This window comes from Leptodactylus fuscus, chromosome 3, assembly GCF_031893055.1.
Source record: "Leptodactylus fuscus isolate aLepFus1 chromosome 3, aLepFus1.hap2, whole genome shotgun sequence".
Taxonomy (NCBI): Eukaryota; Metazoa; Chordata; class Amphibia; order Anura; family Leptodactylidae; genus Leptodactylus; species Leptodactylus fuscus.
The window spans coordinates 105,078,142-105,150,230 of NC_134267.1; the positions used below are offsets into that span (position 1 = coordinate 105,078,142).

The 72,089-nt window shown below is 43.5% G+C and overlaps 1 non-coding gene across 1 annotated transcript; it reads right to left on the reverse strand.

The window, feature by feature from the left end:
- Positions 1 to 50,078: 50,078 nt before the first annotated feature.
- On the reverse strand, positions 50,079 to 50,180 carry LOC142198771 (U6 spliceosomal RNA). Its single transcript, XR_012715413.1, has one exon. It is a non-coding gene; the product is annotated as a U6 spliceosomal RNA (small nuclear RNA).
- Positions 50,181 to 72,089: the final 21,909 nt, after the last annotated feature.

Here is a 72,089-nt window from a genome sequence, read left to right on the forward strand (position 1 = left end):
CCCCCATATTGCTGACATCTTTTCACTTCCTAATGCCGAATTGTCTTGGTCATTAGGACTTGAATAGGCAGCGTGGTGGTGGTAAGTGGTTAATTTTTAACTACTAAACCATGTTCTTTATCTTATTTGTAAACACTTTAACTTCCAATTTTCATGGGCCAAATTAAAATTTATTATGCTGTGTCCCTTAGAGAAATTTGGACAGGAAAATCTGTTACAATTTAACAGACTTTTAATGGTTCATGGTGTGACTTTAACCTACCTATCTACTAAGCCTACCTATCTACTAACCTATCTACTAAGTTAGATAGTACTCTTTGTAGAATATTTTGTACCTTCAGCTTTAGCTACAAACTGTGTTGATAGAATCTTTAATGAAATCTATAATACACATAGTAAAAGCTGAATCACATTGCTATTCAGCGAAATGCCTTTGGTATGTTTATTTTAGTAGCTATTGGAAATCTAACCAATAAACTTCTACCAATGTTCCACATCATAAGTTAGAATTCAATTGATAATAACTAGAGATGAGCGAGTAGTACTCGATTGAGTAGGTATTCGATCGAATACTACGGTATTCGAAATACTCGTACTCGATCGAGTACCACTCGCTATTCGAATGGAAAAGTTCGATGCAGAACCAGCATTGATTGGCTGAATGCTATACAGTCGGACAATCAACGCTGGTTCTTCTCCTACCTTTAGAAGTCTTCATCATGCAGCTTCCCCGCGGCGTCTTCCGTTTTTGAATTCACTCTGCCAGGCATCAGGCCTTGGCAGAGCCGACTGCGCATGCCCGCTTGTAGTGAGGGCATGCGCAGTCGGCTCTGCCCAGGCCCAATGCCTGGCAGAGTGAATTCAGAGCCGGAAGATGCCGCAGGGAAGCTGCACAAAGAAGACTTCTCGGAGGATCCAGCCCGACCCTCACTCGTGGACTTGGTAAGTATAATTTGATCGAACGTTGTCTACCCCTGAAACGAGCATTTTCCCCCCCATAGACTATAATAGGGTTCGATATTCGATTCGAGTAGTCAAATATTGAGGGGCTACTCGAAACGAATATCGAACCTCGAACATTTTACTGTTTGCTCATCTCTTTTAATAACAAGTTTATTAGCTGTACATCATGATATATAAGACGTCTTAACATTCCTAGGTATACAGTATATTCTTCTATAATTACAATAGGGTCCAGTCATCTTACACTTTATTCATAAGAAGAGCCGGATCAACCATTTTCCCATTGATACAGTATGCCATCTTCTGGCACAGTATTCATTCTGTAATGTTATCATCAATGCCTATGGCAACACCTGCTGGTATTCTTTGTCCTAGTTTAAGAGTAAGAAAACAATTTCCCTTTATCGGGTTGATTTACATGATAAATCTCACACAACATCTGTAAACAGCTTGTAATATCTATTTTAGACTTGGGCACTGATATTTTATTTCTCATAGTATAATTTACAAGCTGACATTTTGTTAACACCTGTTTCATGAATAGAGCCAAATCTTGTAAAGATAAAGAAACCGCAAAATAAAAGAAGACAACAAAAAAAAAACCAGGAAATATTCTTTTGACAATAGTCAACTAAAAATTTCTGTATTGTGAAGAATACAGATATTCTAATTTAATAGATGGTTGTCTATATTGATTTGAAGTGACACTGTGTAATGCTTCAATACCCCTGTGGTGGCGCTGCAGGGGAATTGATTGTAGGGAAATTGAGCTGATCACTGACATGGATACAACTAAAGCCATGGGAATAATGTAGCAGCATCTTGTTTCTCCTCAGTTCTGCAAACAGGCCATATTTTTTAACAACCCTGGAGAACTGGCTGAATCCCATACGTGGAGTCAGTCACCTTTTACCAGTATTATAGAATGTTACTTGCTCTTAGGCTCGCTTTACATCTGCGCTTGATATTCCCCAAGTGGACTCCCCGAACGGAAACCTATACACATTAAAAAGCGGTTAGCTAAGAAACCACACGGACCCCATAAATTATAATGGGGTCCGTGTGGTTTCCGCTCGGTTTTCGCATGAAACATGTGGAGAGAAAAGTGCTACTTGCACTTGAACCAGGCCTAAACTGTAGCAATGTATTTATATTTATTTACGTCTATGAAACTTTTCTGTAACTTTGGCTCAGTTTGCTTACTTATATGGCCCTGTATTTTAGTCCACTCATACTTTAGTATATGGTAATAAGATATAGTCAAGTATGAGAAATAGTTTCTCAAAATAGCAGCCACCAATATTTATTAATACTGATATCTGTATTCATGTAGAAGAGATATCAGTGTACTGCACCTTGCTTATCACTTGTTTCCCCAGTGTAATATCTGCATTATGTCATGTCACTGTCTAGATATCTAAATCATCTCTGAGTCTACAAGTAACTTACTGAGGGCATGCATATATAATATACAACATAATATAATATATAATGTCTTGCTTGCCAGACATTTTTTAATTTCTCTTGCTAACAACCATTGACCTATATTTTAGGCCATCCTTTACTATACTATATATCTTGTTCAGCTTCCCCTGGCCCAGAGTACAAATATTCTGGCATGAGCAGACTTGACATGCAATCCAGTGTTTGTATTGCTCATGGTAATATTTAGAAAATCAATAAAGATTATTGATCCACTTTTACATGAATGAGCACAGTAATTCCACTGTCAGTACATCATTTCATTCTCATCTGCAGATGCTGCTCAGTGAATATGGTCATGTCTTTTTTTTTATTCTTTATTTATATATCTATATATAAATAAAAATCAGTGTTTCCAAACTCTACAATATCCACACACTATAGTCTATATGTCAAAAAGTATTTCAAATTTCAAGGTTACATATTATATTTAGAACAAAACAACAATACAAATTCAGGAAATCAATTATTATTTTCCCCTTACTTAATTCTTCCCTCCCCATGGCTAGGTTCCCCAGGGTGAAAAAACTCTCCTACCTTATTCTACTTCCAGTAAACATAGATAAGTATCTGACTTTTGAAAGGCCACCCAGGGCTGCCAGATCTGGATAAAATTATCATGATTATCCTTAATATAAGCCATCATATCCTTCATTTTCATTATGTCATTAACTCTAGAAACCCATGTGGACAGCGATGGTGAACGTTTTTCCAGTTCAGTGGAATATATTGTCTAGCAGCCATAATTAGAACGCTAAGTAATGAATGCTTGTATTTTTTAATCGGCAAATCACTATGATTGAGCAGATACAATGGCAGAGTAAGATTTACTAATTCTGCTTGTCAATTCCCTAATCTATTCCCATAATGACAAGAGCAATGGACATGTTCAAAAGATATGGTGCAAGCTACCTTCCTCTTTACCACATCTCCAACAATTAGGACCTACCTCATGGAAAACTGGATGTAAAAACTGGTAATACTGGTAAGGGCGGGTTCACACCTGTGCCCGGTCTCCGCTTTGTGGGTTTCCGTCTTCTGCCCGAAAAAACTGGACAGGAGATGGAAATCCGGCAGTCAGTGTTCGCCTCTGAGTGCCCGTAAGTGTTTTCTGGTCTCCGCGGCGAAACCGTTTTTTTTTTTTTTTACCGGTCAGAAAGTCCTGCATGTCCAACTTTGTGTCTGGTTAAAAAAAAAACTGTTTCACCACGAAGAGGCAGAAGATGCTCACGGGCACTCACGGACGGACACTTTGCAAACCCATTCAATTTGGCCCATTCAATCAAGCCTCTATAAACTCCCACACCTGCACCCGGTCTCCGCTTTGCAGGTTTCCGTCTTCTGCCCGAGAAACTTGACAGGAAATGGAAACCAGCAGTCATTTTTCAAACCCTTTCAATGGGTTTGCAAAGTGTCCGCCCATGAGTGCCCGTGAGCGTCTTCTGCCTCTTTTTTTTAACCGGACACAAAGTTGGACATGTAGGACTTTCTGACTGGTAAACCTCCCCCCCCAAAAAACGGTTTCGCCACAGAGACCAGAAAACACGGGCGCTCATAGGCGGACACTGGCTGCTGGGTTTCCATCTCCTGTCCAGTTTCTCGGGCAGAAGACGGAAACTTGCAAAGCGGAGACCGGGCGCAGGCGTGGGAGTTTAAAGAGGATTGATGGGCCAAAATGAATTAATTCTTACGCTAAATATCATTTAAGGATAGATCCAAATCATATTCCCACTTCAATATATAATAAGGTGGAGAAATGCCTGGTGGACGTAATAAAGCTGCATGTAGTCGAGACAAAGCATGTCTGGATGGAAGCTCACCAAAGCATAAATCTTCCCACATAGACGTCATACATTCTGAGGAAAGGGATGGCAATTTACTCAAATATAAATATCCTCAATGGACTCAATGGAGTAGGAGCCTCATATTTATCCAGTGGATATCTATTCTCCCCTAACCAGAAACCTCTAGCATGCATTCTGCCCATACCATGCATTAAATATAAGATTCTTCCTACTTGGGAGAAATTATGGATTCCCAAGAATGGGGTGACTTGCATAGCATTTTGGGAGGAGATGGTTCCTTACTAGAGATGAGCGAACACTGTTTGGATCAGCCGATCCGAACAGTACGCTCCCATAGAAATGAATGGAAGCACCTGTGACGCTGACTTTGCCGGCGTCCGGCCGGCGTCACAGGTGCTTCCATTCATTTCTATGGGAGCGTGCTGTTCGGATTGACTGATCCGAACAGTGTTCGCTCATCTCTATTCCTTACCAGTGAGCTGTCATAGCATTTAAAGGGGTATTCCCACCTCACATACTCATCAGTCTTCACTCTTGTAAAATCTTCTTTCTTCCTGTTTTCTTGCATCATTTGGTGGGCGGGGTTTCACAGGCAACCTGCCGTTTAGCTCCGCCCCCAAATTCGTGTGTAGCTCCGCCCACCCACATTGAACTATGAAGTACAGGCAGCAGCAACTCCATTCTGTGTTACATACAGACACTACCTGTCTCTGCCATAATGAACACAACTGAATTAGCTAGCCTGATAACTGGGAGAACAGAAGAAATGAAAGCAGCTCCTCTCCCCTATCTGCTAACAGGAAGCTAGGTCACGTGGTGCAGACACAGGAATAGCTAGATACACAGGCTGGCTCCCTGCACTTAGCCCCTCCTCCCTCCCCCCTGAGAGCAGCAGATACATCATTTGACTCAGGAGCAGCTAAGTCAGGGCTGTGGCCACAAAGAATTGAATAAAGTAAGATAGTGGACAGACAAAGCAGTTTTGCTGAAGCAGTGTATTTAGGAAAAGTCTTACATCCACATTAACCAGCAGTATAGATAGGATCCTTGTGATGGGACAACCCCTTTAAATTTTGAACTTATTGTAAGATTTGGCTAGTTTCTAGGCATGGGATAGCTTCTAATTCATCTAATCCATCCTACACCAGTGTACTATAGCTAGATGAGTCACGATGTGATACAATTTCATATCTGGTTATGATAGGCCAGATGTGGAGTTAATTACCTTAAAAAAAGGAGGCAGGAACTGCAATCAGAAATGAGTGAAACAGATAAAAAATTATTGCCAAGATATTCATCTTAAATATATTACACCCTCCAAACCAAGTACAAATACATTGTTTCTACAGTTTGTCACAGTTCTTTCGAATAACATTCAAATAGGGCAAAAAGTTCCGTCGATAGAAATCCTCAGCTCTTCGTGGGAAATTAATTCCAAAGTCCTTAGCACTTTTTCCCATTTGAAACTATACAAACCTTCAAGTAAATGAATCTCTGATGAAGGGATAGTGATGTTCAGGACCTCAGATTTCAAGACATTTATCTTAAAGTTTGACAGTTCAGAAAATACTTGAATTTCCTTCATAAGGTTTGGTAGAGTAACATTAGGCTTTGTCACAAAAAAAAATAAAGGATCATCCGTGTACGTTGCTCTTGTAGACTTTACAGTTAGAGTTCAGGCCTGAATCATCATTATTTCCACGTATATGTCTTAAAAATGGTTCTAAGGTGAAAATGAAAATCAATGACGAGAAAAGATAGTCTTGCTGCGCCGTTCTGTTCCAAGTCTAAAATTACAGGCCATTTTGCAGTACAGTACTGCCAAAAAAAAAAAAATCATAATTCTTAACCAATAATCTCTGCCTTTCTCACGCTTTTTTTTTTTTTTTAAAGGTGTTCATTATTGGGGAAAGAAATAAGGGGCTTATTCGATATTTTTTTAAAAGGGCCTTTTGCCCTGTAAAATCCTCTGTATTAATTAACAGTATGTCAGACAGAGAAGCAGCAGGCTATGCATGGGGGAGGGCCACAGGCCGAAATGTTTCCGACACAGGCAAGGTCACAGCAGACTAACGGGACTTGGCAGCAGGGGTCACTCACAGAGGCCTGAGCTCCCAGTGTCAAGTAGGGTTCGTGTCTTGACAAGCAACCCAATGGTTGTAGACTGGTTGACTCGGTCATCCAATTCATCCCAAGTCACGTCAGACGCAACCCTCAGTTGGCATGGCCTGGGAGCAGGCTCTATACCTTCACGTGTCCTCAACCTGCCTGTACAGATTCCCTTTACAACGCTTCTTTATATATGTCTCTTCCATCCTCTTCTTTCTGGTTTTTGAAATTGCAGCATGTACGCTCTGCGGTTTTAACCGCAAAGTGGGCACAGGATTCGCATGAATCCAATCCACTTTGCCTGTACTGTATAATGCCGCAATCTAGTGCAGCTGTTGTATTCTGCTTGGATGTACCGGTACGTTCTGTCTGAACAAGGCAACCACTTTCCGGACGTAAATAGTCTATGGGCGGTCCAGAAGTGGTTAATGACCGCAGGATTTTTCTAGTGAATATCTGAAGAACCAGTAGCCATTATCATGATGTTACTGTTATTTTGTAGATAAAACCTCCATTTACTTGAAGAATCTATTTAAATATTTCTCTGACCACCTATCTGCAGTTTAAGGCCATAATATATAAAAACAGCCCAAGACCAGACCCCAAAATAAGTATAAATACAAACCTCGAACCTCCATACAAAGTACAGACCCTATGTCCCAAAATGCTAGGCATGAGTACAGATGTATACATCACCCATAGGTTTCCAAAGTTACCTGCATGACATGTGTAACTGACCGTGATATTCCCTACAGCAGACAACAAGGTTTTGCCGATATATAACTGCCTGACAGAGGCCAAAATGGACAGTCTTTTGGCCTCCATCAGGTGAATGGGATCTTATGAATACACTTTTGTACATACAGTAAATGGGCACTGCAGCAATGACGTGGGGTACAGATTTATGTGACCACTGCAGGCAGTCATAGTATTAACTCATACTTGTCAACATTTTGGATGTGCTGTCTGGGAAAGTAGTGTCCTAAGTGCAATTTTTAGGCAAAGCCACTCCCCTTTAAGCACTAAATGTTCTGGACATGCCCCTTTTTTGGACATGAACAGCACACAAAGTGCCTAGGTCACATATAATGTGACTGGTACAGTCACTGTTACATATCTATAATGTGATCATGTACATGAAGATTTATGGTTCAGAGTTCTGCTGCATTGTAGACACCACATGACATCACAGAGCACATGGCATCACCAACATTCCATGATGTCACCATTGGTATAGACTGTATACTGTTCACAACCTGAGCCATCTTGTGTCACTTGAGCTTGACAGCTTGAAGAGGTCAGACGTGCAGGTAGGAATCTCGCCAAGGTAAGATAAGATCAGAGAACACGCATTTTGGTTATAGGCGCAGATCTGTTAGGTAGGACCTTCATCTTTTGGACATTTATGACATATCCTCTTTATATACCATAAATGTTTTAGGTTCTTGCTGAGTGACTTTTTCTTATCTAGGAAAGGCAGAATTGACCATCAGTTTCTTAGGGTGTTAGTGGAAACTGGTGTAACATTATGGCATAAACATCCAAAATGGACTTATGTATTTAAATATCGCTCTTTCTCTTCTGCGCCCTCCTGTATGCTGGTGTACCTTGGACAGCCACTTAACAGTGTCTTATAACTGGTTACTAACTGCTGTTTGGGCGCTCACCAGAGTGCTATAACTTTGGGTTTTTGATGCCAAACAGCTTTGGTTGATCCTGTGACGTGCCTATAAAGTGGAATCCCCACATACATGACCCTCACAGAATTTATCAATGGATATAGTGAACATTAAGTGTTATATTCATCAATTTTCCAGAAAAGTGATGATGAAAAGTGTAAATTACAATTTTTTTCTGAAGTATCCCATTTCACTGTGCAGTTAGTGCTAACACAGACGCACACTCCAAAAACTGTCGTACTCGGGATAACAGTTTTTGTAGTGTATGTCTCTGTTGGCGCAAGCTGGTTACAACATATTGGGCATTGAAATATGGTAGTGCTGAAATAAATGCAGTGTTCACTTGTAACTCAGTTCTGCATTCATTTCTGGAAACTAAAATATTATAAAGTGTCAGGGGATCCCACTTCACTTGCAAAAGTGACATTCTGTCCAAAAACCAAACAGTCTAACTCTGTGATCCAAACTTCAAAGGGGCAGATTTATTACAATTGTCTAAAAGCAAAACGGTGTTCATTGCCCATAGCAACCAATCACAGCACAGCTTTCATTTTTCAGGAGCAAAATACAAAATGAATGCTGTATTGTGATTTGTTGCTATAGACAACTAAAACAGTGTGTGTTTATAGACCATTTTAGCAATCTGTGTTCCTCTGAGCCCTGCTTTGTGCCCAACAGCAGTTTATGTCCATATGACAGATCACTCACTTAAAAGTTTTAGCAGTGTGCATCTCTGCTGACGCAAAGTGGGCACTACATATTGGGCACTTTGCACATTGATTTATGGGAAGTACTCCCATAATTCATTATTATACCCCTCCAGAAATACATTGAGGAGTGAAGTTTCTAAAATGGCATCATGTATCAAGGATTAATTCTTTTTATTTCAGCTCAGAGCCGCTTCAGTGCCTGCCAGTGCAGAGTAAAGGACCATATTAGTCCTTAAGGTCCCATGTAGTGGACTGTAGTTTAAAAGAAAATTTGCAGAGAAGTGCCATTAGACTTTTGGAGAGCAGATTTTGTTGGGATCATTTTCAGGTGCCCTGACACATTTGCAGAGCCCCTAAGGTGCCAGTGCAGTTGAATGTGCCAACAATATCTGCCCTCTAAAAGCATATTGGCATTTCTCTGCACCCTGTCATGTGCCTATTCAGAAGTTTAAAACCACATATGGGGTATTTCCATGTTCAGACAGAATTGCATAGCAAAATTTGGAGTGCTTTTCTCATTTAACCCCTTGTGAAAATGAAAAAAAAAATGAGGATAAAGCAATACTTTGATTAAAATTTATTTTTCATTCCTAATGCCCAATATTAATAAAATCTACAGTTGGAAGTGCTATTATTATATTCTGGGGACTCTTCAGAGTATAATAAAAGTTAAGGTCCGGGAAGGTAAGAAAAAATAATTAAAAAACCCAGTTATACTCACCTTGCTGCCCTCTATTAAGCATCCTCTCTCCATCCAGCAGTCTGCCAACATCCTTATTCCAGCCTCTGTGTGATGTAGAATGCCCTAGGGTCAACAGTGAGCCTTTGAGCGGTTATGTGGGGCATGCCAAAGTCATGCATAATGTTGGGTTATAGTGTCATGATATCAGTGTGCCCCACATGACCATTGAAGCCAAATCACAGGCCTCAGAGGTGACCCCTGGCACATGATGTCAGCCAGTGACCGGAAGAGGCTTGAACAGGTCCCCAGGGCTCACTGGACACCAAGGAAAGTGAAACTGAGTATGAAGGTCCATTCACACGAAGGAAAATGGTGAGGAATTTTCCACACTGAAAAAAAAGCCTCTCACTGATTCCAATGGGTTCTGCTAGCTCTTTTTTCACTAGCGGAATTTTTTTTTGTTGAAAAAGTGCAACGTATATGGTTTTAATTCATCAAAAAATCTTTTTATTGTAAAGCAACAGAAAACCCACCTGGACTGGAAGCCCTCTTGCTACTTTTTATCGTTGTATCTAGTCCTTGTGCAGTAGTTAAAGCCTCTAGTGATGGAATAGTGTCATTGGGTAATGCTGGAGTACCTGACTCCTCAATATACTCTCTCACCCCTTTATGGAAATCAGGAGCCAAGATCAGAGGATTAACATTATACCAAGTCGTATTGTAGTCCCAAAAACTTCAACTATTTTACAGGGAAGTGATTTTTTGGTATTGGAAGAGTCCCTAATAGCGGGAACAAATGAGCTAGCTTATTGTACACGTAAAGCTATAGTAATTCCTTAAAATTACACCTACACTTACAAAGCAATTTGTTTCAGTGTGAACCATCAGAAAACCTAAGAGCCTCTCTTTTCAAGGACAGCCTGACCTTGGCTTCTTCATTAGCTTTATAATTAGTGTGTATGTCTTTCTAAACTGTTTCTCATATATAATGTTACTGTGAGTATACTATATACATCAAGCATATTGCTGATCTTAGAGAAGTATCCTGAAGAAGTCAGATTCTTTCATCCTTTTGTATGCCAATATATATAAAAGTTACATAAAAAAGTTACTCAGTACACTGCGAAACACAAACTGAATCTCCATAGTAAGGGAGCGTTCACACTACTGTCGGTGTCCGACAGCTAGTGTCCGCCGCTAATGCCCGTTCAAAATTTTGTGCGGACATTAGCATCGGACACTAGCTGTGTCCGTGACATTTTGCATTGATTTAAATGGACATCGGGTGCGTTCTATTACAGTCTGTGTCTGTCATTAAGTGTCCGTTCCCAAAGATGTTCGACTTTTCAAGCGGACAGAAAAAACCTACATGTTGGGTTTTGCTGTCCGCTTGAGAATTCGGACATCTTTGGGAACGGACAGTTAAGGACACCCACGGACTGTAAAAGAACGCACCCGATGTCCATTTAAATCAATACAAAATGTCACGGACACAGCTAGTGTCCGCTGCTAATGTCCGCACAAGATTTTGAACGAACATTAGCAGCGGACACTAGCTGTCGGACACCGACAGTAGTGTGAACGCCCTATAGGCAAAATGGCTGCTTATTAATTGTGCATATCCTGGTATAAAAATTATGCGGGGCACTACCAGTATTGGAAAATAGTGAGTAACTTTACTGAATACTATTTCTTTTGATAAGCCAATCTAAAATGCAGCATCGTCCCATAAAATGAGGATTTATTCATAAGTCAGTGTCCAAAGAAATTTAATGAAAGGAAAACATTTTGTAAATCCACAACCTCTGGCTGAATAAATGGAAGCCTAATATAACATTTGACTCTGCCCCTCTGCCTCATTCATTCTGTATCTTCTATTCTGCTTGGCAACATTGGCTTAGTCCCACCTCCCTATGAGCATACTTCCTGTAATATTGATTTGAGCAGAATACTAATGAGACCTTTTCCCTTTCAGGATAAAAATATTTCCCTTTGTCCAACAATTGGAGACATTTAATATATAATTGAGTCGCTCTGGATCAATATTTTCCTATAATGGGTATTACACAATAGGAGAAGATCCGTTGAGATTATCGCCACTTTGCCTAATTTACTACACTGGCAAACGTCTGGTGTGCTTTGATTTCCCAGTCCTCAGTATGTACACACCTAATGCAAATTCTCAAATGACATCAGTCTTTTTCTAAAGTGGCAGCAGGCAGCTGGAAACGTGAAAGCGAGCAAACACAGATGGAGCCAGTCATACAGACAAGGCAGCAGCACATCCATTGCTGGGTTTTTTAGGAAGCTTAACGGATCTACAAGCTCCATAGCTCAAGTCTACTCAGTCTTTTAAGATAAGCATAGAAAATCATACCCGGGAGACCAAGTAAATCCTTATTCGCTTCACTGGACTATGGACCTTTCTGAATGTCCCTTTATTTGGCCTTTGTTTATCGTCTTTGCACTGAGCTTTAACACAGCGGAGCAGGAACCTGCTGAAATATGTTAATATCCTGCTATTTAGTTGTACATGGGGATATATGTTCTGCATGTTGGACAGACTTACAATCTATAGCAACCAATATTGGGATTTTGAATTTTTCTTAAATCTTATTATTATTTCCATTCAAGGACTCTTCAGGTCTCTCCCTACAGGTTCCTTTGCATGTCTACTACTGCTCCAAGCAGCTGTGTCCTGTATTGTGCTATGCTTTGCCTCTGAGCCGGGCATTGTAAACTACGACAACATTTTATTAAATGCTATTTTTACTTATAATTATGATAAATTTCACACTAATCTTTTACTTGCTTAAAAACAGTTGTGTTCTGTATGTGGACAGTGTGTTCATGATGGATGTCTTGTTGCTGGCCACTCTCAAACAAGCTTGGGTAATAGAAATAGAAAAGTATATTGTACATACAGAATGTAAGAACCCAAGGATATGTATTACTCATACTAGAGATAATTCCTACCATTGCTATAACCCATTTCTCCAAATGCCCCATATATACCAAGATAGGTTTTCTTCCTTCCTTCTGAACAAAGTTGAACAAACTGAGTTGTTAGGGTTGCATGCGATTTTCTAGATTAGTCAATACAGAGAGAATTAAGATGTGATCACTAAGGCAAGTATGTAAAACTGTTGGGTTCTTCATAGGGCAGCAGCATGTATATTTCTTTAACATAATTCAGGGTCTACCATTTTTGTCAACTTTTATTTAAGAAGCTATCACAGCGGGGGGCACTGTTGCATCTCATCTATGGGAAGAATTTTCTACGAAGAGTGGTAAGAAGGGGGTGAAAATAGCTAAGTTGCACTAACATTTGAAGCTATCAGATCCAAGTCACCAGCTCAGTAAACCAGTGTGCTCCTAAGTAACATACTTGAATATGAGCAATTGAGCTACATATTATAATGTGTGTGTATATATATATATATATATATATATATATATATATATTTATATGTATATATATATATTGTATATAATGAGATCCCTCCATTAAAGCGTGTGATGTCCAACAAGAATGACAAAGAAGTAAATCATGCAGTAAATGCAATATTTTTGGTGTTTGGCCTATTTCCTGTATAAGTGCCACACAGTTTTTTTTGACATAACACATATTATATCAAGCATTAAAGGATCACTTTTATACAGACGAATGAATGGAGACTTGATGGTAAATTACACACTAACAATGAGCCCAAGCATGATCTAGTGAGTTCTTTCCCTCCCATTTTCTTTTCATGACATCAGGATTTTGTAACCTAGCATGAAGTCATATTCATAATTATAATTATTGTAACTTATCAAGTACTATGGAGTTTAACTGAAGTACTATGGTGTTTAGCTAAAGCATGGTATTATTCAATGTTTGCATTCCATCCCATCAATCACATTTACCACTTATCCACAGGATAGTTTAAAATGTGAAAATGCTGGGGGCCTGACCACTGGGTCCCCCACATTGCTTCGAACATGCATAACCATATAGAAAAGGTTCTTGAGTACAGTAACAGACTAATATGCATTCTGTCTCTCCATTCTGCTCTGAAAATCTGAGACACAGATATTACAGACTTCATGATGTGATTATTTTCTGTTCCTGTGCTCAAATGTTTCTATTCCATAGTCTGACCGGAGCCACACTGCAAATGCTTGCCTTACTACAGTCATTCGGATGAGGATAAATGAGTCTTTGGGACTTCTGTTTTAGTGATTGTTTCCATCGCAGCCCAAATACTGCATTTTCACAATGTGAGGCCTTAGTCTTAAAGGGTTTTTCCAGGACTATGATATTGATCACCTGTCTTTTGGAAACGTCATCAATATCAGATTTGTGGGAGTCCAATACCCAGAACCCCTACTGACCTGCTGATTGTATAGTGGTTGTGCTTTGTATTGCAGCTCAGCTTCATTCATTTGAATGGTGCTGAGCTGCAGTATGGGCATGTGACCAATGGATGTGACGGCAGTAGACTGAGTCCATAAGCACTTCAAACAGCTTATTGGAAAAGTCTTGGGTGTTGGAGTTTACCAATCTAATACTAATGGTCAATTGTAACGATAGGTAATCACCATCATATTCCAGTAGCAACCCCTTTAATAATGCATCTTTACTGTGCCCAAAACAGTAATAACAACCTCCATTTTCCCACAGAAAATTCAATATGAGCACCTTTGTACCACCTAATAGATTTTTGCACCCAGTCATCGTTGTTATAGCGCCTCCTTATAAATAATATTCCACCTTTATCAGTAATAGCTCCCTTATAAATGATAAATAGTGTGCTGTATCACTAATATTCCCCCTTATCTGTAAGTAGTTACTTCTTATTAATAATAGCTCTCTCATAAATAATAGTTACCCTTATAAATAACAGTCCCCATTATCACCAATAGCCAACATTAAAAATAAACCCACTTATCAATTATATTCCACTTATAAATAGTTCCCCTCTTAAAAATAATAGCTCCCCCTTATAATAGATGCCTTATATATAAAAGTTTCCCCCTTTTTATAGGCCTTTTAGAAATACTTCCCTCCTTATATATAATAGCACGTATTATAAATAATAGTTCATCAATAGTTCAGCCCCCTTATTTGGTGGCTGAACTAGTGGTTCCACAAGGTATAACATACTCCATAATAGCCTCCACACATTATAATACACTTAGTAGAATATTTCCGCCAGTATAATGCTCCACAGTGGCTCTATACAATATAATATGCTCCCCATAGTGCCCCTCAGTATAATGCTCTACAGTGGCCCCACGGAGTATAATATAATCCCAAGAAGCCCCACACAATATAATACACTCATATAGTGGCCCCACACAGTGTAACAGGCTATCCACACTGCCCCTCCCCCCCAGTATAAAGCTCCACAGTTGCCTAAAGTATGATTCCCAGAGAGCCCCCTAGAATAATGCTCCACAGTGCCCCCCCCCATATATTGTTCCACAGTGGCCCCATACAATATACTATGCTTCCCAGTATAATTCTCCACAGTGGGCTGGGACTAATTAGGGCTAAGTCATTTTTCTGAAAGGGCCACATGGTGGTCATGTTTCACCTCTAATGGTAAGTATGTTCTTGGTGTATAGTTCACTGTAAATTATATGTTTTTTCCCTACATTACTAAATTGCTTTACTTATTACAACACCATCCCCAATGAGAAATTAAACTGGAAAGACACAATATGATAATAGGCACTGAATTTTGGTTGAACTGAATTATATAATATAAATAGGTGATAGCATATTTGGATGGGAGTTTAACCTCTTAAGGACACAACCTAAAACTATCTTAGGCCAGTTTAGGGTGGACTGGAGGGGGGCAAGAGTATTCGCTGGGAGGCCATGGAGAAGGATGTTACAGTAATCTAAGCAGGAAATTATGAGGGCATGGACTAGCATTTTTGTAGTTTCCTGGGTGAGGAAGGAGCGGATTTGATGGATTTTCTTGAGTTGGAGGCGGTAGGAGGTGTTGAGGATTAGAAAGTGCGACTTAAAGGATAGGTCCAAGGTTATCTCAAGGCAACGGACCTGTGGGACAAGGGTAAGCGTGGTTCCTTTAAATTTAATAGATGGGTCAAGTAGAGGGGCCGTACGAGGTGGGGCGAAGTTGAGGAACTCTGTTTTCTCCATGTTGAGTTTGAGAAAGCGGGAGGAGAGAAAGGAGGCTGTGGCTGCTAAACTATCTTGAACTCTGTTAATGTCTGGTCCAGAGAGATATATTTCAGTGTTGTCAGCATATCAATGGTATTGAAAACCATGAGATTCTATGAGCCGACCCAGGCCAAGGTTGTAGATGGAGAACATGAGGGGGTCCTAGGACTGAGCCTTGGAGGACACATATGGAAAGAGGGCATGGTGATGAGGTGATATGCAAGTGGGAGACACTGAATGTGTGGTTGGTGAGGTATGAGGAGATACAAGAAAGGGTCAGGTCTGAGATACCAAGAGATGAGAGAGTTTCTAACAAGAGGGAGTGGTTGACTGTGTCAAAGATAGAGGAGAGGTCAAGGAGGAAGAGGACAGAGTAATGACGCTTGGCTTTGGCAGTTAGAAGGTCATTAGTGACTTTCTCATAAGCATGGTGAAACAGAAATCTGGAGTAATTTGACTAGACAACATATTTCCACTGCTCCGTAATCAAAGATTTCTGCTCACTGGAATCTTTTTTTTTTCTCTAAGGCTAACATTCACACGAAAAAGGTGAAAAACAGCCATGAAAACATCAATTTTTCATGCCCATCTTGCACCTGAGGGGCACTCACTTTCACCCATTCCCATACATTTCAGTGTAGAGAGATCTGTGAAAATTGTCAAAAATAGGGCATGACCTATATTTTGACAGTCCTTGACAACAGACCATCAAAATAACGGTTTTGTGATTAGCCTCCATTCACTATCAGTGAAATTAATGCTGCCATTCAAAAAAGATTGTCACACGGGCAGTATTCATTGTTGTGTGAATGTAGTCCTAAGCAACAAAGACAAATGATATGGTCCTCTGCTGTATTAGCTGTACTAAGAAAAGACTTGCTCAGATGTCTCAATTTTCCTATTTTCACCTTCTAATATGGAATCATTCTGAAACTATCATGGAAAAACCTTTTCCCTTGATTTTATGCTGCACTCCAGGGTCAGGTGTCTAATCATGTCCAGTTGTAAAAAGGGCAAGTGTCTCTAATAAAATGACCATTCAGTTTAGTTGTTCACAATCTGCTGCCTCATAACCATTCTATCTTTACAATCTTTTCAATATAGTTTTCTGGCAACACATTTTTAGGAAACAGACCAGACAAATATACTATTTTATTTTTAAGAGTGTATATGGCACTATCATTCTAAATTTGGAAATGTAGAATTGCGGCTGCATTACATTAATCAACTCATGGTATGTTCATATACTTGTAGCTAAAGAGCTGCCTTATGGCTGTACGTATATTGGAACAAGTTGCCAATAATACAAGACAGTAACTTTGATATGGTTACATCTTACGCCTACAGTAAATTTTAGGAGTGTGACCATGAACTTTACATAGTTGTTGGTCGAATGTTTATTTCTCCAAAGTTATTGCTCCCAAACCCACATGCACACTGGTTTGGGTGATGTTTGTATGGAGAGAGTGAAGTAATCTACTGCCAATAACTTCTGACAGCATCTTATCTTCCCTGAGAACTAAAGGATCAGGCCAGAACTTGGTTTTGTCCCCATACCATTACATGGTTGACCAACACATTGAAATAAGTTGATTCAGCAGATATTAATCCAATGCATATAGTTGGCTATGGCTAGCTTCATTCCCAGAGTTTGTACTGCAGTAAACAAAAAAAAAAAATCTCAGGTTTGTATATAAGCTTAGAATTTTTTTAAAAGTATGAACATCTAAATTTAACATTTGGAAATCTGAAATTTTACCATGTTATCAACCTTGGGTATTATGTGGGTCATTGGGATTATTATGTAATGCTGCTTGGGGTCACATTCTTCAGGTCTGTTGTGAACTAGACCATTCCCCTTAGTGAAACTGATTATTTATCCTATTATCAATAAATACACGAGTGTTCTTTAAAAACGTGTGTATAATGCATGTGGAATATCATTCAGGACAATGTGCAGTCATTTCAGTGTGAGATTTAAAGACCATGTTTTCTAGGGCCAAGGAAAGATCTTCGCAACAGCTGGCCTTGGTCTTGTGCATTACTGACTATAGCCACTGTCTGATGCTTTGATCTGTGGTGCTATGAAATGAATTTACGTAACAAAGTAGTCCATAATTCAAGATTAAACATAATCTCTTTTCAAACTTAGTCTCTTGAAACCAAGCATGGAAAATCAACAGAAATATTCACAATTCAACTATCAACCGTATAATGGCTTTTGTATCCATTACAATGCTTCTGATGTCACAATATCACAAGGAGACAAAGCCACTTGGAAAATAGGTGTATGACGGTTAGAAAGTTTTAGAAGGTCTTACATATATTATTAATATCATGGCAAAGATGTCACCACTTAGAGGCAAATAATGTCTAACTAGATGTGAATTTGTTACAGATTAGTATAAAATCAATACAGTTACTTGTTTGATGGGCCTCTCAGCGATCGGACCCATGGATTACCAAGTAACAGCATATCCTAGCGATAGGATACCACTTGCCCTCATTGCTAGAGATGAGTGAGTAGGTATTCAATTGAATACTACAGTATTCGAAATACTCGTACTCGGTCGAATACCACGCGGTAAACGCAGTAAAAATTCTATTCCCCTCCACCTTCCCTGGTGCATTTTTTTTCACCAATAACTATGCAGGGGAGGTGGGACAGGAACTAGGACAACATAGGCATAAAAAAAAAAAAAAAAAAAAAAAAAATTGTAAGGGGGTCACACGGTGGCTCAGTGGTTATCACTGCAGCCTTACAGCGCTGGGTTCCTGGTGTTCAAATCCTGCCGAGGGCATAAAACCATCTGCAAGGAGTTTGTATGTTCTCCCCGTATTTGCATGGATTTCCATCCCATATTCCAAAAGACATACTGATAGGGAAAAATGTACATTGTGAGCTCTATGTGGGGCTCACAATCTACATTTAAAAAAAAAAAAAAAGTATCCAGTAGAGATGAGCGAGTAGTGAAATATTCGACAATTCTAAATTTGATTCAAGTGGACCTCAATATTTGACTATTCGATTGAATACCTACTCGATCGAATACTACTCGCTCATCTCTAACTCATTGCATGAATTGATGACATTAGAAGTGAAAGCTGTTTGCATTATAGCTCTGGTAGCAGAATCTATATTTGATGTGATACAGACAGTGGCATAACTAGGAATGGTGGGGCCCCATGGCGACGCCAAAGACCTCGAGACCCCAGAGTATAATAATCAGAGACCCAGGGGATAAAAACATGAAAAACACTTTTACTTACCTATCTTCCAGCTCTGCTGCATTCTCCGCCGCTGTCGTCCATCTTTAATGATGTCTGGGACGTCATGTGATTGGGCTGCCTGCGTCACGACGCATATGGACACAGGTCATGTGACGTCACGCAAGTAGGCCCGAAGCATGCCCGGAGCGCGGAGAGGTAAGTAACACTGTTTTTTATGTTCCGTTACCTCTCCTGGGCCTCCGATCATTATAAAAGACCCCCGAGTATAACAGGGCTTGTGGGGCCCGCGGCGTCACTTACCGATCTCGGCCGCTGCCAGGATTGGTAAGTAAGTAGGGCCCGTTACTGGCTGGAGTAACTCCAGCTGGTAACAGCCTATTAAAAAAAAACAAAAAAAAACCCTGCAGTGGTAGCGGTTGTTGTCGGGCCCCTATTGTCCCGGGTTCTGTAGCAGCTGCTACCCCTGCTACCCTGGTAGTTAAGGCACTGGAGACAGCACAATAAAGATGTTGTTTTTTTATATTCACTGGGTAAAATTTTTCAAGCTCTGTGTATTTTCTTCTAATAATAGGCGTTTTGCAAATAAGTCATCCCCTTTCCCTAGATTTGATATAAAAATAAATTTACAAAAAACAAACAAACATCGTACAACCCTACATCTGAAAACGTACAGTCTACAAACATATAAAAATATTTTTCCCATACGGCAAACTCCATAGCAAAAAAAAAAATCTAAAAACCCAAAACAACGTTGTTTTTTTTTTGCGGTTTTATCTTCTAGAAACAAATTGAATAAAAAGCCCATAAGAAAGTTGCATAAACACAGTTTTTCTCCAACTCCGCCCTATTCTGAATTTTCTCAGGTTTCCAAGTACATGGTACAGAACATGAAATGTACCATTGCAAAGAACAATTTGTATCTCAAACATTAAGCCCTCATATGGCTCTGAGAAAGGAAAAATAAAAGTTAGAAAATATGGGGTTTGGAAGGTGGGGAGACAAAAAACGAAAATAAAAAAATGCCTGCGGTGGGAAGGGGTTAGAGAATACCTGAGCGTTCATCAGAAGTTTCTGCATGGTCTGGATATTCTGTTCTACTCTAGAGATGAGTGAGTAGTATTCGATCAAATACGACTATTCGATTGAAAACTCATATCGGTCGAATACCACACAGGAAGAATCCATTGAATTCAATGCAAAAACCTCCTCATGCTCCTCATCCTGCTACTTCCGGAACTTGGAGGATCCAAGGTGTCGAACTTTGGTTTCCATGGAAACCGGAACAACATTCCCGTTTTTTCTCATAGACTATAATAGGATTCGATATCGAACGAATACTACTCACTCATCTCTATTCTACAACTTTATAAGCCTTCATCTTCCTGAGAAGATGCAAGTTATCACTGAAACAGTGGAGACCATATCCTAGCATATGCCTGCTGTCTTACTCTGATCGTAGAATGGCTTACTGTTAAAGAAGATAATTTGTAATAGGGATAAATTAAAGAAACATGTGATTTGTGTATTTCTATTTTCTCTTAGATGAATACCATGTTGCATTGGTAATAAATTACCATAAGGGCTAGTTCACACGTAAAAACCTCCTGGCTTATTTTGGTCCTGAAAAAAACCGCTTCCTAATTAGGAAGCTTTTTTTTTACATTGCCAGGCTTTTTTTGGAGCTTTTTTTTGTAAAAACCGCTTCCAAAAAAAGCCAGGCTGTTTTCCCCTCCCATAGAAGTGAATGGGCTAAAAAAAACCGCTAGCGTTTTTTTCCGCGCGGTTTTTTGCAAAAAAACAGCTAGCGTTTTTTTGCAAAAAACCGCGCTGAAAAAAACCTGCGCTGTTTTTGCCTCCCATTCACTTCTATTGCTTTCTTCAGGCGGAAAACGCCTGAAGAAAGGTCATGTCGCTTCTTTTTTCTGCTAGCTGAAAAATAACTAGCAGAAAAAAAAAGCTAGTGGAAAAAAAAGCTAGCGGAAAAAAAAAGCTAGCTGTTCACATAGGGCTCCATTGTAAAGGGGCTGATTTTGAAGCGAAATCCGCTGTCAAAAAACTCCCCTTTGCCCACGTGTGAACTAGCCCTAAAGAGAAACAATATGCGGTAGGATAAAACCATAGGAACTCCTGTGTCACTGCCATGTGCATAAGGCCTTAATCCATGTATTAGTTTCATTATACGTTTGATGTCAAAGATATGTAATAGCATATGAGCTTCAGAATTCAGTAAATGGGATATTTGATTTTTTTTTTTTTCTCCTAGGACACAAATAGAAACTTATCAGTCATTAAAAGTGCTGATAACACAATAAAACACTCCTAGCAAGGACTTCACATTGTATTGTGCAGCCAAGCTTAATTTTTGCAGCTTGGAAAAGACTCTCTTTTTGTTAGCCCTGAGTGCCTACAGTCCAGTAATTACTATTGCCATATATTGCATCAGAGAGACAAGAGCGGCCTATTGTTCCTGCCGGATCTGTCTCCTCATACATATATTTTATAAAATACCAAGCCTATTTGCATGACCTCACAGCTTGCCCTCAGCTTACTCAGGGCACAGCCAGTAAAGGAGCACCATCTGCATAGCGTGTCAGCCTCTGTACTGAGCGAATAAAAGGCATGACATCATTCTTTTATATAACCAGCAACAATAAAATATGTCCTACAACACGGCTTACATAATGCACAGGAACAAGAAATGCACATTTCGCATATATATATATATATATATATATATATATATATATATATATATATGTATAGCAGTGTTATTATACTAACAATTTGGAAGCCCCTACATAATCTCGGTCATATATTATATCTGCTGGCTCAGGTGGCTAATTTATCAGAGGGCATTTAATGGTTCAGGGACTTAGGGCATTGACTCCCACTGTCTCTCCCTGAACTATGACTATATTGTTGCATTTCAGTTTGTGCTGATAACAAAAGCAGAGCCCTAGTAAATTACTACGATTATTTTCTTCTTAAAGTTACAGTTGACTCCTGGAGTACAAGCCCCTTGGATGATAAGCAGAAGACTAAAGGGAACAATGCAAACGCCATGTGCAAACAAATTTGGGACCGTATTGTTTTTAGTAAAAGCTATTCTATGCAAAGTACTTTTATAGTATGTTAGGAGGCTAAACCAGGGGAATTTACATGATAATTTGATTATAAAACATATGCTAATAAATTTGCATCTTTACAGATATTGCCATCATGTTCCTTTACTTTCCATCATCCAAAGCAGTTCATTGTGAGCACATATTCTTATTGTGACTCAGTAAAATGTAAAATAAGCTAAATGCGCCATACCATAGCTCCGATTGACTTTATGGGTGTTACAGAAACAGCATAGAGCAGCACTGCCTGTTTCCATAAGTCCCACCTTGGTGGTTAGGACTTGCAAGCAATTATTCCTCTCTTGGCATAAATTTACCATGATGTGAATAATACTTTAAAGGGATTCTATCGTTAAAATGCTATTTTTTGTCCCTAACACGTAGGAATAGCCTTAAAGGGATTCTACCATTAAAATCAAATTTTTTGTCAGTCACAGGTAGGCGTCTAAAGACATCTAAAGGTAGGAGAATAGCCTTTCTTAAGACTATTCCTACGTCGTGTTAGGGACAAAAAATAGCATTTTAATGATAGAACCCCTTTAAGGCTAAGGCCCCACATAACGATCTGCAGCGCTTAACCGCAGCGGTTCTTCCCGCAGTCCATTTAACAGAAAGGTCACAGAGTTTCCTCCACGGACTTTCAGTTACTATTATATCTACGGGACAGGGGATAAGTGTACAATGATGTAAAGGAGCCTTAAAAGTATCCTATCATTCAATCACTTTTTTCTCCCTAACATTTTGGAACAGCCTTAAGAAAGGCTATTCGTCTCCTACCTTTCATTGTCTTCTCCGCGCCGCCGTTCGCCTAAAATACCAGTTTTTCTTGGTATGTAAATGAGTTCTTTGGCAGCACTGGGGGCGGGCCCCAGCGCTCAAACAGCACTGGGGGCGGCCCCAATGCTGCCAGAGAACTCTCCAGCGCCGCCTCCATCTTCTTCTGGAAAGAGGTCTTCACCCGTCCGGTGGCGGCTTCTAACTTCTAGGCCTCGGACCTAGGGCAAGCCGACTGCACATGCCCACCAGCCACGAGAAAATGGCCACTTAAAATACTATAGCTTTGCCCTAGGCCCGAGGCCTAGAAGTTAGAAGTGGAAGAAGACGCGGTGAAGACCTCGTTCCAGAAGAAGATGGAGGCAGTGCTGGAGAGTTCTCTAGCAGCATTGGGGCTGCCACCAGTGCTGTTTGTGCGCTGGGGCCCACCCCTAGTGCTGCCAAAGAACTCATTTACATACTGAGAAAAAACGGGATTTTAGGCGAACAGCGGCGCGGAGAAGACAATGAAAGGTAGGAGACAAATAGCCTTTCTTAAGGGTATTCTGATGTATTAGGGAGAAAAAAAGTGATTGAATGATAGGATCCCTTTAAAAGTGTTGTGTCCACATTCCCTGGGAGTCTGGGAATCCCGAAAGTTCCCCTAAAGCACCCTAAAATTCCCTTGTGAATGGCTAAAGTTATATCTAAGTGAAAGTGACATGTATGTCTAAGGTTAAATGGATGGTAAGCAGTGGATACAAACTTGACTTAACCATACACTGTGCTGTAACTGGCTTTTACACATTTAATATTTAAAACACTCCAAAAATTAACCTTTTATTAGACAAACATAGCAGTTATGTTGCAAAAAGCAATGGTTTTATAGTGCAATACGGCATAATTTGATGGACCGTTCTGCAGAACATGTCTGGCTGAGTGGTGGCAGTGGTGATAGCTGTGGTTAGCTCCTTTCACTGCTCTAACCTATTGGCCCAGAATTGTATGGGGTTACGCTTATCTGATGACATATAGGTGCACTTTAGGTACAACTGTATCTGCTGGTGCAACCAGTAGTAGTTAGTTACTGCTTGAGTTTCTGGTTGGCGCCAATGGATTTACATTGGCAATGTAGAAAAAAATTCCCACAGGGAGACAACCATGTGCATTTGCTGCCACCAACATGAGCAGCAGCAGCAGAAAAGTGTCTGCTACTATCACCACCAGTGCAGGATTCACCTAAGTTTTCCCCAGGCAGGCTTTTTGGATGTTGGGCCTACATAATGGCTGGAATCATTATTATCACTACTGTCACCACATCCTCATCTGATGTCACCTTGTCACCCTGACCCAGTTACTAGGTCCTATCCAAAAAAGAATCATCATCTGTAATGTCATTGTCTTCCTTGCTTTTTTCTGACATATCATAGGCATGAGAATCTGACACACATTCAAAATATCCACATATAGCGTCCCCCCCTAGTTCCCCTACCAGAATGACTACCAGTAGTAATACCACGACCCCTATCTCTACTATCTCCACCACCAAACAGTCATGTCTAGCTCTACTTGGACACAATGCTGAATGTTCTCATTCAGCATCTTAAGAAACAGAGGAAGACTTCTGTGACCAGGAGAAATAGATTGCTCAGCAGGTGCAACACTACCTGGGTTATGTGTCAGTAAAGAATATGAAGGAGATATGGTTGGTTAACAGTTCAGAAAGGCGATAAATTACATGTTATGGAGGAGAAGGACCATACCAAAGCCTGACCCAAGATCACATCATTCTCAGATGCAATATCTTCCTTTGAGATGTGTGATGATACAGTGAGATGAATCACAAATCCTTCACTATCTCCACCATTAGTGCATCTACCTCATGTTTAAGCCCATGTCACTTTATATACTGTATATGACATCAGCATAGCAAGGTGTCCATCTACCATTGTCTATTTGCTGAGAGACTGTCACTGATGTATTTCCTGTGCAAAACATATGGCGGTAGCCATTTTTGAGGGAGGCTTCCCCAGCTTACATACATGTGAAATAACAGAGCATATGGGAAAGGGTTGTTCTCATAAGACAACTGTAGAATATACCATAAATGCCTGAAGATGAGAGAACACTCTCCAGAACCAGTATCGATTTTGAGAACAAGGACCCTGCCGGCTCCATTCACTTTTATGAAGCTTATACCTGTAGAATAGCTGAACAAGTTCGCCTATTGTTGGAACCCCTATAAAAGAAAATGGAGGAAGCCATATATTTGTGGCCACCTCTCCATTTACATCGGCTGAGAGATAGGCTTAGGATACCCTTACTCCTTGAGGTGAGACCACATTAATTGTATATTTATGACCTATTCTGTGGATATGTAATACATGGTCCTTTAATTACTAAGAACGTGTTTCAATCTTTCCCAAAGAGCACCCATATATTTGTATAAAACCATTTTATACTCTATATATACTCTGTATATCTACATTCTGCTGTCAAAGTTAAATTCTAAACAAACTGCTTACAAATTTGCCAACTTTAGATATCCAGAGATTTCCTAGATATTATTGGACCACATCACTCATGATTCATAACTCCCAATATTACTCAAACTAGTTCAACTATGCAGGAAAAAGTTAAAAATAATCCAAATTCCACAAATACTATCTTCACTGTTATCGTTGTTTAATGTGAAGACTTAGAGGAACCAGACGAGAAGATTCATTTTAAACACCAATTTACGTACTGGAATGAAGTTTATGCCACTACCATAGCATTCCTTACATTCAGCTCATTCCACTTGTATGTAGTGGTCATTTTTTCCTCTTGGAATCAGTATCAGCTTCTTAAAATGTCTTGATGTTTACGCTGTGGATTCACTTTTGAAGATTTAGCTGTGTACAGACCGCCTGAGGACCAATGGTTGTACATTCACCTTGAAATAAATGGTGGAAGATACACCAACCACCAGATTAGTAGGCAATAAGAAGAAGAGTCAGCACGTTAAATAATAGAGTAACTATCTATCCATGTATCAGTGTTTGCACTTACATCTTTGATATGACCTTGCTAATCTTTGTAAATTCTTTCCTACTATAGGAATTCAATTCATTTTCTTTCCGCTAAAAAAACATTCTTTGTATTCTGGATTATATAGCAGAATGGGAAGGTTAGTAGCACATTGTGGATTAAGAAAAAAAAAGGTATCTAAGGATCTAAGGAAGATGAAAACATATTTGATCTTTTCTAGTAGGAAAATCTAGTGGCTCTTTGAAAAGGTTATGAAGAAGGATTGCATACAACTGATAATAATAGTATATTCTGAATGGAGAACTATACAAGCAAAGACCAGATGAAAAGTTCTCAGTCTTAAAACAGAAAGCTAGGAACTAACAATTTGGCATTTCTATTTGTTTGCTATTATAAAGTAAGTTCAACCTAGAGAACTCATAGTAACAAACAGTATTTTTCGGACTATAAGACACACTTTTCCCAAAAAAAATTTGGGAGGAAAATGGAGGTATATTCTGAAGGTCTGAATGTGAGGAGGCGGGGGAGTGAGGTTCACTGCATCACCCCATTCTTGCTGCTGTTGGGTCCCTGCAGTGGAAGGAGTGGAGCGATGCTGCATCCGCCGTACTATTATTCAGGTGCCAGGTCTGTAAGGATAGTGGGGCCACTCTGCTGCAGAGCAGTCGCCATAACTACTGGGTCTCCACTGTAATGCACAGCAGAGATCCGGAGCTAATGCCGCCATCAGAGTCCATCCTGATCACGGGCAGTACTATGTCAAAGACCCTCTAAAGTGTTAAAGAAGCCCCCTAGGGCTGATTCTCACCCCCCCCCCCCCCCCCCGTACCTTTCAAGTTGCAGGCTGACTCCTGCGCAGTGAGATTTCAAGAGCCAACCTGTTGTTGTGACAGCTGGGTTAATGCCAACCTGTATAATACAGCAGAGACCCAATGGCTATGGTGGTTGCTCAGCTCCTGAGGGGCAGCCATAATTAAATATCTGACATCCGCTGTATTATTTTGGAAGATGTAGGGAAAGGGTTAACGGAGTGGTATTTTCAACCTTCTGTGCGTTGTTGTTGTGATAACTGGGCATTCAAGAAGTCTTTTCCCCAGCATTTTTTTAGCCTTAGCCTAAAAATGTTATCTAGCCTTTCAATATTGTTGACCTATACATATTTGATTGGTAGGAGTACAACTCATAGAACCCCCACCAAACAACTGTAAATGTAACACTCAGGAGGGCCAGGGCTGGTATCACGGGTAATATATCAGATGTGGCCGGCTTTCAGGGGGTCCCTGGGTCCCAAATGTGCACAAAATCTCCTCTTTGATGTCCCCGACTACCCACCCCCACGTGATATCTGACAATGACAACAGACAACCAGGTCTCGGGGGTAGTCGTTGCTCTTTTACTAGCAGGACAAAGTAATACAAATGTACATATGGAGTAATTCTTCACATACAATACAGCGATCTTTGTAGGTAGTGTCCAATTAAGCAGGTGATAGAGCTTGGAGCAGGAATGCTTTGGATAGTTTAATTAATAGTTACTTGAGTAGTTAAACTTGTATATACTTGTAAAGATGGCCTGTATCCAGGGGTTTAGTCCTCAACAAACTGGGTACACGTATGTAGGAGAGCAACTAGAAGTGCCCACAGCAGGAGACCCTCGAATTCTGCCAGACTAGCTATGGGCTTCTTAAATATAGATTTGTCCCAAAGACTTACTTGAATAGAGAGATACGTGTAGAAGTCCCAGATGTATGGATAAAACAGGTCCGTCAACTTTAGTGCTTGTAGGCTTGGAGTTTCAGAGGAAAACGCTCTCTGAGGAGAATCTTGAGTACAGAGGAAAAGACATCTCTGTTTGGAGTGCTCTGAGACTTGGCTGCCATTTTCAGCTTCCCATGTGTTCGATCGCTCCACACCAAAGATCCAGACAAAAGGTCCCCAACCCCCCTAGAGGGGGCTGTAACTCCTCCTCCTCCAGGCCAGTCAAGGGAGCTTGATTGGTCCTGAAGGTCACCTGATCATAATGGACACACCTTCACATTGACAACTCAAATTACAATGGCAAGTATAGGCAGGTGCAGTTCACAAAAACATCCACAAGATGGCGCATTAATAGACCCCCTGTGTGCTGGCTCTGGTAAAATAGAAATATATAGAAGTAATGAAAGAGGAGGAATCTCTTTACCTTATATGCAAATGTCCATACCATCTCGGTCTGCAAGGACTATTAAAGGGCATGGGACGAGCAGTACCAGGACATTACATAAAGGCCAGGACCCCTTTAAACAGCTGATCATTGGGCAGACCAGAGTTGTACCCCCACTGCTTTAATATTGATGGACAATCCTAAAGATCACCTCTGGGTAACTTCTTTAATTACAGTATTTGCATTTGGTTCTGATGCTGATTTGTCAGTATGTATAGTTTATTCATCATTTCTAGGTTTATGGGTATACTATACATTTTGGTAGCACTTTCACTATCAGTGTTTGATATTGTTGTAAAATCTGGAACCGTAGATTGCCTAGTTCGTACTATAAGAAGTATGTAAGAGCTATGGCAAAAACCAACTGAGGCAAAGCAGTAGGAGAGAAGTAACAGGCCACCGACTCTGTTCACCATCAAGCAAAGTCTTTATGGGTTAATACTACTAAACACATACAGATGATTTGAAACAGGAATTTTGACAGTCCATTTATTAGAATGGGGCTTGCAGTAATTCATGCACATGGTAAATGGACAACTCCATTTTCACTTCAAACAAATCTCTTGTGTGTGACTATACCTAACACTGCCTTTGTAAAGCACAACATTCACCATTAGAAGCAATTGTTGTAGGACAGAAAGCCTCTACAATATGGCGTGTGTTCAGTGGTGTAACAAGTGTCTTGTGGGCCTCAGTGCAAACTTTTGTGTTCAGCATCTTCTGCTATCTTCCCGAAATCTCTGCTGAGGCCTGTGATTGGTCCTCAGTGGTAATGTGGGGACACACTGACGTCATTACACCAATGCGCCCCATGTGACCGCTGAGGCCTAATCACAGGCCTCAGTCACATAACGGAAGACGCCAGAGAGGACTCTGAACCCAGGAGAGGTGAGTATATCTATTTATTATTTTAAGTCACCTCTCCTGGGCTAGTATCAGTTGAAAAGGGACAGTTACAATATGTATAGCAGTCGGGGAATGCATGTCATATTGATACCAGGCCCCGGCCATCTCCAGCTGATCATGTGCACTGTACCCTGCGTGTATTGTAACATGGACCAGTGAAAGAATATCTCTGTGCTTTGTACAACTTAATAGATGACACACTAAGAGACAATTCAGAATGTTATATTTTCCATTTTTATGTGCATATTTATATATGTATGTATATAATTTTTTCTTGATTACATTTAACAAAATTAAGTACACCTTGAATGAAAATAAATCAGCTTGGCATCATCCTGATTCCTGAAGTTCATTTCCCTTGGCATAGATTCAACCAGCGTTTCATTAGTAATTGATTGTGCAGACTTTTACTAAACCCATAAAGAGCTATATTCCACTTCATGGCCTGTGGCATTTTCCTGCAAGGACAATGAATTATTAAGGTAGAGTCTGGTTTATCCGTTCAGAATTTGTTGACACTGTGTAAACTCATGGGTGAAGTATTGTAGAATCTCCCACATTTAATCTGCTATGATCTGTGAAGTTCAGTGCTCCTACTTGTACCAAAGCACTTCTTATGTACTTATCTGACCAGAGCAGCAGAATCTCAAGAAGCTTAGCACCTCCTACAGTCCAGGAGATTGAAAGTGTCTCTATACATCTACCTTTGTGAACTGTGTGTAATGATAGTCATAAAAAGTTTTTTTTTCGTGAGGCTGCGATATAATGATGACAATGATCTGTATAATTGGTAATTCTGAGACTATAAATTCAAGACAGACATCTATCTTTTGCTGGATAAACAGTGTGCCCTGTTATAAAACATTGGATTTCAGAAAATAGATCTTTATTAAAGATGAGCGAGTAGTGAAATATTCGATATTCGTTTCAAGAAGCCCCTCAATATTCGACTATTCGACCGAATTTTGAATCCCATTATAGTCTATGGGGAAAAAAGGCTCGTTTCAGGGGAAACCACAATTTGACTAAGGAGAGTCACCAAGTCCACAGTGACACCCCAGGAAATGATGCCAACACCTCTGGAATGCAACTGGGACAGCAGAGGAAGCATGCTTGGGGGTATCTAACACGTCCAAATATTACCCTACTATCACAGCCTATCAACTAGACACTTTCCAAACTCAATAGAATCTCTATGAAAGTTGAAAAATACTTGGAAACTTTCTTTCTTCCACAATGGTATTGACAGAAACACAAATTTAAAGCTAAAGAAACATTAGCATGCACCCCTTTAAATCACTTTGCCCATAACAACCACAGATGGCATAGGCAATGGGAAATCCAACAGCCCCCACCCTTAACTGTCATTGTCTATGTGTGTGTGTGATGTGGTGAGACCTTCAAAAATAGACTTTTCTGGCCCTTAACATGAGCCCTTCCAAATTAAGTTAGAGGCCCTTAAGCTGAGCTACCGGCAGAGATTGAGGCCCTTGAGGTGACTTGAGCCTTTTACCAGCATAGTTTTAGGCCCTTTAAGTTAGTTCAGCCTTGCACCAGCGGAATGTTAGGCCCTTTAAGTGAGTTGTGCCTTGCACCAGCAGAGTTTTTTGCCCTTTGGGTGAGTTGAGCCTTGCAGCAGCAGAGTGTTAGCCCCTTTAAAATTGTTAGCCCGTAAAACGGTGGTTCCAAAACCATCACTCTCATTGTGTGGGATTGATGCAGTGGATTGGAGTGAGGACCCAGACATTGACCTTGATTTTGATTGGGAAATTGATAACATTTTTGTAACATCTCTGCCTGTTTGGGTCACTGCGCCACCCTCTGCTCGTGTGCTGTGGCGCAGGAGGCGGGTGCAGTTTGGTTCTTGGATTAAAGTTTTTGGTCGCACTGTGTGAACACGGCTCTACTGCTGTGATTGTTATTGCACCACACCCGTCTTCTGCGCTTGTTGCCTCTGTCCATTAAGTGGTTAATTTTGTCTGCCGGTGATTGACAGCCTGCCTTCCAGTCAACTCCATGGGTGGGTTCTTCCTCTCTATTTAGCCTTGGTTCCCATTCACACCAATGCTTTCTATTGCCGTGTGCATACCTGCTCTTACTGTCCCTGTTTTGCTTATACTATTATCCTTGACCTTTGGCTTTCCTCATTGACTATTCTCTTGACTCTGATTTGGCACTTCATCGCTCGACTGTTACTGACCCCTGGCTAGCTGACCTCCCATTGTTGTCGTTCGACTTGTCTGCATTTTGTGTTTCACATATTCAGGGAGGGACTGTCTTCGTGGTTGTCGCCTATTACCTAGAATAGGGTCTGGCAATAGGAAGGGAAAGTTGGGGGCTTCAGCTTAGGGCTCACTGTCTCTTGTGCCCCGTCCCAGGGTGTTAACAGTTACTGAGGAATTGCTGTCCTAACAATTCCCTTACAATTTTGCTATTAAGTCCTGGGGGTAACTTTTATTTGGAGGACCGCAAAGGTGGAGAATTGGCTGCAACCACTACTACCAGTAATGGTTCTCTAATATCGGACTCTACATTACCTCTACAGGGTTCTGATCAGGTGTTAATAGTCCAAACAACATGCTCCAGTACTCTAGATGTAGATCAGAAACCACTTTCCCGTCTGACACCAGATTTAACCAAGCTTCATCATCATCATCATCATCATCATCATCATCATCATCTTGCTGAGATGGAGCCACTAAAGGAAACTTTGCCTTCCAAGGCATGTTCTGGAGCTGCGACTGAGCCAAATCTAAACACAGAGTCCTTTGGAACTGAACAAAATTCAAAGTGTCAAAAAACTTAAGAGACTGTTGAAAGTAATGGGATCCAGAATGAGGAGTTCATCACAAGGCTGACAGACCCAACTCCAATTGCTGCAGCACAAGCAACCGGTAGTCAGACTAAGATTGTGTCCACAAAGATAGAAAAAAAGTATGTTCAGCTCACCCTTACAAAATCATCAACTTCATACCGGTGTGCACGAAAACAGGCGGACTTATTCCAGCTGATAGTAATCCGAAGCAAGTGAAGATGTCAAGTTCAGTATCAATTTTCAGGCCTTTGGGGTGAGCCCTAAAACATTAATTTCCAGGCCCTTGGAGTGAGCCCTAAAAATTTTTTTTTTTCAGGCCCTTGGGGTGAGCCCTAAAGCATTACTTGTTTTTTTTTTATTATTATTTTTTAACAGTGGTGGTGTTGGAGGAGGAGGAGCAGGAGGACGAGGAACTTGTGACCTGGCACAGACACATGGAACTTTGTCTCAGTACTGTTGACGGAACATGCTGGGGGGAGGGCATACGAATTTTTACTGCGTTTACCGCGTGGTATTCGATCGGAATTGAATATGTTGAATACCATAATATTCGATCGAATACCTACTCGATCGAACGGTATTCGCTCATCTCTGATCTTTATTATTCTGAAAATATTTAATGTACAAAAATCTAATAGCAGTTTATGCATGTCTAAGGTGTTTTAAAAAAAAGAACCATAAAGGCAGAGGTAAAGTTTAACTCCTTCTCAATATCTTCTGTGTTATTATGGTAGATGGCTGGTATTTCAATTTGATGGCTGCTCAGGAGTTGAGTAGCTACCACTATTGCCTCCCAGGTCTCTGCTGCGAAGATCCGAGGGCAATGCCCATGATCAGTGTGCGCACTGATCATTGGCACTACACTCCCCATGCCTCAGTCAAAGCTGATTGAGGCTCCACTTTTCTAGAGGTATATGGCTTCCACAATTTTCTTGTGGATCCCTTCTCTCCAGAACAAAATCCAGGGCAATCAATTACTATGACAGCCAAGAGCCTATCTTAAGGCTCCCAGACTTGTCTATTACAGACTGTGCTAGTCAGCCTATAATAGAAGTATAGTGATTCTCATTAGCATTGCAATGCAATGTATTAGTGGTCAGATCCCCTGGGGTTCAAGACTCAAGTCTTAAAATAAAAGTTTAAGGCTAAGGCTCCACGGGACCTCCCGCAGCAATTAAGTGCTGTGGGAAAAACCACCCTGGCAACGCAATGCGGTTCTTCCCACAGCACTTTAAACAGAAAGTTTGCAGAGTTTTCCTCCACGGACTTTCTGTTACAATTATATCTATGGGGAAACCTCCGGCATTTCCGTAGATATAATTGAAGTTGGAAATTGTGGCATATCCGCACTGCGTTTCTTACCGCAAAGTGAACATGAGATTCGCTAGAATCCCATCCACTTTAGACTTACTGTAAAACTCTGCGATTCTTCCCATGGCATTTCCGCCATGAGAAAATCGCAACGTTTCCATCCCGGTGGTCCCTGGCCTAAAAAAAAAATTAAAAATTGACATAAAAAGAAATTAAAATTTCAAATCATCCCCTTTCCCTAGAACACATATAAAAGTAAATAAAAAAAGTAAAAACCAAACACAAACTTATAAAAATATTTTTACATATTGTGAATGCTGTAGCGGGAGCTGAACCACTGTTTTTTGCTATTTTGCTTCCCATATAAATTTGAATAAAAAGTAATCAAAACAGAAGACATTTCCCAAAATGGTATAAATAAAAAATTACATCTGGCCCTACAAAAAAAGTTGCCTTATGCAGCCTGTATACAGAAATATAAAAAAGTGATTTTGCACTATAAAGTCTGAGTTTGTGAGTAAAAACAACGTGGGCAGTCTGACACTCTGTGGACATTCAGATCACACTAAAGAAGGCTATACTAAAGGTAAAGGCAAACATGACTATATTACAATAAAGATTGCACTGTTACAAAAAAAAAAAAAAAAAAATTAGATTTTTGGCAATAAAAAGGTGACCTGTCCAGCGTATGTGTAACACAGTGTCATATGATTTTTCTGCCTATCTGTCCAACATTTATTAAATCTAACTAAGCTGTATTGTACTAATCCTTCCCATACAATTCTGTAGTCCTTTTGCAATAGCGTTTTCCCTACCAATTGCTTTGGATTATACAGTGATAATAACTTGACTTTCTTGTAGCTTGAGTATGACAAATTGGTTCCTCTTCTTCCTCCCTACTTCTTAAACTCTTCATGTAACATCAGCATTATAACATCTCCACCAACTGAGAGGCAGTCAGATGATTCTGGAAACCCACCTTGGTTACGAGACCACATGATCCTCCTTTGTCTTTTTATTTTCACAGCACATTACATGTTGCAGCAGTCATTTTAGTTTGCCTGTGACAAATTGCAAAAGTTTTGGGTTTTGTTAAAAACCAAAGTTTTTGCAAAATTTTAATTGAAACTGGTTCATTATGAATCCGATTGCACATGTATAATCAAGACCAATCCCTCTTAGAACCATCTTGAGCCTTTGTTATAAGGTTATTATCATTGAGATTCTCCAGATCTCTTGGACGGCCATTAACTGTTTTAACTGTCAAAAAGGCAAAAGTACAAAAATTACAGTATTTTTTTCCCCAAAAACATGGTGTATGCCATTGGATTTCCCATGTAAATAAAGTAGAGAGGAAAGAATTTGCTTCATCTTCTATTACACCCAGATTTTCTTGAGATGGCTGGCAGTTTAAATTTTAAGTTTCATATTATTAATATCATGCACTTGATAGGACAGAACTAGTTACCAACATTATAGGAGTTTAATATAACAGTTTGACATACTGTATGGCAGATTGCTATCCACAATGCAAATATACTATAAGAAATGTTACTGGAACATTTTTTTTTTTTCTTTTTGTCATGAAGCTGAGTAAACATAAAGCTTCCTTAGTAATTTTGTAGAAGTATGTAGCATGATTTGCTCTGTGCATATCATACATCGCAGCTTGACATATTCTGGTTACCGTGAACATGATGACTACATCTTATGGCTAAATTGACTGCTTGCAGCGTTTCATATTCAGTGTCTATGAGTGTGTCTTCAGCAGTCACCTCAGGAAACACTGCATAGGGAAGGAAAATATTTTATGTCAAATAAAAATACTCTTGATTATATGCAAAGCTGTTTAATGTTGAGTTTCCTGATAGTTCTGTATGCATTAAACATGCAGATGTCCTCAGACAGAAAGCTCAAGTATGTGCCTGGATTTCATTACTGAAGCACAGGAAACTCCAGGAGGAGAACAAAACAGCACGCTAATAAACTTTGGCATGAGAAAGAAAATCTCTCCTTCTCGCTCTTATTTCACTTTCTTGTTTTTCCATTTTTCGCCCGATATAGTTTGATTAATAATAGTTGGTAGATTTATCTAAATTAGGACAATATGGAGGCATCTGGAGAAGTACAAGGAAATACATAAGGAAAAGCCATATGCCATACAATATTAGGCAATCAGGAAAATGTTCACATTCCTCTATTAAAGAGGCAGAGCACACAGGCTCAAGAGCAAGAAAAATCTAAAGTTCCTTAAACCTCAGGGACCCAGAACCGTCACATTCTGCAAATTCCAATCTGACTTTTATGAGGAGGGTTTAATAGCATCATCTAACAAGTCAATAGAGATGAGCGAACAGTGTTCTATCGAACTCATGTTCGATCGGATATTAGGCTGTTCGGCATGTTCAAATCGAATCGAACACCGCGTGGTAAAGTGCGCCATTACTCGATTCCCCTCCCACCTTCCCTGGCGCCTTTTTTGCTCCAATAACAGCGCAGGGTAGGTGGGACAGGAACTACGACACCGGTGACGTTGAAAAAAGTAGGCAAAACCCATTGGCTGCCGAAAACATGTGACCTCTAATTTAAAAGAACAGCGACGCCCAGCTTCGCGTCATTCTGAGCTTGCAATTCACCGGGGACGGAGGTTTCCGTCCAGTTAGCTAGGGGTTAGATTCTGGGTAGGCAGGGACAGGCTAGGATAGGAAGGAGAAGACAACCAACAGCTCTTATAAGAGCTAAATTCCAGGGAGAAGCTTGTCAGTGTAACGTGGCACTGACAGGCTCAATCGCCGCAACCCAGCTTTCCGCGGATCCTGAATGGAATACACTGACAGTGTATTCCCGTGTACCCGATATATACCCCCGATACCCGTTCCAACGGTGTGCCCCCCCACCTTCACCCCAGAAATACCCTGCAAGTCCCCTAGCAATAGAATTGGGGCTATATACACCCACTATTTTTGCTACTGCCATATAGTGCCATTGTCTCACTGGGAATTCAAAGAATATATTGGGCTTACATATAACTTCAATTCCAGGGAGAAGCTTGTCAGTGTAACGTGGCACTGACGGGCTCAATCGCCGCAACCCAGCTTTCCCAGGATCCTGAATGGAACACACTGACAGTGTATTCCCGTATACCCCATATATACACCCCAAATCCCCGTTCCAACGGTGTGCCCCCCCCACCTTCACCTCAGAAATACCCTGCAAGTCCCCTAGCAATAGAATTGGGGCTATATACACCCACTATTTTTGCTACTGGTATATAGTGCCATTGTCTGACTGGGAATTCAAAGAATATATTGGGGTTACGTGCACCCACAATTTTTGCTACTGGTATATAGTGCCATTGTCTCACTGGGAATTCAAAGAATATATTGGGGTTATGTGCACCCACAATTTTTGCTACTGGTATATAGTGCCATTGTCTGACTGGGAATTCAAAGAATATATTGGGGTTACAAATACCCTCATTTCTTGCTACTGCCATATAGTGCCAGTTTCTGACTGGTAATTCAAAGAATATATTGGGGTTACGTGCACCCACAATTTTTGCTACTGGTATATAGTGCCATTGTCTGACTGGGAATTCAAAGAATATATTGGGGTTACAAATACCCTCATTTCTTGCTACTGGTATATAGTGCCATTGTCTGACTGGGAATTCAAAGAATATATTGGGGTTATAAATACCCTCATTTCTTGCTACTGCCATATAGTGCCAGTTTCTGACTGGTAATTCAAAGAATATATTGGGGTTACGTGCACCCACAATTTTTGCTACTGGTATATAGTGCCATTGTCTGACTGGGAATTCAAAGAATATATTGGGGTTATAAATACCCTCATTTCTTGCTACTGGTATATAGTGCCATTGTCTGACTGGGAATTCAAAGAATATATTGGGGTTACAAATACCCTCATTTCTTGCTACTGCCATATAGTGCCAGTTTCTGACTGGTAATTCAAAGAATATATTGGGGTTACGTGCACCCACAATTTTTGCTACTGGTATATAGTGCCAATTTCTAACTGGGAATTCAAAATGCGCAAGGCTCCCGGAAAGGGACGTGGACGAGGCCGTGGGCGAGGTCGGGGGAATGGTTCTGGGGAGCAAGGTAGCAGTGAAGCCACAGGGCGTCCCGTGCCTACTCCTGTGGGGCAGCAAGCATTGCGCCACTCCACAGTGCCAGGGTTGCTTGCCACATTAACTAAACTGCAGGGTACAAATCTTAGTAGGCCCGAGAACCAGGAACAGGTCTTGCAATGGCTGTCAGAGAACGCTTACAGCACATTGTCCAGCAGCCAGTCAGACTCTGCCTCCTCTCCTCCTATTACCCAACAGTCTTGTCCTCCTTCCTCCCAAAATTCCCAAGCTTCACAGAACAATAACCCCAACTGTCCCTGCTCCCCAGAGCTGTTCTCCGCTCCTTTCATTGTCCCTCAACCTGCCTCTCCACGTCACGATTCTACGAACCTAACAGAGGAGCATCTGTGTCCAGATGCTCAAACACTAGAGTCTCCTCCATCTCCGTTCGATTTGGTGGTGGATGACCAGCAACCCACCCTCATCGATGATGATGTGACGCAGTTGCCGTCAGGGCATCCAGTTGACCGGCGCATTGTGCGGGAGGAGGAGATGAGACAGGAGTTGGAAGAGGAAGTGGTGGATGATGAGGACACTGACCCGACCTGGACAGGGGGGATGTCAAGCGGGGAAAGTAGTGTGGATGTTGAGGCAGGTGCAGCACCAAAAAGGGTAGCTAGAGGCAGAGGCAGAGGTCAGCAGCTTAGGCGAAGCCAGGCCACACCCGGAATCTCCCAAGATGTTCCAGTTCGTACCCAGCCCCGAAAAACTCCCACCTCGAGGGCACGTTTCTCGAAGGTGTGGAGTTTTTTCAAGGAATGCGCCGAGGACAGATATAGTGTTGTCTGCACAATTTGCCTCTCAAAATTGATTAGGGGCTCTGAGAAGAGCAACCTGTCCACCACTTCAATGCGCCGTCATTTGGAATCCAAGCACTGGAATCAGTGGCAGGCAGCAACGGCAGGACAAAGGCCGTCTGCCGTTCACGCCACTGCCACTGCCACTGCCTCTGCCACTGCCACTGCTGACTGTGCTGGCGATGCACTCCAGAGGACAAGCCAGGACACCACTTCATCTGCCTCCGCCACTTTGTTGACTTCTCCCTCATCCTCCCCTGTTCCTGTCTTATCTCCTTCTCCTGCACCATCAAAGGCACCATCAGGCACTTCTTTACAACAACCCACCATCTCTCAGACATTGGAGCGGTGGCAGAAATACACTGCTAACCACCCACACGCGCAAGCCTTGAACGCCAACATCGCTAAACTGCTGGCCCAGGAGATGTTGGCGTTCCGGCTTGTTGAAACTCCCGCCTTCCTGGACCTGATGGCAACTGCGGCACCTCGCTATGCCGTCCCTAGCCGTCACTACTTCTCCCGGTGTGCCGTCCCCGCCTTGCACCAGCACGTGTCACTCAACATCAGGCGGGCCCTTAGTTCCGCGCTTTGCACAAAGGTCCACTTGACCACCGACGCGTGGACAAGTGCATGCGGACAGGGACGCTACATTTCACTGATGGCACACTGGGTGAATGTAGTTGAGGCTGGGACTGCTTCCCAAACTGGCCCGGTGTACCTCGTCTCCCCGCCTAACATTCCTGGCAGGGACACGAGAAGAACACCCCCCTCCTCCTCCTCCTCTACCGCCTCCTCCTCCGCCACCGCCTCCTCCTCCGCCACCGCCTCCTCCTCCGCTGTTAGATTGACCCCAGCTACGAGTTGGAAACATTGCAGCACTGGCGTTGGTAGACGTCAGCAGGCTGTGCTGAAGCTGATCAGCTTGGGGGACAGACAGCACACTGCCTCCGAGGTGAGGGATGCCCTCCTCGATGAGACGGCAATATGGTTTGAGCCGCTGCACCTGGGCCCAGGCATGGTCGTTTGTGATAACGGCCGGAACCTGGTAGCAGCTCTGGAGCTTGCCGGACTCCAACATGTTCCATGCCTGGCCCACGTCTTCAACCTAGTGGTGCAACGTTTCCTAAAGAGCTACCCCAATGTTCCAGAGCTACTGGTGAAAGTGCGGCGCATGTGCGCCCACTTTCGCAAGTTGACAGTAGCCGCTGCTAGCTTAAAATCTCTCCAGCAACGCCTGCATGTGCCACAACACCGGCTTTTGTGCGACGTCCCCACACGCTGGAACTCAACGTTTCAGATGTTGAATAGAGTGGTTGAGCAGCAGAGACCTTTGATGGAATACCAGCTACAAAACCCTAGGGTGCCACAAAGTCAGCTGCCTCAGTTTCACATCCATGAGTGGCCATGGATGAGAGACCTTTGTGACATCCTACGGGTCTTTGAGGAGTCCACAAGGAGGGTGAGCTCTGAGGATGCGATGGTGAGCCTTACAATCCCGCTCTTGTGTGTTCTGAGAGAATCCCTGATTGACATCAGGGATAACTCAGATCACACAGAGGAGTTAGGGATAGCATCCGATCCGTCACAGCTGGAGAGTAGGTCCACACATCTGTCCGCTTCACTGCGTTTAATGGAGGAGGAGGAGGAGGAGGAGGAGGAGGAGGAAGAAGAGTTGTCCGATAATGTGATGGTGATACAGGAGGCTTACGGGCAACTTCGAATCGTCCCATTGTTGCAGCGCGGATGGGTAGACATGGAAGATGAGGAGGAAATGGAGATTGAACTTTCCGGTGGGGCCAGAGGAGTCATGCCAACTAACACTGTGGCAGACATGGCTGAGTTCATGTTGGGGTGCTTTACAACCGACAAGCGTATTGTCAAAATCATGGAGGACAACCAGTACTGGATCTTTGCTATCCTTGACCCCCGGTATAAAAACAACATCTCGTCTTTTATTCCGGTAGAGGGGAGGGCCAATCGCATCAATGCTTGCCACAGGCAATTGGTGCAGAATATGCTGGAGATGTTTCCAGCATGTGACGTTGGCGGCAGGGAGGGCAGTTCCTCCAGTAGGCAACCAAGTTCTCACTGGTCCACACAAACGAGGGGCACACTGTCTAAGGTCTGGGACACCTTGATGGCACCCCCTCGCCAAAGTGCCGCCACGGAGGGTCCTAGTGTCACCAGGCGTGAGAAGTATAGGCGCATGTTGCGGGAATACCTTTCCGACCACAGCCCTGTCCTCTCCGACCCCTCTGTGCCCTACACGTATTGGGTGTCGAAGTTGGACCTGTGGCTTGAACTTGCCCTATATGCCTTGGAGGTGCTGTCCTGTCCTGCCGCCAGCATCCTATCTGAGAGGGTGTTCAGTGCAGCCGGTGGCATCATCACTGACAAGCGCACCCGTCTGTCAGCTGAGAGTGCCGACCGGCTCACTTTGATAAAAATGAACCACCACTGGATAGAGCCTTCATTTTTGTGCCCACCTGTGTAAAGCACCCCAACATGAAACTCCATGTCTGTACTCAACCTCTCCAATTCCTCCGCATCCTCATACTCATCCACCATAAGCGTTGCACAATTCTGCTAATACTAGGCTCCCTTCACCCTGATTTCCCCCAACTCTGCTGGTTAGAGGCTCCCTCCACCCTGATTTCCACCAACTCTGCTGGTTAGAGGCTCCCTCCACCCTGCTTTCCCACAACTCTGCTGGTTAGAGGCTCCCTCCACCCTGCTTTCCCACAACTCTGCTGGTTAGAGGCTCCCTCCACCCTGCTTTCCCACAACTCTGCTGGTTAGAGGCTCCCTCCACCCTGATTTCCACCAACTCTGCTGGTTAGAGGCTCCCTCCATCATGAATTGGTCCAAACTGGGCTGTTTAGAGGCTCCCTCCACCATGAATTGGTCCAAACTGGGGTTTTTAGAGGCTCCCTCCATCATGAATTGGTCCAAACTGGGCTGTTTAGAGGCTCCCTCCACCATGAATTGGTCCAAACTGGGGTTTTTAGAGGCTCCCTCCACCATGAATTGGTCCAAACTGGGCTGTTTAGAGGCTCCCTCCACCATGAATTGGTCCAAACTGGGGTTTTTAGAGGCTCCCTCCACCATGAATTGGTCCAAACTGGGCTGGTTAGAGGCTCCCTCCACCATGAATTTGCCCAAACTGGGCTGTTTAGAGGCTCCCTCCACCATGAATTTGCCCAAACTGGGCTGTTTAGAGGCTCCCTCCACCATGAATTGGTCCAAACGGGGGTTTTTAGAGGCTCCCTCCACCATGAATTGGTCCAAACTGGGCTGTTTAGAGGCTCCCTCCACCATGAATTGGTCCAAACTGGGGTTTTTAGAGGCTCCCTCCACCATGAATTGGTCCAAACTGGGCTGGTTAGAGGCTCCCTCCACCATGAATTTGCCCAAACTGGGCTGTTTAGAGGCTCCCTCCACCATGAATTTGCCCAAACTGGGCTGTTTAGAGGCTCCCTCCACCATGAATTGGTCCAAACTGGGGTTTTTAGAGGCTCCCTCCACCATGAATTTGCCCAAACTGGGCTGTTTAGAGGCTCCCTCCATCATGAATTGGTCCAAACTGGGGTTTTTAGAGGTTCCCTCCACCATGAATTGGTCCAAACTGGGTTTTTAGAGGCTCCCTCCACCATGAATTGGTCCAAACTGGGGTTTTTAGAGGCTCCCTCCACCATGAATTTGCCGAAACTCTGCTGGTTAGAGGCTCAATCCACCCTGATTTTCAAAACAAATGTTGGTGCCAACCTCAACGTACTACAAGGGCCAAATTCACTGCTGGTGACAAGCTCTCCTCACTTCAAGTGCCAAATACACATGTTTCAAGGTGTTTTCCTACTGTCAGATAGGTGGTATTGAGTGTGTAAAGTGTGTAGTTGTTAGGCTGTGATGTTGGGGTAATAGAGGGTCTTTGGTGTGTTAGATGTCCCCAGACATGCTTCCCCTGCTGTCCCAGTGTCATTCCAGAGGTGTTGGCATCATTTCCTGGGGTGTCATAGTGGACTTGGTGACCCTCCAGACACGGATTTGGGTTTCCCCCTTAACGAGTATCTGTTCCCCATAGACTATAATGGGGTTCGAAACCCGTTCGAACACACGAACATTGAGCGGCTGTTCGAATCGAATTTCGAACCTCGAACATTTTAGTGTTCGCTCATCTCTACAAGTCAATAATCCACTCTTCCATAACTTGTAATGTTATGGCATATTGCTAGTATATATCATGACATTATTTTTGGTGGAGGTCTGAATTCTGGGACCACTTTTAATCCTTAGAAGGAAGGGACCAAGTTACTTTGGGCTTTTTTTCCTGAACAGTAGGACTCTTGCCTATTGAGCAAGAAAAATTCTGCAGTGAGAGGTCTGACTGTGATGTGCAATCTTCCCTTAATGGTGGGAAAAGGGCTTCAATTTACGCCTTTATCCCCATGTAATAGTATGGAAGATGTGGGATTCCACTGTTTTACACAGCAGAGACCCAGCATTAATGCTAATGTCAGGCATTAATTTTTTTTATGGCCCCCTGAGTGTCCCTAGAGCCCCTTGGTGCAAGTTGCCTCTTCCCCCATACCTTTTCTAGGGCAGGAAAGCTACTGCATGGTGAGATTGTGAGAGCCATACTGTTACTGCCTTATGAGGTCCTGTCATGGTAGGCTCTCAGACCTCAATAGCTATATAGTACATTTCTCATAGACTGCAATATTGTTGTGTTGTTGTCTATGGCACAAGTGATTCTAAAAATTGCAGGTTTAAGCCCCTTACGGGGGCTAATGCAAATTTAAAAGACATTAAAAAGTTTAAAAATATTTCTTCAATATGATGAACGCCTTAAAAAATGATCAAAAATCAGGCATTCCCAAATATTTTATAAATAAAGTTAGAATAAAGTTAGAATTTCTTTTTTTCTAATTTTTGGATTGTTATAAAGTTGGTATCACCATATTCATAACAGCTTGCAGAGTACAGGTATCATGAAACTAATACATCATATAGAATATTAAATGGTACCATTATGAAGCACAAATTGTCCCACAAATTAATCTATGATATGGGTCTGTGAATAGAAAAATAAAAAATTAAGGATTATGAAAGGCAGGAAGTAAAAAACGAAAATTGAAAAATGGCTTTTGCGGGAAGGAGTTGTGGAATTTATTTGGTCCAAAAATGCCTCCCAAAGCAATAGTAGTGCTGAGTAGGTGCATTTAATAGGAGGAGAAACATACTTTTGTGACGCAACACAGAGATAATCTTTTATGGATATGCAAATCAGTCTGCAAGTGCTGATTTGCCTACAGAAACCCCAAAGTGCTCCTGCTCTCCTCTGGAATTGCCCCCCAGCGCTGCCCCCTTAGCTAGGATTTACATGTTCAGCCTCTGCCTGGGTAACAGCTGCCTATAGGTAAATTTGCTAGATGTTTTCAGCATAAAGACTTGAATTAAACAATAAGTCATATTCTGTTGACTTTCCCTTTAAGCTATCTGTAAATTTTTCATCACATCCTCACCCCATTGCCTTTTTTGAGTATGCAGAAAATTCCATCTACAGGAAAAGTGAGAGTTAATTCATAAGATTATAATATTAGAGTTTGTAGTAGATCCTAAACATATTTGATTTGTATGACTACAAATGTGATAAATTAACATTTAATGGGTTGTCTAATGATGATATCCCCATCCGCAATATGGCTAGTTCATGAGATTCAGCAGCACAGTATTCTGACAAATCTATTAACTATATGCTTTCTCAGAATATTTTGCTGCTTTACTGTGATATATATCCTGCAGTAGTGTAATCGCTAGAAAATCTCAGCAATTCTTAATGTAAAGTTAGCTAGGGACATGAAAAAAAACTGGAAAATGAAACATTAGTGTAGCTGCTTCCAGGAATTCATGCTGGAGGATATCTGCTTTCAGGCCACAGGATGATAAAAAGCTTGAAACCTTCACCCAGGAATGGGATTGTTGAGCCAACTGAAACATCTCCAGACAAATGTGTTCTCCTCCAGGACTCATCCAGAAAGAGCCATCAGCTGATAAATAACTTAAGAATCAAAGCGTACATAGTTAAATTAGTCCCATGTGACCTCCCCGTCTGGGCCGCTTCTTTTGGTATATGTAGAGAAAACACAGACACAATGCAATACTCTTCCATATGTTTTGATTCAATATAATTATACCATAAATTTGTTAAAGAAAGCCAAACTAGGATGGTAAAAATAAGTGTAGGATTTAATTTTGGGAATTTTGAGGATTTTAAATAAATACCAATCAGGGTCAATTCGCACTGTGCACATTGGATATATTGTAAGCCCTCTATACAACTGTACTAGGATAGAGTTGTTAGTATTGCACTTGTTTTTGTGTATTTTATGTCTTTGTATGTAAATCGTCAAATGTACAAATGGTGTGAATGAATGGTTCTCTTAAAAGAAATAATAATAATCTGGAAGGCTTTCCTAGGTATACCTTGGGAATAATCTATATCAGGGGTCCTCAAACTTTTTAAACAGTGGGCCTGAGGCAGAGCAGGTCGCACAGACATCGGGAGCGGTGCCCTCCAATAGGTAAAGTGAAGTGCGCTCCATGGCCTGGCCCGAGCTCCCCAGGAGCTTCATTATAAATGCACGCCTGCCGGCGTTGTCGGCGGGGCCAGACAGAAGTGCTTGGTGGGCGGCATGTGGCCCGCAGGCCGCAGTTTGAGGACCCCTGATCTACATGGTATGCCATTCAGTAGCCATGCAATAGCATACATTATCCATAGGCTCTGAGATGCCTTTGTACAAAAGAGGCCCAAAGAACACTCTTTCAGATGAATGAGGGATTATGATGGAATGGAAGCTTTCCGAATGCATACAGTAAACAGGGAATGCAAATACAATGTAAATGCTTCCTCAATGGGCCTAGACTGAATCTTAGGAAAGGTGCCCACATTTTATGGCTTACTTCATCAGACATATACAAATACATGTATTTTTTAAATTTCTTATAGAATGACTATTGGCTCATCTGGAAGATAACCTCATCTTCACCTACCCTGGGGAAAACATCTTATATGTTCCAGACAAAACACTTCTACTGGGACAGCAGAGGCGCTCCAGAAGGATTCATTGAAGTTGATTGGATAAATGTTGTGGTTTGCTTCATCAGCTTCAGTTAACAACATGGTTAATCATTACCAGAAGCAAATCCTGCAAGCTGTCATCTATCCCTGCACAACCACATCCAATAGATATCTGTCTACTGTACTTACACGTTTTCACCATTTGACACAAATGCCACATATCTGTCATCATAAGGAAGGACTCACTTTCCAATGATGCACCATCTATGGCAGGGGTCCTCAAACTTTTTAAACAGTGGGCCGGAGGCAGAGCAGGTCGCACAGACATCGGGAGCGGTGCCCTCCAATAGGTAAAGTGAAGTGTGCTCCATGGCCTGGCCCGAGCTCCCCAGGAGCTTCATTATAAATGCACGCCTGCCGGCGTTGTCGGCGGGGCCAGACAGAAGTGCTTGGCGGGCCGCATGTGGCCCTCGGGCCGCAGTTTGAGGACCCCTGATCTATGGTCTGCAATGCTTGCAATTCTTTTGGCCAAAACTGGAATGCATCTCATCAATGGGAAGTAAGAAAAATCTTTGCGCACATAAGTTACAAGTCTCAGATATGGGCTTATATTCCTTTCCATGCAGTCACAACTTTAGTTTTTTTTTTTCCTTCAAAGCAGAACATGGGAGGAATTTGTCATAGAGTTATTCCAGTTTCCAGCATGTTGGAGCTGAGGCTTATTGGGAGGGGATGTGGCCTCCAGTAGGCTAGCAAATTTACTATAATTTATAGCAGAAATTGGTGGAAATTATAACTTAGATCTAGGCTAGTTTCAAGCTGGTGTACAATTGAGATTCTGGAGCATAGACACCGGCAGATGAATATTATTCATTAAGAGCCTTGGAATAAATTAAACGCTTTTTACTAAGGGAGAGTAAGACTGGCCTAAGAAACGCCCGACTCTGTTTTGTGCTTTGCTCAACACTTTGCATTAATGTGGACAGATTGAAGAGTGGGACGCCTTGGCTCAATATATGTCTTATAACTCACATCAGTTTTCTGGTGGAAAATCTATGGTATTGACTGACTAGTGTAGATCTCCATTCCAGTGCATGATCATGTGCCTGAGTTATGAAGAAGCCTTGCACCAGTCGGTGTTTATAAATCTGCCCCATTGTCCCGCATTTACTATGCTAAGGTGGGGTTCACATCTGTATCGAACTCTCCATTGGAGTCTCAGTCGCAGAGACTACCAGATATCCGCTGGGAGCTCACCATTTCCGAACTGAAAGTAGGGGTGAAAAAAATCCTGCACAGAGGACTTTTTTCTCCATCACTTTTAGATTGGAAATGGCGGATGCGCAGCAGACCCCAATATAGTTAATGGGGTCCGCCAGTCTCCATGTGTAACAGCTGTTATAGTGTTTCGGCTCTCCATCATTTGAGTCCCCTGAATTATGTGTACAATGGAGAACCTGGCACTAGTGTGAATCTAATGTAAGTGTGTACAGTTTTGTGTCTCTCATTTTAGAAGTATTTATTATTAAAATGTGCCAAAAAGAAGGAGATATTCCAATATCCTCAATATTTCCAGTTTTTAGACTTGAATATATGTGTGACAAGCTTTTATTTATTTTTAGACACATTTACGAAACAAAAATCCATAATTCTGGTGTAAAAAGTGTTCAGATAAGACCAATTTACAGATAGATAGATTTTTGGTACATGAGGACAGAGTTTTGAGGCACGTAGACAAATTATTGGAACGTGTACACACTTTGGTTGTAAACTTAGCTAACATATACGTGGTATAAACCTGATACTGTATAATAACATTGGCTGGTCACAGATAGACAAAGGCTGGTCACACTCACATTCTAGCCTTAGGCTAAAGCCCCATGTTAAGAAAAGGCTGTTTTTTTTTTGGTGCAGTAGCATCTCTAAAATGTCTGCAATGTCTGAGAATCTCATTCTTTTTGGCATTTGAATAATTGTGTATAAAGATGTACCAACAATTTGAATCACACAAAAACATGAAAGCTGTGCTCTAACTGAATAGAAATCATCTTTTTGTTTTTATTTCTAGTTGATGAAAATTTTTCCTTATTGTATGATGATCACACTAAGCAGAGTGACCAGTGCGCTTACAATTTTATTTTGGACGTAAACAAGAATGTTTCCAATTCCTGACAAAAATGAAGCAGTCTGAATTGGTACATAGAGAACATTGCATTTTTAAAAAAAAAATAAATAAAATGAATTGGCTGTATTTGATCAAACTAGAAAAGCACTTATTAATAATATTATTATGGTTATTAGAAGTAGGACTTTATGTTCCTGTTCTAAGTACATTCTTTCTTAAAACCAATAAATAAAAACAGCTGATGGAAATATTACAATAAAGGTTTAAAAATGTAAGATGATTTTCATAAAAGTCTTACCAACATGTAAATATTAGTAGGGGGTATCATTCATCGCCACAGATTAACTCACCTACAAACAATCCATTGATTTACTTCTAAGAATCTTTCAAGGTACCTAAAGTGTAATGACTATATGCATAAGTACATTTGGACTCAAGGAGATCAGGTGTAATATTGAGGCCACAATAATACTCCCATGTGCATCTGTAAATTAATAATGTCCCTGTGTACCCCATTGAAATAGTGCCCCATAATAATATCCTAGGTGTTTCCTATGTCAAAGGTTTTCCAGGTCATCAATAAAAAGATCAGTGGGGTTGCAAAACCAGGACCCCCACTCATCAGAAGTTGGAATGAAATGTAGTACTTCTCTAAGCGCCGTGACCCCTTCTCTGTTTATTAATTTCATACATTTCATAATGGCCATGTACTGTAACTACAGCCTTGTCCTATATACGTCTATGTGACAAGGCTGTAATTACATCACACAGTCACTATAAGCAGACAGCAAGCGATATAAACAGGCGCTATGGCCCCTTCATACTGTTGATCAGTGGGTATTAACAGATCTCTTGTTGATGATCTGTCCTAAGGATTAATAAAAATGAGCTAGAAAACCCCTTTAATTAAGCCCAAGTGCCACCTGAAAGGGTTTGTCCAGGATAACCACTTTTTTAATATGAGCTCAGGGAAGGTGAAAAAAATAAGAAATACTATACTCATCTGTTCCTAATGCTCCTGGGTCTTCCAGTGCGATCTGGTTCTGCTGCCCCGGTGGTTTCTTCCAGCAAAAGTCCCCACTGCACTCCTGTATGCTTTCTTTAGGCCACTGATTGGCCTCAGCAGTCACATATGGCGAGGAATTTTGCTGGAAGAAAATACTGGAACAGCAGGACCGCACTTTGAGACACCAGAGCACCGGGACAGGTGAGTATGTTTTTGTTTTGTTTTTTAACCTTCCTCAGCCTTATACTAAAGAAGTGGTTATCCTGGACAACAACTTTAAATAAATTAATTGCCTCCTTATATTATGCCCCTGATTTTCCCTGACATAAATGTTGTTCCCGTAATAATTCCTATTATAAATAATATTCCCTTTTATTCATAATGTCCCTTAAATGCTTAATTGTATTAATAATGCCCCCTAATAGTCTTTATCTAAATGACACCTCTTAAGTTCATAAAGTCCCCTTATATAAAGTCCCCTTATATAAATGACTCTCCTATCATCATAATGCCCCCACCTAATGACCCCTTATATTATTTAAATACCCACAACTGCACAATAAAAAAGTTATAATCACCTACCTGTGATCCCTTGATGGACAGAACCACCACATCCTCTTCTTGGCCATGCGCTCTATGTGCCACTTCCATGTATAGGATGTCTGTGGTTCAGCCCAGGATGCGCAATGCTATGAAATCATCACACTATCTACAGTATAATGATCGGAGGCCCAGGGGAGGTGACAGACATAAAAACCAGTGTTACTTACCTCTCCTGGGCTCCAGCGCACTCCGTGTTGCTTTCGTCCCTCTTCAGTGTTGCCATAGACATGGGTTATGAATGTCCTTAGCTGGGCTGGTTTAGCTGGCTTGGAGTCAGTAAAGAGGCCGAAGCTCAGGAGAGGTGAGTAACTCTGGTATTTATGTTCGCTCACCTCTCTTGGGCCTTCAATCATTATACTCTTGGGTCTAAAGAGATTACTTGTTGGGGTTCCCTCTCACTGCAGGCTTGTGGCCTTACTTTCTAATCACCACTCCTCCTCATAGCTGCCTCCACTTACCCTTATGCCTTACAGGAGGCCCCAGCAACGTGATATGGGATGCAGAAGAGGACGTGAACAGGAGTGGGGATCAATAAGTAAATAGGACTCCTTACCTGCTCGGGTTACTCCAGCAGGTAAAGGCCTATTAAAGAACAAACAAACAAAGCAGCATCGGACCACTAGGGCTGTTACAGTGATACTTACTCCACTGGGCACTCACAGCATTGCCACCAGTACTGCCCAGATGGTGGAACACAGATTATACCAACACAAATATTCTATATACTGAATAGGGCCCTTGATCTATTACTCAGTGTCAGTTAATAATGGAAGCAATAACTAACAAAGTGATCACTGTATACGTGACTTACGTGAAAGGGAAGGGGGGGGGGAATAAGTTCAATATAAATAACAAACTCTATGATTTCCTGTCTGTTTCTGTTTCTATCTGTTCTCAAGGGTATTGCTTATTCTATCACAGTCATGTTGTTCAGTTCTATGTATTCATTTGTTTTGTTTTTTTAATACATTTTTTCCCACTTAATACCATTGGAATACATAAAATGCCATTTACCAAAACAACAGTCTTTTAGTGGAAATGATTTTTTATCTGGTACAGAATGATAAGACATCAGTGAGAACAATAACAAGAACTAGGAGATCTACTGCGTCTTGACTTTCTTCAAATTCATCATGTATATCTACAAGTAATATCTCACAGCATATCTGTAAATATCATAGCCCTATCACTGGTAGAAAGAATGATCTTACAATCTGTACTATATTGCTAGATTGATGGCCATGAATAAACAGTGTGTTTAACACTGCCAAGTACAGATTGAGAAGAGCCCAGGCTGTTTTACACCCAGTGGATTTTTCAGCCTGGAATAATAATGGAAAGAAATAGGAAAGCTTCACAAATTTCCGTATCATTCTTGCCCAGGCGCCATGCTAATCTCTGTATTGCTCCAGTTTTGGTGTATGTATAGCAGGAGCTAGCACAATAGGGATAACTCCTGTTTTACATTAACCATACTCAGCTGTGCAAATGAACTGTTCTGCTGAATTGAGCTTGAAGAAAGCATGAAAAGTTATGTCTTGGGATTTTCACTTTTGAGCCTGGCTAACTTTATAATAGAAGGTACATTTTATTTTCACAGAGAGAAATCTTACCAGATAAATTACATACATTGTTGATATTTTTTCTGAAGAGAACTGTTGCCAGAAATGAGTATTTTGATATAAATTGTTGAAGCAATTATTCTATTATTATTCTACTTTTTTTTTTTTTTTTTTTTTAAATGTAGATTGTGAGCCCCACATAGAGCTCACAATGTACATTTTCCCCTATCAGTATGTCTTTTTTGGAATATGGGATGGAAATCCATGCAAACACGGGGAGAACATACAAACTCCTTGCAGATGGTTTTTTTGCCCTTGGTGGGATTTGAACGCCAGGACCCAGCGCTGCAAGGCTACAGTGCTAACCACTGAGCCACCGTGTGGCCCCCATTATTCTACTTTTTATGTCATAATTTGCAATACATTTGTATTAAATCAGGCTTTTACTTGAATGGAGCTGTGCTGAATTTCCTTGTAAGGCTGAGTTCAGATGGGTTTTTTTGGTCAGGATTTTGACGCGGAGGCCGTCTAAGATTCCGGACCAAAACACAGGTAGCCGCAGGCAGTCGTGGCGCTCCGCTCCAGATTAGGCCTAAATGAATGAGCCTAGTTCGGGAGGGAGTGTCTTCAGGTAGACATCTGTGGCTGAATCAACCATGGAATCCGCCTGAAGAACAAACCACTCGCGGAACAAAGGAAATGACTGGCACCCATTGATTTCAATGGGAGATGTTTTTTTGGTCAGGATTTTGACGCAGAAAAACCCTGTCTAAACTTAGCCTAAAGTAGGCGGCCAGAGGTGTATTGTGCAGGGGAAAACTGTGTTGGGGCTACAAGGTGGAGGTTCCAGGAGTTGTTCCTCCATGGATCATAAAGCGATGGTACATTCTACCATACATAGTGCTGCATTTAGGTACCTTACAATAGTACCCGTAACAGTATTCATATAACAGCAGGTTTGTGTAATGTTTTACCTATTTTGGTCCTAAGGACCAAGAATTATTTTTAATTTTTAAAATTTTCACGTTGCAAGAGCCATCAATTATTTTTTTTTTTTACTATTTTTCTGTCGTTGTAGGGGCTTGTTTTTGTAGTAGCAAATACTTTTTCACAACACTGTATAACTTTTCACCTATTCACAGACTTGATCTGATCTCTGGAGGTCTCTTGTACCCCACGTTAATGCTGTTGGGGTAGCAAAGTAAGTGTGCTGTCACCCCATTCAACTATATAAGAATTCAAGAAATAGGCAAGTTTTGTATTAAAGGGGTTTTGATTTCTAGGTGTCTCTGGGGGCCCCTGGTGTCTCCTACCTTTGTTTACAACCTTCTTCTTCCTGCTATGTAACTTCCTAACCCCGCTCACCTTTCTCCCCCTTCCTTTCTCACTCCCCCCATACACCTCCTTCCTGTCTGTCTAGCTATCCTTCCTATATTAGCTATTCTATATGTTCTTCCCTACCTACTAAGCCCAACCCCCGACCCATATTACATACTTACCCTCCACGCTTGTTTTTGTGAGACAGCCTCTTCTCCTCCTGTACTGTGTGCTTGCTCCTTTTTGACCGTCACCTCTATTGCACATGTGTAGACGATGCGCGCACACTGCTAGGTGGAGAGGAGAAGAGCGCACACCCTGCCAGTACAGGAGGAGGACCCATCTCACCGGAAGAAGCCATGGATGAGTAAGTATGAGTGGGGTAAATGGGGGGAGTAGTAGTAACAATCCGTTTCCGGAAATGGGGAAATGGATTATCACTAGAGATGAGCGAACAGTGTTCTATCGAACACATGTTCGATCGGATATCAGGGTGTTCGCCATGTTCGAATCGAATCGAACACCACGTGGTAAAGTGCGCCAAAATTCGATTCCCCTCCCACCTTCGCTGGCGCCTTTTTTGCACCAATAACAGCGCAGGGGAGGTGGGACAGGAACTACGACACTGGGGGCATTGAAAAAAATTGGAAAAAGTCATTGGCTGCCGAAATCAGGTGACCTCCATTTTAGACGAATAGTGGATTTCAAATCCGGGTCATATGAGAATGTGAACTTTGTGACTATGAGACAGGGATAGCTGTACAGGCAGGGATAGCTAGGGATAACCTTTATTTAGGGGGGAATGTTATTAAAAATAACTTTTTGGGGCTCTATCGGGTGTGTAATTGTGATTTTTGTGAGATAAACTTTTTCCCATAGGGATGCATTGGCCAGCGCTGATTGGCCGAATTCCGTACTCTGGCCAATCAGTGCTGGCCAATGCATTCTATTAGCTTGATGAAGCAGAGTGTGCACAAGGGTTCAAGCGCACCCTCGGCTCTGATGTAGCAGAGCCGAGGCTGCACAAGGGTTCAAGCGCACCCTCGGCTCTGATGTAGGAGAGCCGAGGGTGCACTTGAACCCTTGTGCACCCTCAGCTCTGCTACATCAGAGCCGAGGGTGCGCTTGAACCCTTGTGCACACTCTGCTTCATCAAGCTAATAGAATGCATTGGCCAGCGCTGATTGGCCAATGTATTCTATTAGCCTGATGAAGTAGAGCTGAATGTGTGTGCTAAGCACACACATTCAGCTCTACTTCATCGGGCTAATAGAATGCATTGGCCAGCGCTGATTGGCCAGAGTACGGAACTCGACCAATCAGCGCTGGCTCTGCTGGAGGAGGCGGAGTCTAAGATCGCTCCACACCAGTCTCCATTCAGGTCCGACCTTAGACTCCGCCTCCTCCGGCAGAGCCAGCGCTGATTGGCCGAAGGCTGGCCAATGCATTCCTATGCGAATGCAGAGACTTAGCAGTGCTGAGTCAGTTTTGCTCAACTACACATCTGATGCACACTCGGCACTGCTACATCAGATGTAGCAATCTGATGTAGCAGAGCCGAGGGTGCACTAGAACCCCTGTGCAAACTCAGTTCACGCTAATAGAATGCATTGGCCAGCGCTGATTGGCCAATGCATTCTATTAGCCCGATGAAGTAGAGCTGAATGTGTGTGCTAAGCACACACATTCAGCACTGCTTCATCACGCCAATACAATGCATTAGCCAGTGCTGATTGGCCAGAGTACGGAATTCGGCCAATCAGCGCTGGCTCTGCTGGAGGAGGCGGAGTCTAAGGTCGGACCTGAATGGAGACTGGTGTGGAGCGATCTTAGACTCCGCCTCCTCCAGCAGAGCCAGCGCTGATTGGTCGAGTTCCGTACTCTGGCCAATCAGCGCTGGCCAATGCATTCTATTAGCCCGATGAAGTAGAGCTGAATGTGTGTGCTTAGCACACACATTCAGCTCTACTTCATCAGGCTAATAGAATACATTGGCCAATCAGCGCTGGCCAATGCATTCTATTAGCTTGATGAAGCAGAGTGTGCACAAGGGTTCAAGCGCACCCTCGGCTCTGATGTAGCAGAGCCGAGGCTGCACAAGGGTTCAAGTGCACCCTCGGCTCTCCTACATCAGAGCCGAGGGTGCGCTTGAACCCTTGTGCAGCCTCGGCTCTGCTACATCAGAGCCGAGGGTGCGCTTGAACCCTTGTGCACACTCTGCTTCATCAAGCTAATAGAATGCATTGGCCAGCACTGATTGGCCAGAGTACGGAATTCGGCCAATCAGCGCTGGCCAATGCATTCTATTAGCCCGATGAAGTAGAGCTGAATGTGTGTGCTAAGCACACACATTCAGCACTGCTTCATCACGCCAATACAATGCATTAGCCAGTGCTGATTGGCCAGAGTACGGAATTCGGCCAATCAGCGCTGGCTCTGCTGGAGGAGGCGGAGTCTAAGATCGCTCCACACCAGTCTCCATTCAGGTCCGACCTTAGACTCCGCCTCCTCCAGCAGAGCCAGCGCTGATTGGCCGAATTCCGTACTCTGGCCAATCAGCACTGGCTAATGCATTGTATTGGCTTGATGAAGCAGTGCTGAATGTGTGTGCTTAGCACACACATTCAGCTCTACTTCATCGGGCTAATAGAATGCATTGGCCAGCGCTGATTGGCCGAATTCCGTACTCTGGCCAATCAGCACTGGCTAATGCATTGTATTGGCTTGATGAAGCAGTGCTGAATGTGTGTGCTTAGCACACACATTCAGCTCTACTTCATCGGGCTAATAGAATGCATTGGCCAATCAGCGCTGGCCAATGCATTCTATTAGCGTGAACTGAGTTTGCACAGGGGTTCTAGTGCACCCTCGGCTCTGCTACATCAGATTGCTACATCTGATGTAGCAGTGCCGAGTGTGCATCAGATGTGTAGTTGAGCAAAACTGACTCAGCACTGCTAAGTCTGCATTCGCATAGGAATGCATTGGCCAGCCTTCGGCCAATCAGCGCTGGCTCTGCCGGAGGAGGCGGAGTCTAAGGTCGGACCTGAATGGAGACTGGTGTGGAGCGATCTTAGACTCCGCCTCCTCCAGCAGAGCCAGCGCTGATTGGCCGAATTCCGTACTCTGGCCAATCAGCACTGGCTAATGCATTGTATTGGCTTGATGAAGCAGTGCTGAATGTGTGTGCTTAGCACACACATTCAGCTCTACTTCATCGGGCTAATAGAATGCATTGGCCAATCAGCGCTGGCCAATGCATTCTATTAGCGTGAACTGAGTTTGCACAGGGGTTCTAGTGCACCCTCGGCTCTGCTACATCAGATTGCTACATCTGATGTAGCAGTGCCGAGTGTGCATCAGATGTGTAGTTGAGCAAAACTGACTCAGCACTGCTAAGTCTGCATTCGCATAGGAATGCATTGGCCAGCCTTCGGCCAATCAGCGCTGGCTCTGCCGGAGGAGGCGGAGTCTAAGGTCGGACCTGAATGGAGACTGGTGTGGAGCTATCTTAGACTCCGCCTCCTCCAGCAGAGCCAGCGCTGATTGGTCGAGTTCCGTACTCTGGCCAATCAGCACTGGCCAATGCATTTCTATGGGGAAAAGTTAGCTTGCGAAAATCGCAAACTGACAGGGATTTCCATGAAATAAAGTGACTTTTATGCCCCCAGACATGCTTCCCCTGCTGTCCCAGTGTCATTCCAGGGTGTTGGTATCATTTCCTGGGGTGTCATAGTGGACTTGGTGACCCTCCAGACACGAATTTGGGTTTCCCCCTTAACGAGTTTATGTTCCCCATAGACTATAATGGGGTTCGAAACCCATTCGAACACTCGAACAGTGAGCGGCTGTTCGAATCGAATTTCGAACCTCGAACATTTTAGTGTTCGCTCATCTCTAATTATCACCAGATAATCAGAAAGTGTCCCTGGGGCAGTCCTATGACCACCCCAGGGATATGGGTAAATATACATTTTTTATGAATAATGTTATTGAGAAAGTAGGAGGGGGGATGGTGTTTACATTAGTGTGGGCTTTTTAAAATATCCCGGACAACCCCTTTAACTTCTCTTTTGGCAGTCCCATAGATATGAATGGGACAAGAGCATACATGCACAACAGCCTCTCTGCTCAGCCAGACCTCTGTTCTCATTATCAGTAGACATCCCAAGCAGTCCCACTGCTCAGAAACTAATCACCTATTATTTACATAGGTGATAAGTTAAAAACTTTGCAAGACTCCTTAAAAGCTATATGCAGTTGTTTCTCTGTACTGATTATAATATAAAAAGCTGCACATTCTTATTCAATACATATTCCTTTACACACTGCAGAAAATACCTTGAGATCAAGCACGCGTATACTGTTTGCAAAAAATATGGCTTAGGAGTGACATACCGTAATTATAATGTACAAATATGGGAATATATGGCACAGAGATCTTTTTTGAGGCCTGCAATCCAGACAAAGGAGTACCCTCTACCTCTAGAGGTAAATGGGTTTTACAATAGTCATTTGCAGGACCTCTTTACAATAACACTATGAAACTCAGTGTCCCAGGATGTGGTGATGTCTGATAACTTGCACAAGGCCTGGATGACTTTCTTGAAAGTAAAAATTTCACAGATTATGGGAACCAAGATTTTTGGGATAGGATTTTGACCAGAGATTTAGTCCACATGTCATATTTGGAGTTTAAGTATAACTCTGCTTACAGATACAAAAATTAATACATTTCTTAAATTTTAGTGAATCTCATTCTTATTACATGAGAGGGTGCATTCACACGATGTAACGTGGCACTGATTTTTACACGATAACTTGCGTAAGGATCAGCATTGCAAAACAGAATCCCATTGACTTCAATGGGTTCCGTTTAGTACGCGTAACACATTGGGTTAAAAAGCCTCCCATTTCATTTCAGCCTCCATTTCAATGTGCTACATGCGCTAACAGGAACCCATTGAAGTCAATGGGATTCTGTTTTGCAGCGCTCATCCTTATGCGAGTTATCGTGCAAGAACTGTTCACTTGCCTTACCATAGTCATTTGCATAATAAGCCATTTTATCTAATCAGAAAATTGAAAATAAATAAATAAAAAAATAATTTTAACCTAAACTATCTAGAATTAAAACCCCGGAATATCATTTTCTGCATTTCCTGGCATTGTAAATTCTAACTGCGGGGTTTCAGATTTGCTGGAGAAGTTTTCAAAGCTTAGTTGTGAAGGTTAAATGAGTATTCTTCTGCAAACTTTAATCTTCTCTTAGTGAAAAATAAAACACTGTTTCCCATGTCCTGCAAAAATAAAGATAATATATATTTACTGTTTCTTCTCTAAACATGCCCGTTACAATATAATCCATTGTTACACTGTGGACACCAGCCAACTGTACTATGTAAAAATTATTTTCTTTCCAAATATACAAATTCTAAGAACTCTACAGAGGTTATCCTGGGAGAGAATTTCCCATGTTTTATGTGGACCAGGGCACTAGTTAAACACAGTTTTGTCTTGCTCAGGCATTTTTTTTTTAAAGATAAATGTCTAGTATCTCAATGGGTAACCATTTCATTATTTATTGTATGTATATTATAATTACCATAGGTGACTCACATACCACAAAATCATCAAAAATAATATAGAAGCAATGGCTGATAAGATCAATGATTTCCAAGAAGGTTGCGTAACAAAATCAAATATTCACTATTAACAACTATTAATTATTGACTGCTAACAACTTTTTGTCATACATGTATGGAGAACTATGTGACCTAACATTCCTTATAGGGTTCCTTGAGTTATGCATACTGTTCCAGTTCAGCAGCTTCAGCCTTCCCTGGTGATCATTGTTTATTAGGCTGTAATGGTGATTTATATTCATGTGACTGCTGGCATCAACAGTACAAGGTATGGAAGCACTGATGCTAGTAATTGGTGCCATCCCATCAGGCAAGAGTCGGGTCTGTATTGCTTTACATCCCAATTTTACAAAGTATTCCGCACTTAAAGGGACCATATAATTAAAACTCATTTTTTTCTGCCTAACACGAAGGAATAGCCTTAGGAAAGGCTATTCTTCTCCTACCTTTTAGATGTCTTCTCCGTGCCGCCATTCGGTATATAATCCGGTTTTCGTTTATATGCAATTGAGTTGTCTCACAGCACTGGGGGCGGACCCAAGCACTCAAACAGCACTAGGGGCGTCCCCAATGCTGCGGGAGAACTCTCCAGCGCCGCTTCCATGTTCTTCAGGAACGCGTCTTCTTCGCGTCTTCTTCAAACGTCTAGGCCTCAGGCAGCCGACTGCGCATGCCTGCCGGCCACAAGAATACTGTGTAAGCGGCCATTTACTTGTGGCTGGCGGGCATGCACAGTCAGCTTTGCCCTAGGCCTGAGGCCTACAAGTTTGAAGCCTCCGCTGGAAGAAGAAGTGAAGAAGACCTGTTCCTGAAGGAGATGGAGGCGGCGTAGGAGAGTTCTCTTGCAGGATTGGGGATGCTATTTGAGCTCTGAGGACCGCCCCCAGTGCTGCGAGAGAACTCATTTGCATACCAACGAAAACCAAATTATATTCCGAATGGCGGGGTAGAGAAGTCATCTAAAGGTAGGGGAAGAATAGCCTTTCCCCCTACGCCCAACAGCAGCACAACGGGGGGTATTCCTGCCCCTATGAGCTGTTAGGACAGGTGGAATTTTTAATTACCTAACAGCTTTGACCCCTATAAGAGGCCGGAAGACCAACTCCCCCCTTGTGTTTTTTTCTGTCCTGTGGGACAGGACAGGTGGATAGGGGGGAGCAGGGGTTCTGGCCTCCTATAGGGGTCTATTCTCCCTCTCCCCCCTTCTGTTTGTTACCTGCAGCGGAAGACCGTTTTTTCTTTTTCCTTCCGTTGCCGGCTCTCCCCCCGCCGGGTGGGTTCTCGATCCGCGCACTTGCATCTCTCCTGCTGCGCGCCGGGGCTCCCTGGTAGGGGGGGGAACTTCGGACCTAGGAACCTTTCTTCTGGTTCTTGGGTCCGCCGGCTGGGGATTCCCCTTCCCCTAGAAGACGAGCAGAAGCACCCTTTCTGGTCTGGAGGGGAGTTTGTTTCTCCCCTAGGCAGCCTACAGGTCCTCTGGCGCCGGGGGGGAACCCTCCTTGCCCTGTTTTTTGGCTGCACGTGTGGGGGGCGGTCCCTCCAGTTAAGCTCCTCCCCCTAGGCCTTTAAAAATCCTCACCTACCTTTCATTTGTTGCTTGTCACTCCGGTTGCAAGCATCACGAAGTAACTCCTTGCAGTGATTCGTGCCTGTGGGAAAGAAGTATTCCTTTCTGCATCATTGAGAATGTCTTCTTCGTCATCCTCGGTGAATCCAACTCGGAGAAAGGCGGCATCCAAGAGGAAACATCTTGCATGCGCCACCTGTAGGATTCCGCTCCCAGGTGACTCCCAATACAGATTCTGTCAGGGATGCAGAGCGCCCTCCTCTGAGGCCACTCCCATGAGGGAAATGGTTTTCTGGGTCAAGGGGTTCGTCCAGGATTCTATGAACAGGATAGAGACGTCCGTCTTCCACCTTGCCAAGAGACCGAGCTTGGAATCCTGTGAGATGTCTCTCCCACCCCTGGAAAACCTGCGCCTCAGAGATGTGGAGTCTTCTGAGGCGCATTCAGATGACGAGAAGGAGATTTTTCCTATGGAAAAAATGTCAAGGGTGTTCAAGACACTCAGGATCCGGGACGGCGGGGAGTCCTCTAGCCGTAAGAACCGCACCTTCAGACCCTCATCAGAGATGCTTCGTCTAATAGAAGCAGAATGGAGACGCCCAGAGAAGCCCTTCGCTCCTTCCAGACGATTCAAGACCCTATTTCCTATCTCTGAGGGGCAATTGAAAACTTGGGGTCCCCCGCCAAAGGTTGACGTGTCTGTGGCGAAGTTGTCTAGGCGTACGGTCCTCCCTACTGAAGACGGCTCAAGCCTGAGGGATCCCATGGATCGTAGAGTGGAGAGTACTTTGAGGCGAGTGTACTCAGCCTCCTCTGCCCAAGCCTCTCTTGGCATCGTGGCCAACAAGGTTGTCTCGGGTCTGCGGGCAGAACTCTCTTCTCTCTCCAAGGACATCGACGCTGGAGTGGACCGGGACGACCTTCTGGCGGCGATGAAGGATATCACCCTGTTGGTGGACCACTTAACGGAGGCCACTCACTTCCAGACCCGGCTAGCCGCCATGTCAATGGCCCTGTCCACAGCCGCTCGTCGACCTTTGTGGCTGAAGCCCTGGAGGGCCGATCTAACCTCCAAAAACAGCCTGTGCGGCCTCCCCTTCGAGCCCGGCCGCTTGTTTGGGAAGGAGCTCAACCGCATAATGGAGGGATTGGCCGAATCCAAAGGGAAGAATCTGCCTCAGCCCTTGGAGGGTCAAAGCTCCTCCTTTCGTGGACGTGGAGCCCCCAGAAGAGGAGCCAGGGGCCAGAGGCGGTCTGGTAGAGGAAGAGGTAGGGGCGCGTCCCGTGGGCGTAAGCGTGCCTCCTTCTAATCCCCCCACCTCTACCCCCCCCTCCCCATCCCCGCCCCCTATGGTGGGCGGTCGTCTTTCCCACTATGTGGATGCCTGGCGCAAGAATGTTCGGGACCCCTGGGTCATACAGACGATCCAGGAGGGTTATAAAATCAATTTTATTTCCCAGCCGCCAGAGAAGATGGTAAGAACCCGCCCTCTTCAGGGCTCCAAACAACTTCATCTGGAGAAAGCGATCCAAGAGTACGTGGACAAGGCCGCGCTGGAGGTGGTACCCCGCGCAGATCAAGGCACAGGCGTCTATTCTCCAGTCTTCTTGGTCCCCAAATCATCAGGCGAGTGGCGCATGATCATCGATCTCAGATACCTGAATCACTTCATCCGCAAGGTGCGCTTCCGCATGGAAACCATCAGGTCAGTGCTGCCTTTTTTACCGCCGGGAGATCACTTCGTCACTCTGGACCTGAAGGACGTCTACCTCCACGTACCTATCTTTCCGGCACACCGAAAGTTCCTAAGGATTGCCGTATACCTAGACGGGAAAGAGGCGCACTTTCAGTTCGCAGCCCTCCCATTCGGCATATCCTCTGCCCCCCACACCTTCACAAAGGTCATAGCTCCGGTCGCTGCCGCCCTGCGCCTTTGAGGCATATTCATAGTCCCGTACCTGGACGACTGGCTTCTGAAGGCTCATTCAAAGGAGGTTCTTACCACGCAGGTGCAGACCGTTGTAGCTCTACTAAACAAGCTGGGGTGGCTGGTAAACTGGCAGAAGTCAGTGGTGGTGCCATCAACTCAAGTTCAGTTCCTGGGACTTATTCTAGACTCTCTCAGCATGACGATCTCTCTTCCCTCCTCTCGCAAAAGGAAGATTGCTCGGGCGGTTCATCACTTATCCACTACACGGAGGGTCACCATCAGGACGGCCATGAAGGTCCTAGGATTGATGTCCGCCACCATAGAAACAGTTCCTTGGGCCCTATGGCATATGCGCCCACTACAGAACGAGATCTTGAGAGTCTGGAACCACAGTCCTACAGGATTACAGAAGCCTATCCAGTTAACCATCAGCACCCGGCAAACTCTGCCCTGGTGGACCCATCTGCGCGATGGGAAGTCCTCGGTCCAGCCCGCCTGGACCCTGTTGACTACAGATGCCTTCCTCACAGGCTGGGGAGCTCATCTGGGGGAGACCCCGGTACAAGGTATGTGGAATCAGCGGGAGAGGACGCGCTCATCCAACTGGCGCGAGCTTACCGCAGTTCATCGAGCCCTTCTGTCGTTTGCACCGGTTTTGCAGGGAAAATCGGTCAAGGTAAGGTCGGACAATCTGACGGCAGTCCAGTATATCAACAAGCAGGAAGGAACCAGGTCCCCCTCGCTCCTGCAAGTCACCAACCGGATCTTCTCTTGGGCAGAACGGAACCTCTCCCAGCTGGCCGCGGTACACATCCAGGGCCGCCTGAACATCTTAGCGGATCAACTCAGCAGAGGCCGCCCGACCGCAGGCGAATGGTCCTTGGATCAGGACATCTTCCACTACCTGACCAGGAGGTGGGGTCTCCCCGAGGTGGATCTGATGGCCACCCAACACAATGCCAAAGTAGAAAGGTTTTGCTCCCTGTACCGGGAAGACAACCCTTTGGCTGTGGATGCCCTGTCAATACCATGGAGGTTCAAGTTGGTATACATTTTCCCTCCCATTCCGATGATTCCGAAGGTATTGGCGAAACTCAGGCAGGACCAGACCTCGGCAATAGTGATCATGCCGTTCTGGCCAAAAAGGGCATGGTTCACCGACCTCATCCTAATGAGTCGGGGGAACTACTGGAGGCTTCCACCAGTCAGGAACCTGGTGTCACTGAACAGTCGGCCTTGTCTGGGCCTAGACAAATTCAACCTCACTGCCTGGAGGTTATCCGCGCCATACGCGCAGACAGAGGATTGTCCCAGGGAGTGCTAAGTACCTTAGCCCATTCAAGAGCAGAAGCAACCAATCAGAGCTACCACAGGATCGTCCAGATATTCCGAGAGTGGTGTACAGGCAACCAGCGCGATCCAGACAGAGATGCAGTCCTAGAGTTCTTACAGAACGGCCTGGAGAGAGGACTAGCACCTGCCACCCTCAAAGTCCAAGTGTCAGCTCTATCTGCTCTCCTGGAGACACAGTTACCACAAGATCCTCTCGTCAAACAGTTCCTTAGGGGGCTACCAGGCTCTGCCCCCAGGTTCGGCCCCCTGTCCCAAGGTGGGACTTGGCCGCGGTTCTACAAGGGCTCTGTGCACCCCCCTTCGAACCCTTATCTGAAGTGGACTGGAAGTACCTGTCATTTAAAGTGACATTCCTGCTGGCAATAACCTCCGCTAAGAGAGTTGGTGAACTACAGGCCCTAGCGGCCTCTGAGCCCTTCATAACCTTCTTTCCAGACAGGGTGCAGCTGAGGTTCATCCCAGGATTCTTGCCAAAGGTACCCACACTTCAGAACACCAATCAGGTAATTGCCTTGCCGGCCTTCTTTCCCTTGCCTGCTTCGGAGCAGGAAGAGAAGCTACACACACTGGATCTGGTAAGAGCACTACGTATTTACCTAGACCGTACAGCACCGTTCCGAAGATCAGAGAATCTTCTAGTCAATGTGTTTGGCCACAATAGAGGCTCTAAAGCATCAAAGGTAACCCTGTCTAGATGGATCAGAGAGGCCATTAGCTGTTCCCTACGGGCCCAAGAGCTTCCTGTTCCAGAATTTTTACGAGCCCATGCCACCCGAACAGTGGCGACATCTTGGGCAGAGACACGGTTCCTCTCTCTAGAGCAGATATGTGCAGCAGCTTCTTGGAGCTCACAATTGACTTTTGCCAAACATTACAGACTGGACTGGCGTACGGCCGATGCTACAGCATTTGGGCACTCCGTCTTGGCATCAGCATGGCGGGAGGACCCGCCCTAGGGGAAACAATACTTGCTAAATCCCCCGTTGTGCTGCTGTTGGGCGTAGGGGGAAAGAAGGATTATGAATGATAATCTGTTTTCCCTTAGCCCAAACAGCAGCACAAGGTTCCCTCCCTAGGAGGTACTGTTGTACAGATTTTTGATGTGTGTGTACCACTTTGTAATTGCTCTTTATATATTATACTTGATACTAACACAAGGGGGAGTTGGTCTTCCGGCCTCTTATAGGGGTCAAAGCTGTTAGGTAATTAAAAATTCCACCTGTCCTAACAGCTCATAGGGGCAGGAATACCCCCCGTTGTGCTGCTGTTTGGGCTAAGGGAAAACAGATTATCATTCATAATCCTTCTTTCTTAAGGCTATTCCTACGTGTTAGGCAGAAAAAAAAAAGAGTTTTAATGATAGGATCCCTTTAAGTCTCTCCTCTACTTCTCTCAGCCTTTTAACCATCCTCAGGGGCCCCTTCACTGTTTCTTATTTACATACACTAATCACAGTGCTCCCCAAAGAAGGCAAGGGTCTACAGCTGTGCCAAAGTTACAGGCCCATTTCCTTGATCAATTCCAATTGAAATTTTTTTCAAAACTGTTTGCAAATTGATTGGATAGCGTTCTGGGATTTCTGATCCACCCGAATCAAGTGAAGTGTGGAACCACACTCTCAAAATGTACTCCATTATTCAACACGCTACAAGCCAGTGCCTTCCGATCAGGCTCCTCTCTCTTAATGCTGAAAAGTCTTTTGATAGGATGGATTGGGGTTTCATGGAGAAAACCTTGTCACAAATATGGTCTAGGCCAAAATATGCTTAGTTGCATTTGCTCTCTTTACCACTCCCCTTAAGCCCAGATCAAGGTTAATGGCTCTTTATCTCAACCACTCACCATCATAAATGGCACATGCCAGGGATGTCCATTGTCCCCCATCTTACATGCTCTAGTGCTAGAACATCTCCTGATTGCGATTTGCCATAACTTTAACATTGGTGGCTTTAGCTCAGGTAATAACCATCCCAAACTCCCTGCCTTTGCAGATGATGTGCTCCTCTACATCATGCAACCCCTGACCTCTTTGTCTTCCCTTTTCTCAGAAATCACAACATATTTCTATTTTAGAAACTACAAAATTAATCTTACAAAAACAGTATTGCTTTAAATATCTCTCTCGATTATAATACATTTCCCTTCACTTGGTCCTCCAAATCCATAAAATATCCCGGTATCCATCTCTCTGCAAATACCTCAGAAGCCGACACCCTTAACTTCCTTTCCTTACTCAGCAATCTTCAGGCAGACCTTTGCCTGTGGGATTTTAATGGCTTGGCTGTATAAATATTCTATAAATGAATATTCTAACTAGGCTTTTATATCCTTTTCAGACTATCCCCATCAACGTCGTAAACCATTCTTTAAGAAACACCAGGGCATGTTCACGTAATTTATATGAGCCTCCAAACCACCCATTTCAGAGTTAAAGCCCAAGAATGTTTAACAGTCCCAAGTGGCCTCCACTATTATTTGGCTGTGGTCACTGCCCGCACACTAGACTGGCTTCACTCTAAACTCTGCAAATTGTGGGTCACACAAGAATCTTATCTATCCTAGAGCCCACTTGAAATCCTCCAATGGCTTCCCAACTACCACAGGACAAGTTCCTAACCCTCTGCACTGCTATACATCGCTCATCAGCAACCTACATGGGTATGCTTGCTACATGTAAACAAGTGTAATGATAGCAGTGATTCTGGGCTTCAGGGCCCGCACCCTCACTTACCAATCTCCACTCCTGATCACAGCTGTCTCCGCAGAAGGTGAAGCGCCGACGGCCATGAAGAGGAGGGAGGATCAGTAAGTAAATAGGGCCTGTTAAATGCTGGGGTTACTCCAGCAGGTAATGGCTCCAGGTCCTGTGGCATTCACTACCGCTGCTATCCCGGTAATAACGCCCCTGATCAGATTCCAGTCTTAGTAAATGTGTCTGATAAAGTGGTCTTTGCCAAGTGGGACCTCCTTCCAAGTTTTGTTATGGGTCCCTGCGGTTATGAAGCCTCTTTAGTCTGTTTCCTATTATTATACATGACCCCCTGTCTCTCCTGTGCTCAGTCGCTTTTGTGGACTCTTTGGTCTTCTTTCAGATAGGATGTTGTGAGTAGATGTGAGGACACTTACAATGTTATTGTCCCCCATCACAGAGACTGAACCCCATAACATGTGTAATGTAACCTGGCACAGAAGATGACATTATGGTATCACAATGACTAGAATTATGAGTGATCCGCTCACTGTGACTTAAAATGTGGCACAACTTTCAAAATTGAGGCACAATGTCTGGCTCACATATTGGCAAATTAAACCACACCTCCTTTTCAACAAGTTTCACCTACGTGTTGTATGAGGCACACAGTTAGAAAGTATTGTGCATTCGTCACTGGAAAAGCAGCCCAACGTGAAGTCAGCCATATGTGCCAGAGTGTTACGTGGCATAACTTCGCTGCCCCCACCCGAAGGGTCACCCATCCACGCTGAAGCAATGGGACGCACTGAACTTCCTCGTAGCCTCATGTGTGACAATGATACCATCTGCCACTTCCTCCTCCTCCTCCTCATCATTACACGCTGAGAAGCTGACAGGAGTGTGCACTGACTATCCTGCTGGGATGGGTCTGCTCCTATCCCTGACTCCTCAGCGTGCAATGCGTTATTCCTGATGGCGATGAGGGATTCTCGCATCACACACAGGGATTCTCACATCATACACTAGTGCATCATCACAGCTGACCCTCTTGGTGGACTCCTCAAAGACGCGTAGTATCTCACATAAGTCTGCCATCCATGGCCACTCATGGTGCAGAAACTGCGGGAGTTGACTTTGTGGAAACCTTGGTTTTTGGAGATGGTACTCCATCAAGGGTATCTGCTGTTCACTCACCCTGCTCAACATCTGGTACGTCGAGTTCCCGCATGTGGGGACGTTGCACAAAATCCGGTGTTCGGGCAGATGTAAGCGTAGCTGGAGGGTTCTGAGGCTAGCAGACTTACGAAAGTGGGTGCACAAGCGCCACACTTTCACCAGTAGCTTGTGAAGATTGGGGTAAGTTTTTAAAAACCGTTGCACCACTAAGTTGAAAACGTGGGCCAGGCATGGAACGTGTTGGAGCCTGGCAAGCTCCAGAGCTGCTACCAGGTTCCGGCCGTTATCACACACGACCATGCCTGGGCCCAGGTGCAGCAGCGCAAACCACATTGCCGACTCATCGAGGATGGCATCCCTCACTTCCGAGGCAGTGTGCTGTCTGTCGCCCAAGCTGATGAGCTTCAGTACAGCCTGCTGACGTCTCCCCACGCCAGTGCTTCAGCGTTTCCAGCTCGCAGCTGGGGTCGATGTTATGGCGGAAGAGGAGGAGGAGGATGGTTCCGAACCACTGCCAGGAATCTTGGGCGGGGAGAGAAGGTAGGCCGCCCCACTTTGCGACCCAGTCCCAGCCTCCACTACATTCACCCAGTGTGCCATGAGTGAGATGTAGTGTCCCTGTTTGCATGCACTTGTCCACGCATCGGTGGTCAAGTGGACCTTAGTGCAAAGCGTGAAGTAAAAAAGGACCAGCAAACCAGATTCAGTGATGAACCTGGTACCAAGGAACTGCACTCTTCTTAATAATTAGAAAACATTATTATTATTAATTATTGAGAAGAGCGCAGTTCCTTGGTACCAGGTTCATCACTGAATCTGGTTTGCTGGTCCTTTATACTTCATAATTACATGCCCGTGAGGTGTTGGGAACATTGCTGCCTTAGTCGAAGAGAAGCCCTCTGGTTATCTCATATTGTGATCACAGAGTTGTGACTTGGGCTCACAACCTCTCAAGGTGAGCGTCATTCCTCTGTCAAATCTTTGAAAAAATCTTTTCAAGAAAATACTACACTACGGTTTGCTCGGTGTCCACTATCCCCTTTTGTTTTTGAGATTAGTGCAAAGCGTGGAACTAAGGGCTTGCCTGATGTTACGGGACACGTGCTGGTGCAAGGCGGGAGAAGTAGTGATGGCTAGGGACGGCATAGCAAGGTGCCACAGCTGCCATCAGGTCACAGAAGGCCTGAGTCTCTACAAGCCTGAACGGTAACATCTCCAGGGCCAGCAGTTTGGAGATGGGCCCATTTAAGGCTTGGGCATGTGGGTGGCTTGCGCTATACTTCTGCCTACGCTCAAATGCCTGGGAGATGGTGGGTTGCTGACAAGAGGCACATGATGGTGTAGGAGAAGGAGCGGAGACAGGAAAAGGGGAGGATAAGGGTGAAGTCCCCAAAGTGACAGAGAAGAGGCAGATGTGTAGGTGTCCTGGCTGGTGGTCTGGACTGCAGCAACATACCTCGACACATTGGAAGAGGCAGTGGCGGCAACACCGGACAACAATTGTCCTGCATTTGCTCTCTCCCACTGAACCCAGTGCTTGCCTTCCAAATGACAGCGCATGGCAGAGGTTGTAAGATTGCTATTTTCAGAGCCCCTACTCAGTTTCGAGTTGCAAAGTGTGCAAACCGCACTATATATAGTGCTTCCTGGCGCCGCCTTGTGTGTGGCTGCCTGATACAGTGCTCCAAGCTGGGAGCAACCTTTATCTTTCCTTTTTCACTCTTTTTCTCTGTATCTTCAAGAATCCTGTAACCAAGCAAACTAGCACTATGAATTCGCAACTATAAATCGAATGGAAGATCCTGTGGAGTATTTTGTTCCTTTTGTTTCTATTGTTAAGCATGGACAAGACTCAAGACCTGTGCACATGTGCCTGTTACCATCCCTCCCGGAGCTAAGGACAGCATGGACACCATGTGGCATGTAGGAGAAACCTACATGGAAGTGTGGACGTCTTCTTTTCAAGGAGATGATTTTTGGAGTCTATTGCTGATGTGTGAAGATGCCTTCAGCTGACTGGTATTTCTTTCTTTTACTGTGGACACGTGGGACTCTGTTACAACCTGGGAACTTACCATCACCCACCTACCCATGTGTTTATGGAAGCTTGGCAAGAGAGCAGCACCCTGTCTACCTGGATGGCTTCAGACCTCTCTGGGCAGTATAACACAGTGGTAAGAAGAAAGGAAGAGGAGGGCTTGTGATGAAGGATATTTGGGGCATTTTTTTGTGGTTAATGGACAATAGCCCTGATGCAAGATACTGAACTATCAGCTGTGAGCATGAGATCTCACCACCTACCAAAGGAACTGCCACATGTTATCATGATAGCTGCATATGTCCCCCACCTCTGCAAAAAAAAAAACGTTTTTTGCCTGTTATATCTACATGCTGTGACCCCCCTCCTCATGTCCTCCAACCAGGGTTGGGCTGTATTATTAACATCACTTCACACAGAGAACTAAATGATTCTGCAGTGTGTCTGTGTTTCTTTCTTTTTAGTTGCTATGATTCCTAGGATTTCTCTATCTGCCATGAGCTTATATGTGTTTTTCTCTCTTGTTATATACTACTGTACCATCTATGAAACAGTATCACTGAAATTTCCCCATTGTGGGACTATTAAAGGATTATCTTATCTTATATTTGTCCTCCGCGCATACATTGAAAAATCTCCACACCATCGAGGAATGTGGGGGAGTTTTTCTCGAGTGGCTAGGACAGGGAACATCATGGGTCTTGCTGGGTCTGGCCTGGCTTCTGTGAAGCAGCTGTCCTCTGCCTCTGGACATGCCTCTGCCTGTAGCCACCTTTTTTGGTGCTCCGCTTGCCTCCAGACCTACACTGCTTTCCCCGCTAGACATCACCTCTGCCCATGTCGGGTCGATCGTCTCGTCGTCCACCACTTCCTCTTCCAATTCCTCAATTTGCTCATCCTCCTGCACACTGCACACGACAACAGCCTGCCCTGATGGCAACTGTGTCTCGTCATCATCACTGAGGACGGGAAATGCTGTATGCGGGTCCACAACCACAAAATCGCCAGGAGATGGTGGATGCTTCAGTGTTTGGGCATCAGTACACACAAAGTCATCTGGTAGCTCCTGGGATTTGGAAATTTGGTTGAACAGAGGGAGAGACAGTAAAAGGACCCGAAAACAGCTCCTGGGAGGGGGCAAAGGTGGGATAACTCTGCTGGGAAGATTGGGCATGTTGGGAGGGAGGAGGGGCAGACTCTTGGCTAGGAAGATGACTGGAGGTAGTGGCTGACTGGCTGGTGGAAAAGCTGCTGGAAGCATTATCCGCTAGCCATTGTAACACCTGTACCTGGTGCTCGGGTCTGGTCATTGTTGTACCCTGCACCCTGCTTAATGTAGCCATCAAGCCAGGGATTGTGGAGAAGCGCAATGCTGGCTGCCCCTCACCAGTAGGCATTGGATGTGCTGTAGCTTGGAAATCGCAGCATTTGAATTGTGCCTATGGAAACGTCAGTGGTTTCCCTGTAGGTGTAATTGAAGCAGAAAGTCTGTAGAGGAAACCTCTGTGGACTTCCTGTGAAAAGTGCTGCGGGAAAAACCATGATGCGTTTCCGCTGCGGCCTGCTACGTGGGACCTTAGCCTTAAAGGGACCCTTTGGCATTAATACATATCACCAACTGCTCTATGTACTAAAGGAGACACAAGATTCCAGACTGGTCACCCCCTGATCCAACATGACCACAGGGTGCTGATAACAGAGAACTATAGCATTTAGTAAACAGATTTACGTTACAGAATGCTTTATGCTACACATTATATGGAAAACTACCACAAAAAGAACAAAATATAAAGGGATTATCCTTACTGAACCATCTCTATGTCACAATGCCCTATTAGGCTATATGGACATAGCGTTGTGTATTTTGGAAGGGTAAAAACCCATTCCCCAAGTGTGCACATGTTAATAGAATTAGGTTGAAGAACATTTCTATGAATTGTCTTTTCTGACAATCTCAAGCAAAAATAGGGGTTCTGGCTGAGATTTTGGCAGTGTTGATGGTACAATCCTGAACTTCACCCCCTCCCCCAACAACTACACAATTTGAAGAGCTTTTCAAGCTGCCAAGCTCAAGTGACACAAGATGGCTTAGGTTGAGAACTGTACACATTCTATACCAATTGTGACATCATGGAATGTCTGTGATGTCATGTGGTGTCTACAATGCAGCAGAGCTCTGAACCATAAACCTTCATGTACATGATCACATTATAGATATGTAAGAGTGACCGCACCAATATAGAACTATATCACAGCATAAGTTATGCTGTGATATAGTTCTATATTGGTGCGGTAACTCTTACATATCATGTCATACATTTAGATTGGCTGTGGCTTCAACACCATGGCAAAAAACGCAGTGCTTTACAGTCCAAACATTGCATACTGCTGCCAACCGGGACAGCGGGACAGGACCCACAATCTAGGACTGTCCTGCCGAATCTGGTATGGTTGGGAGGTATCTAATTACAATATATACAAAATACATAGGATCACTAATGTTCATTTATACTTCCCAACTCTCCTCAGATGCTCCAGGAGTCTTCCAAAAAAGGGGTGACCATCCAGACTCCTGGAAGATCAGAGAAATCTCCAAGGTCATTGGGTAGCAGTCACATTACATGTGACCTGGGCACTGTGTGCTGTTCATGTCCAAAAATGTGGTGTGCAGTGGTGGTGGTGGCGTGTTTTTAGGGGTATGTGGACTGTGCTGGGGTGCAACTTACACTCAGTTTGCAGCCTAAGTGAAGGGTAAGTGCAAGATTGAGTGAGCGGAGTTGAGTTGACCCATGACAGTCACACCCGCGTCACGTGCTAGGAAGGCCCATTCATGACAATGTTTTCAAAAAATAAAGTTTGGAGTATTTGGATGAAATTTGGTTTATTACAAATGAACTACAGCGTTCTCTACTACAGAGTTCCCAGGAAGATTCAGATGGAAACTGTGCACCACGGTCCATGGTGAGTTGAGAATTTCAATACGAAATAAGAAACCATGGAATCAGTGGCGGATCCAGGCTTTGCGGGGCCCTGGGCAATTGACTGTGGCGGGGCCCTACTTACAAAAACCTGACATGTAGGTTTTTTCTGTCCGCTTGAAAAGTCGGACATATTTAGGACAGGCATGGAGTGTAAAACAATGCACCCGATGTCCATTTAAAGGGGCTCTATCAGCAAAATCATGCTAATAGACCCCACATATGCGTGAATAGCCTTTAAAAAGGCTATTCAGGCACCGTAAGTGTTATATTAACCCCCAGTCCCGTTTTTAAATAAAAGCATTAAAACATATATGCTAATTGTACCTGAACATGCACTGGGGGTGGGGATGCACGATGCTACGTCATCTTCGGGCACGCCTGCCTCTTCTGTCTTCTTGGAGCGACGTCCTCTGGTCCCGTCTCTTCCTATTGGTCTTCTTCCGGCTTGAGGTCTTCAAATCTCACGCCTGCGTAGTAGCGCTTCCCTCCGGAGCACTACTGCGCAGGCTCACTTGCCAGTCCCCGTAGAACTACACGAGCGTACTGCACGCTTACGAACTGCCATTAAGTAAAATGGCGAGTGAGCCTGCGCAGTAGCGATCCGGAAGGAAGCACTGCTACACAGGCGCGAGATTTGAAGACCTCAAGCCAGAAGAAGACCAATAGGAAGCCGGCAGAAGAGACGGGACCAGAGGACGTCGCTCCAAGAAGACAGAAGAGGCAGGCGTGCCCGAAGATGACGTAGCATCGTGCATCCCCACCCCCAGTGCATGTTCAGGTACAATTAGCATATATGTTTTAATGCTTTTATTTAAAAATGGAATCAGGGGTTTAATATAACATTTACGGGGCCTGAATATTCTATATATAAGGCTATTCACGCATATGTGGGGTCTATTAGCATGATTTTGCTGATAGAGCCCCTTTAAATGAATGGAGAATGTCATGGACACAGCTAGTGTCCGCTGCTAATGTCCGTGCAAGACATTAGCAGCGGACACTGACGGTAGTGTGACCGCCCCCTAAGATACTCCATGTGCCTCATATTAATAGCAATTAACCCCATCATGTCCCTCACATTAACCCC